Genomic DNA, 72,089 nt, shown 5'->3' on the forward strand with positions numbered 1-72,089 from the left:
ATTCGCTTAAAATGTTGCATTTATTTTGCATAATTGCTTCATTACAGCTTTCTTTGCATGATCATAAGTTATGTTCGGCATCTTGCATGTCCTTTGCATTTTGCCCTGCCTGCGAGCACTTCTCTTTATTATCTTGCCTGTTTGTCTAAGTTTTCGGCCTTGTCAAAAATGGGTCGTCTCTGGGCTTTGACATTCACTCTCGTCACTTATGACTTTCGAGTTCTGTCAAAGAGGAGCAACTGTAGACAACCCATTTTTGACTGACCTTATGACTCAGACGTTATCGATTGAGCACTCGGTGATGGTGTATGTTTTGCTTGTTTCGAGTCTCCGGAGATTTAGCTGAGAGCCTTGCCTCCGGGCCTCTGAATTTTTTTGTGCTTCGGCTCGGTTTGTGGATCGAATCTTGTTTTCTCTTCCCAGAGGGAAGGAGAGGTCTCGTAGACCATCTCTTTGTGGTCATAGACCACTTTCTGCGGTCGTAGGCCACTTTTCCCGTTTGGAGGCTAGTTTCCGATTTTTGGAGCCTTTGGCCGCACGCCTTGTCTCGGGACTGCTTAACGTTCTCCGTTTGGCGTGATTTTTGAACCACAACTTGTTGCCTCTACCTAGAGGAACACTGTGGTCTGGGAGACCATTTTTGTGGTTGCATACCACTTTTGGTGCTCGACAGCTAGTTTTCGAGGCTTTCGGCCGCGTGCTTTGCCTCCCGATCTCACGTCTTGCATCCGTTCTGGTTTGTTTTTGGTACAAACCTTGTTTTCCTTGTTTGGAAGGTGGTACAAGGGTGGGAGACCACTTTTTCTCCTTGGAGACCACTTTTCCTTCTGCCAGCCAGTTTTCTGGTTAGATAACTGGCTTGCTTGGTCTTTGGGCCACATTTTCACCACTAGTTTTCTTTCATGCCCTGGGCCCTCTCCCACCATGGCCGACCAGTTGTTACTCTCATAGACCACTTGAAGTGGTCGGCCGACCAATTTAAGTAGCAGGCCGACCATTTCAAGTGGTCAGCTACTTTTTGACACCTTTTTGGAGATATTTTCCTCCAGCTAGCTGGAGGACATTTGGGCCATCCTCCATACACGTGTATGGACGGATTACCTTAGTGCTTAGATTCTCCTAGAAGCTTTGCCTTTCCTCGTCTGTAAGAGGGAAGCTCCTCCTCCCTCCTCTAGATTCAGAAAATTGCCCTTAGAGAGATACATATATCTTTGTATCTATCTTGCTTGGTTCTTCATTTTTGTGCTTCAAAAGTGTAGATTTGTCTTAGTTTAACACACAAACACACACTCAAACACCATCCTTGGGTAGCTAAGGTGCTAAGGAGTTGTTTTTGGTGTTCTTGGACTGATTTAACCTCAAAGAACTTGCTAGAGTTGCAGTAGTAAAGAAAGTCTTCAAGGGTGAGTCTTTGACCTTTAAAACCCCCATTCTTGCTTAAGCTTTTGAGCCTATTTGCATGCTGTTTTGAGCTTAACTTATAACTGCAAAAAAGTTTCATTTTTAAGTGCTTAAAATAGTTGTTTTAGGTCACTTTTTCGTTTGGGGTGATTTACCCCCTCTTAGGCCTTGTTAGGCCTTGTTTTGAGCCATCCCTTTAGGCTCTTGTTGAACCCTTTGCATGACCTTTCTACCACTGAAATCCAAAGGAATTTCAGTGGTGGAAAGGTGGTTTTGGTGTCCTAAATAGGAGAGGGTCATCCCCTCTCCTTGCATTGTGTTTACTTGCTTCATATGCCTCATGTTTGAGTACCTTTGATAAGCTTGTGTTGGCTTGTTCTTAGCATTTATTATTGGTTATTTTACTGAGTCATACCACTGTTTTTGCTTGGTTTGGTCACCCCATGCATGGTTAATACACTTGTAGTGTAAATCACACAAACTAGCTTTGTATGCTTCATGAAGTAGCATGTCATTCTAGCTTGTTTTCTTTCCATTTCAGCATGTTTTTGGTAATGTTTTTCCATGTCATGACTCTGTTTTGGTTTGGTTTGGTTGGCCATTACATGCTCCATGCACTTGTAATGCAATTTCATGAAGTAGCCTAACATGCATCATGTTATAACATATCATTCTAGTATACTTTTGGCTTAACTTCATGAAACTTTTGTCCATGTTTTGACATGCTAAAGGTCTAATTTTAGTTGTTTTGGCCATGCATGACTTGCTTTGTATAGCCTTGGTTCAATCTAGCTTGTTAGCTTTGTGCATCAAGTCCACTAGCATGCTTTACTTGGACTATTTCAATGATTTGGCATCATTTATTATGTGATTTCAGTCCATGTTTCATGGCCATGCACTTGCATTTGTCACTCATTCAATGCATTGGAGGGTTGGCCCCTTTATGCCTTAACATGAACCATTGCGTATGCCTTCATGCCATAGCTTACGAGCCATCATTTCAATGCTTATTTGGGGTTATTATGCCATGATATAACTTTGATTTTTGTTGGTTAAGTCATTCCATGCTTGGTCCTAATAGGTGTAGTGTAATCCACCTTATTTGCCCTGCATGTATTGTGTCTTATGCTCACCATGCTAGCTTATTTTGGCATCCTTCCATACATGTTTTAGACTCATTTTGACATGTTTTAGGACTATTTTGGGTTGCCTTGGTCACAAGCTTCATGTTTTGTATACTTGTAGTACAAATGCTCTTGCTTGCCTCAAGCTTTGAGCACCATTGCATGCTTCATTTGTGTTGTGTACATGATTTGGCTTCATCTAACATGACATTTTAGAGCATTTAGCATTGCCATGTGCCTACCTCAATCAAGCTTTAAGTGCCTTTGAGTGTTATGCATTGTTGCCTAGTTTATGCCTTAGCTCGTATGCTTGCATGCCTAGGCCTTTGAGCCCTCGTCTCAGCATGTTTAGACCCTTATTTTAACCTACTTGAGCTCTGTCCATGCTTAGTTCATGCATTTGTGCCATGTATTGCATGCCTCATGTGTAGTTCTCTTTGCTTGTCTTAAGCTTTAAGGACCTTTGCATGCCTTGCTTGTGTTGATTAAGTGATTTGGCATCATTTCTTGTCTAATTTCAGTGCCTTTAGTGTTGTTACACTTCCACGCTTTTCACTCTTAAAGTGTTCTTGAGAGTTGCAACTTAGTGCCTTAATTGGTGAGCCAATTGGCATGCATGCTTGTATGTGTTTTCGGTGCCTTCATTTTAGCATTATGGCCTCTATTTTGGGCATGATTGAGGTTCGTCCATTTCAATTTAAGTCCATTGAGTATATGGTTTGCATGTTGTTGTATGCTTGTTGCATTGCATATTGTTGCCCTTGTTGCATTGCATTGTGCATGCATGCATTACATTGTGTTAAGAACCCTATGATTGCCTTGCATTGAGTATGCCATCTAGTTCTTCACATTTAGCATTATGTATGCCATGTTATTCCTTGTATTGTGTATGCTAGGTTGCTAGTTACATTGTGTATGCCATGTAGTTGCATGTTTGCATGCTAAAGTTGCATTACATTACATTGAGCATGCTATGTTATGTGTTTCATTGTGTTTCGAATAGGTGTTAGTCCAAACACGAGAAAAGAGGGATGTTTCATACTTAAAGTGATGAAACGTGCCTCGATTCTCGGTCACCTACGCTCTTGATCATACATGATAGAGTTCTAGGCTTTATGAATTTACTTGTGCATTCATTTTTTTTACATTGAATTGTGCAATTTCGCCTCTCGGCCATCGTGCATTGAAATGCGCAATTGGTGGCCCGAGGGTCGACAACTACACTCCCCTGAGTCAATGACATGATAGGGAGGGTGGTTGTGCACACATATCTTGCAAATACATTGCCATGCCCTTTCTTGCTCTCTGTTGCAGCAACTTACAGTTCAGCAGCAACAACTGGCCGGCCAACCAGAAAAACTAGCTAGCCGACCACTTTTCTGGTTTTTCAACAACCAAAAGTGGTCGGCCACCCTCCCATAGGACTCCCAAGGAGAAGTTTTAGCTTTCTGGAGCTTGGTGCAAGTTGCTAAGAACAACATTTCCGAACGAGGCGACCGAGCATGCATCCAGTCTTCTCTCCCCGAGAACCTCCTGTTTTACCGCTTTCCTTAGCTGCCATGCTTAGATAGCTAGCTTTTCTTTGTTTTGTACCCTTTAAATAGTTAATGCGTTTAGCTATTTCAATTTGTTTTGCAATAATTAGTTAACCAGGATTAGTTAATTAATTGTGTTGTAATAAGTAGTTTAATTAGCTTAGATTAGCTAGTTAGCTTCTTATTCGGTCCCTCCGTCGAGAGGGCCAACTGTTGTAATAAGCGTGCGTGTGTGTGATGCGTGTCTTCCAACCCCCATTTATTTCTCCTTTTTACTTAACCGTTTACAATGGTTAGTTTTGGGGCATGTTTCATTTAGCATACCTTATGCTTGCATGCGTGCATCCATTCATCTGTTTTGCATGCACTGAGCTCGGTGCATCATACTAACTGCATTGTAATTCAATTCCAAGTTGAATGCATGTTATCAATCTGCATTTTCACGTGCCATCTTAGAATAGTCGAGCCTATTTTATCTGTATTTTCGCATGTGTTGCATTAGCCATCTTAACATGAACTAGGATCATGCATGATTTCTAACTAGTTCTTTGTTTTAGCTCGGAGTATACTGTGAGTGTTTACACTTTAGCATACTGCATGTGTGTTATTGACTGCCATGAAAGCATGCTTGCCATGAGGCTAATTGCTTATTTGCTATAACTGCCTGAATGCCTGTGGATGAAGGTTGGATTACCTGAATTGGAGCAATTCATTAAAATCCGCATTTTAGCCTACTTGCGAGTAGCAAACTTCAAATCATTTTCCAAACAAACGGATATGCGATGCTTTGTTCCAAATTAGGCGATCTAGTCTATACTTGTGTGTTGTGCGCATCACATAGTAAGATTAGCTAAATAACCGGAATAAGAACACATGTATTTTCAAAAACAAGATATCATGCTTAGTACAGGCCGATCTTTGATCGAGCGAGCGAGGGTGCTCATTAAATGACCTCCAATCGTACCCAAGTTCCCGAGCCGAGGCAACTTTGGTGATAACGGACACGTGGCCTTAGGCACGGGTCAGGGTTTTCTAAATTTCTCCCAAAATAAAATATTTAGGTGGCGACTCTATATTTGGCAAAGCAATCCATGTTTGGCACTTCTTTATAAAAATCAGTTTTCCAAAACGATTTGCCAGATTTGAACTCTTTGGTGATTTATCGGTCTCACATCGCACATTGTCAGATTAGATTCAGAACCGTGACATTTGAGTCCGAATTGTAGTAGCTCAGAGAACAAGACGAGATTCGTGTCGTCCTCCCAGGTGCGTGCGGATATTCGGGGAGTTCCCGAGAGCGCGTCTACAGGTACTACTGCAAGCATATGAAAAATTTATTAGTTGATTATATCGTCATGCTTCGTATCAATCATAATTCATCATATGCTCTCATATTTTTTAAATATTCAACATAAATTCATAAATCGTACTCCTTTCACCAATCATAATACCATTAAAATATCACATAACGGTGTCCCAAACCAACCAATAATTTCTCCGCTATATATATTCAACCTCACTTTTATTTACTGATAAGTTTTTTTTATTTTATTTATTTTTTAGTAGTTTAGTGTTCACTTCATTCGTTGCTCATCAACCAATAAAGAATTAAAATATTACAAGCGGACTTGGTGCTTTGGTGAAAAATAAAATTATAAATACTCCCTTATCTGACTTTTTTATTTAACATTATTAACATAAAAAATTAAATTTTTAATTATTTTTCTATACAGCAATAAAATTACTTAAATTGTTAATTAAAATATATTTTTGATATCATTAAAAATTATTAATCAAATTAATAATTTATTAATAAAATAATTCATTTATTATGTAAATAAAAACTTAAAAGAATGAAATATAATTTTTAAAATTACATAAGATAATTTATAATTGAGCAATGCTACGTATCTCGAATTTAAGCTTGTCTAGAATGGCTCGAATTTTATTTTGTCGGTCGTCCGACAAAAAGGCTGACAGTCACGATGGACAAGTATTTCACCTAATCGTCTGTATGATTATCCGACCAATCAACTGATAAATACAAATTCAAATCATTTGAGATAGCTCCATTCAAGACATCAAAAATTTGTGTTTATAATTTATCCTTATTTTAACAATTGTATTGTAGTGGGCAGGCCAGTGTAAAGCGAGGGTAGTCAAATCAAAATATTGTCAAATCAAAAGGTCAACCATCACCTGGTCAAAGCAAAAAATATTGTCCACTCCTAATACATTTTGATAGGACTAATTCAATAAAATATAAAAAAAAAATTAGTTTAAGGTCATTCTCTCATTTTTAATAATAAAAGAGATTCATAATATTATTTTATGATATCTAAGATCTCTTAACTCCCACACCCATATATCATAGAGAAATTTGACTCTCTCACATCAAACCTCATTTTTTTTCTCTTTCTCTTACTCTAAACTCTCTTTTCCTTTGCTAAGTTCATTTATTCTCCTCTCTCTCTCCCATCTCTGCATCTCTTTCTCTCTCTAAAGCAAAAGTCTCGATCTTCCAGATCTTCTACGACACTTCTCCTATACACCCTCCATTTATCCTCGTCTTCTCCACTGCCAATGGCTACAACATCATAGCTCTCCTCTTCGACTTCCCGGACTGTAGCCACTTCATCGCGAAGTCTACCGTCGAAGAGATCGTTGTCGTTCACTCATATCCAAGCGAACCTTCGCTTCAACGACTCTCCGGCGTCACCGTCCGTTCCCTACTGGTCTTCATCATTTTTTCTAAAGAGAGTGACACACAGATTTGCAAGCAGGGAATAGAGAGAGAGAGATCGACAGTGGTGCTCAATCAGATGAAAACCGGAGCTTCCTCACCGGCACTATTATTGCGAAATCCTCTGACTTATGTGTGCGAGTCTTGGATCGGAAGAGGCAATCCACCGCCGGCCGTCATCATTACCAAGTCCGTCGTCAAAGAGATTGTTACCAGAGAGATCTATGTTTGCTTAGATCCAAGCGGAGAAGGTTATTACCAACAAAGGTATGGTCGATCGAAGCCTCTCTTTCTGCGTCATGTCTGACCAGGGGTATGACTTTTTTCCGACACGGTACGGCATTTCAGTGGTGGCCCTGTCGAGCCCTGGCTCAACAAAGAGAAAGTAATCGCCGATGATTTTGCTTTAGTACGTTCCCATAGATGGTTTTGCTAGTATATGGGTTTGAAAACCCTTTGAAGAAAATGTTCAACACAGATGTCAAGGTCAACACAGATGTGAGTTTGAAGAAAACCATTTGCTAATATGTGAGTTTGTTGAAGATGTCAAGGTCAACACAGATGTGTATCTCAGAGAAATTTTACTGACTCATTCAGTAAAATTTTACTAAGTGAGTGTGAGACATACAAGGAACATTGTGGAATTTATCTCTCTCTCTCTCTACTGATTTAAAACACAGTAAAGTTTAACTAAGTAAAATTAGTGAAGTCATATGTATGTATATATATATATATATATATATATATGTATTTATACTGTTTGTTTGATACACTAAGTGAAATTTCACTAAGTTGTCTTGGTGAAATTTTATTGAAACAACTCAATGAAATTTCAATAAAACAAACTCAGAGAAATTTGTTTAATTTTCTCTGCATTGTTTAATTTTCTCTATGATGTTCAATTTTCTCTGAATTTCTCTAATTTAAACTCAGAGAAATTTCAATTTTCTTTGATTTGAACCCAAAGAAATTCTTTGGGAAGTCCAAAATTTCCCTGGAGAGAATTTCTCTAGATCGATATTAAGGGACATTAGATATTATGAAAATATTGAATGTCCTTTATGCTATAAAATCTTAATACCAGGGACCCTAAAAAAAATCTCCTAAAATATATAATCTCATATTTAATTAAGAAAAATCAAATTTACCCAAATATAATATCTCTCATAATCATGATCATCGCATACATTTGGTGGAGTCATTTATCTGAGCAACAATCTTTGAAGAAAGTAGTGAAAGATTTTTCCGTACAATTTCACAACATTACTCTCTCATAAAAATAGGAGGATTGTGTTTGAATAAAAAATTTAAGAAATGATTTGTGAGAAGGAAAAAAATGAAGTTTCTATTTATTCACTTTTTTCTTCTCTATCCATTTGATCCAAGCATAACCAAAAAGATTTCAAAATCAAATGTCAATCTAAGCATGAGGTGAATTCTTTGTTCAAATCCTCCTTATTTCTGGCCCTATTTTATTCTACCTTTCTAGTAGATGGCAAGTTTTTCTACCTTGATCTGTAATAGAGAGGTGATTTAGAATGAAATTGACGAGATCAGAATAAAAAATTCTTGTCATCTAATGACATATATTAGTTATTATAACTAAGTTGGAGCTAAAGTAAGATAGGGTCCTGGCCACTCCAAAATTTTGGTGAAGCTCTTTTTTATATAAAAGTAAACTTTTAAATTATTTGCATCCCATGTAACAACCCTCAAAATTCAATTCAGAAAGTCCAAAAAATTTATAAAATTCACTCTATATAAAGGTTGTCTTTCAAAATTTAAAACTTCACGCAATAGCTCCAAAAAATAGAGAAATTTAGTCAAAATTCCTCTATTGGATCATTCGTTTGCTGAAAATGACAACCTAATTTATTTTTTTTCATAAACCCTCTAAGGAGGAGGCATATAATTGAATAAGGATAAAGTAAAATATCTTTTATTTATTGGACAATATTGGCAGAGTAACATGTTACTGTAAAATAGAATAACATATTACTGTTGTTGGACAATCTCCACTGTATTTAAAAAATAAATTATGTTAGTGTACTTAACAACAACCGGAATACAGAAGAAATAAAAGAAATGAGAGAGATTGTTTGATTACAAAAATCAAACCAGTAAATAAAAATAAATAAATTAAAAAAATATATTTTTATTTTGTCACAAAAACAAAATCAAAATCTAATATAAATAAATAATAAAACAGAAAATAAATTAACAACTCACTTTATTAATTTCTCAAACAAAGTTTTGATCAAGTCCAGTGTTTAACACTGTGTCCTTAAGACAGATTCGTCCTCTCCACGGTGCTTTCAAATTATGGACGTCTATCTCCCAGAATAAAATAATCAACAGTGAATAGTAGCAGCACTACACACTATTCACACAACGAACACACTAAGTGTTTACACTCTTTCTTACAAGGAAAATAATGTAGCACAATGCAAAGAGAACTGGCAGAATTTGGGACGAAAATTGGAGTAAAAAAACCAAGTGGGGGCCTGTCTATTTATAGATGCAGTGGTACCTTTTCAGCTTGAATTAAACAAGTAGCATACCTCTTTGAACAGGTACTGAACCTATTGGGTTTGAATTTGAACAGATACGGAACTGTTTGGGTTCAAATTTGAACAGATTTGAATTCGGACATATATAAAACCTGTACAGAAAATTTGAAGAGTTTCTAACTGAATTTTGAAACCAAAAACCAGACAGATTTTTTTTTAATTTAATTTTCGAAATTCCAAATTCCAAAAAATTAGAATTTAATTTTAGAAAATAAAATTCAAATGTTTTTGGCCCAAAAAGATAAGTATTTGGTTGGACAAGCCCAACCTAACCTCACACCATGCACCCGCCCCCAAGCCCGCCTGACCGACCGAACGGACGATGGCGCGTACGTGTGTGTTTATTTTGGGTCCAATGGGTCTAACCCACTTTGCCCATAACCTCTCCCTCTACAAAACTTGGGTACCCCTTAGGGCCTACCCCAAGTTCCAAACTCAAGCCTTATAAACCTACTCAAAGTTTGCCCACCAAATTAATGTGGGACAAGCCTTAAACCAAACCTTTAGGAAATTTCACCAAAAATACCATTTCCATGGAGCTCTCTTTGGCTTTAATTTTCCATTCACTCAATAATGGTTTTGAGTAACTAAATATACCACGTGAATCACAATGCGACATAGAATGCGTTACCACTTAGACCTGCCAACTTTGGCGCATAGGTCCCACCTAAAAATTAGACCAAAGTTTAGGGAAAATCTAATTTTTCCAAAACCATTTCTAACAATCCCTCACATGAATGGAATTTGATGACAACAGAAATGCAACAATATGTAGAATTTGTCGAAATAATATAAATCGAAAATATCTTGCATGAGGATGGGTAGTTTTTGACCTTGAACCTTCACTAGTGATAATCTATCAAACTTACTAGCTAACCAATGGACGCGATGCCTTGAATTGTTTAGCCATTTGTGTAAGCCAAGACAATAGATTTCACACAAAATATCTTCTGACACATCATGAATCTTACGGTTGTGTTCATTTTGGCCTTGAACGCTCCTGGTTGTTCATGAGTACTTTCTAGAGAATTTAGTCTCTTCATTCTCATAGAACCGGCCCTAGTTCGACACTCATATAGGTGATTCTTATTGTGAGTATCTCCTTATACTCATCTTGATTTTTATGCCTAAATCAAGATATAAGTAATCATTAAAAGCAAAACTTATCCTTAAACCCCTACATACGACACATGTTGTAGATATCACTCTCACCACAGGAATGGGTAAGAAATTTTAATCCCTTAGTGATTTCAGGCGAGCCACACATAACTTAGTTGTCCCTTTGAACTTAATTCTTGGGATCTCCAATCATTTAAGTAAGGTTACCATTATGATGACTCTTATATAATAGGCTTTAATCACATCCCCTTTGATGAACTATACACTTGCTCTTTAGTCAAACCTTTTCTTAACGAATCTGCAATATTCTCTTTAGATTTTATATAATCTATCGAGAGTATTATATTTGAGAGCAATTGCCTTATGGTATTATGTCGGCAACGAATATGTCGTGACTTATCGTTATACATATGATTATGTGCCCTGGCTATTGCAGATTGACTATCACAATGAATGCAAATAGCTGGCACAGGTTTTGGCCACATTGGAATGTTTTCTAAGAAGTGGCGAAGCCATTCTGCTTCTTCTCTTGCTTTGTCTAAAGCAATGAACTCAGATTCCATTGTAGATCATGCGATGCATGTTTGTTTCGTGGACTTCCAAGAAACAACAGCGCCTCCCAGAGTACAGACATATCCACTTGTGGATTTTGAATCTTTGGTATTCGATATCCAATTGGCATCACAATAACCTTCTAGTACTGCAGGATATCGCATAAAGTTCAAACCATGATCACAAGTAAATCTTAGATATTTAAGAACCCGAATAATCGCTTTCCAATAGTCTTCTCCAGGATTACTAGTGTACCTACTCAATTTACTGACAGCATAAGCTATATCAAGACGAGTACAATTCATTACGTACATTAGGCTTCCAATTATTTGGGAGTATTTTAACTGAGACACCGCATCACCTTTATTTTTTGATAAATAAAGACTGATGTCTACAGGTGTTCTAGCTATTCATATCATCCTTGATAAATTTGCCAAGAATTTTCTCAATATAATGTGATTGAGATAATGCATATCCGTTAGATGTTTTAGTAATTTTCATTCGTAATATTATATCTGCGACCCCCATATCTTTTATATCAAATCTTATATTCAGCATTTGCTTAGTTGATTTGATTTTGTTTTGATTGTTTCCAATGATAAGCATGTCATCCACATAAAGACAAACGATGGCATAACCTTTGTCAGTGTTTTTAACATAGACACACTTGTCACATTCATTTATCTTAAACCCATTAGTAAAAATAGCATGATCAAATTTTTCATGCCATTGCTTAGGTGCTTGTTTTAATCCATAAAGAGATTTTACAAGCCGAAAAATTTTCTTTTCTGGCCCTGGCACTACAACCCCTTCAGGTTGCTCCATATAGATCTCTTCATTTAGATCACCGTTTAAAAAAACTGTTTTAACATCCATTTGATGTATTTTTAAATTATACAACGCTGCTATAGCAATAAGCATGCGGATGGATGTTATTCTTGTCACAGGGGAATATGTGTCAAAATAGTTTAGACCTTCCTTTTGTCTGTAACCTTTTACCATAAGTCTTGCTTTATACTTGTCTATTGAACCATCTGCTTTCATTTTTCTCTTGAATATCCACTTATATCCAAGAGGTTTAGAACTAAATGCAAGATCTACCAATTTTCAAGTATGATTTTGCATAATGGATTCAATTTCATTATTAATAGCCTGTTTCCACAAAGGTGCTTGAGGACCTGTCATTGCTTCCTTAAAGCTTTGAGGTTCATTTTCTAACAGGTATGTCAGAAAATCTGGACCAAAGGATTTTGATGTTCTTGCTCTCTTACTTCATCTTGGTTCATCATCAATTAAATCCTACTGGTCGAGACCATTACTAGCCTCTTGTGTTTAATTGTCATTAGTCTCTTGACTTTGTGTGCAATCATAAGTTTTTTTCTGTAAACTTAATTCCTATCATTTCTTGTAAGGAAAGACATGTTCAAAAAACATAGCATTTCTTGACTCTATAATAGTGTTCACATTTATATCAAGTATTTCTGATTTATAAATCAAAAACCGATATGCACTACTATTCTGAGCATAACCAATAAACATACAATCCACTGTTTTTGGTCTTATCTTAATCTTTTTCGGAACAGGAACTTCAACTTTTGCCAAACACCCCCACACTTTTAAGTATTTGTAGGAAGATGGTCGACCTTTCCACAATTCACAAGGAGTGTTGTTGGTTTTCTTATGAAGTATTCTATTAAGAACATAATTAGCAAACAATATTGCTTCCTCCCACAAGTTCTGTGGTAAGCCTGAACTTAGTAACATGGCATTCATCATTTCTTTAAGAGTTCTATTCTTCCTTTCAGTAATTCCATTTTGTTGTGGAGAATAGGATGCTGTAGTTTGGTGAATAATGTCATGTTGTGCACAAAATTCATTTAATGGTGCATCATATTCACCACCCCTATCACTTTTAACTATTTTAATAGTTTTACCAAGTTGATTTTCAACTTCAGTTTTGTAGAGTTCAAACATTTCCAAGGCGTCATCTTTACTTCTAAGTAAATATACATAACAATATCTTGTGCAATCATAAATAAATGTTATGAAATACTTTTTGCCTCCTCTAGTTTGAACAAATTTAAGATCACATGCATCAGTATGAATTAATTCTAGAGGTTTGATTTTTCTTTCAATCGATTTAAATAGAGCCTTAGTTAGTTTCGCTTCTACACAAATCTCACATTTGTAATTAGAATCAATTTCAAACTTTAGTATATAATCCAAACCAATTAATCTACGCAAAGCATCAAAATTTAAATGTCCTAATCTACCATGCCATAAATTCGACTCAAGAATATAAGTAAAAGATGTGTTATTCTTATTAATAGCAAGTTTTGGTACAACTGTCATTACATTCAACTTAAAGAGGCCATCACTCATGTATCCTTTACCAACATACATACCACTCTTTGTTAATACAAATTATCAAACTCAAATACAAGTCTAAAACCATTTTTACTTAACAAAGAACCAGAAACTAAATTCTTCCGGATGTCTGATACATGCAGTACGTCATTGAGGGTAAGTTCCTTCCCCGATGTCATCTTCAATATCACTTTTCCTTATCCAACCACAGTAGAAGTAAAAGAATTTCCCATGAAAAATTGTTCACCATTTGCTGCCTCATTATAAGTAGTGAATATCTTCTTATCCGCACAAATGTGATGAGTTACCCCAGTGTCAACCCACCATTCCTTGGGATTTCCAACCAAATTAGCCTCAGACACCACAACAGAGAGGTTGATGTCATTTACCTCGTCAGAGATGTAATCTAATTCTGTCACATTGGCTTGATTGGTGGTCTTCTTGCTGGTACTTTTGTGATCCTTCTTAGGGCGGCGGTAATCAGAAGCTCAATGTCCAGTCTTGCCACAGTTATAGCATCTTCCTTTGAACTTCTTATTGCCATTGTTGTCGTCTTATTTAGGACCATCTCCAGCAAACTTTCTCTTTTTGTTATGTGGTTTGTGCACTTGTTCAACCACATTAGCCTTGGACTCAATAGGATTTTTACCATTCCTCTTTTCAGCTTTCCGGTTATCTTCCTCAATTCTCAGTCTTACAATAAGTTCATCCATGGTCATCTCTTTGCGTTTATGTTTTAAATAATTTTTGAAATCTTTCCAAACCGGTGATAACTTTCCCACTAAAGCAGCGACTTGAAAAGACTCGCTAAGAGACATACCTTCAGAATGAATATCATGTAAAATTAATTAAAAACTTTGAACTTAAGAAATTACCTTCTGAGAGTCTACCATAACGAAGTCCAGAAATTTACCGACAACAAATTTCTTTGTGCCAGAATCCTCCGTATTGTAGTTTTTCTCCAAAGAATCCCACAATTCTTTTGCTGTTTTTAAAGGGCTGTAAACATTATACAGCATGTTGTCAAGGCCATTGAGGATGTAGTTTCTGCACAGAAAATTAGAATGTTTTCATGCGTCTACAGCGGCAACAACTTGCCCGTCACTTTCATCCTCTCTAAGTACTGGAGCCTCTTCACGGAGAAAGCGGGCAAGATTCAGAGTTGTAAGATAAAACAATATTTTCTGCTGCCATCTCTTAAACTCAATGTCATTAAATTTTTTTAGTTTTTCTCCATGATTTATCGGAACTTGAACATGGTTCTAGATAGAGACCGAAGTCGTTGTAACGATCGGATTTGGAGTACTACTTTCAGCAGCCATAATATCTGATTACAAAAATTAGAAAAAACGAAAACACAAATTAATTTTCTAGTTACTAAAACCAAAAAATAAATTATAACACAAAATAATTTTATTTTCCTTGCTACTAAAATTAGAAAAATAAAATACTATAATAATTTTCTGTATCACAAATTAATATTCTGAAATTGTTAATGACACTAGTATATTACTACTAGTTGTCAAAGAAAATAAATAGTATATTACTACTATTTGTATTTTTCAACCAGAATATCACTTTGTAAAAAGCACAGAAAATAAATACAATGAAGACACTAAAAAATAATCTGTCTTAAGATTGTTGGACAATCTTCACTATATTTAAAAAATAAATTCTGTTATGTACTGAATAACAACCGGAATACAGAAAAAATAAAGGAAATGAGAGAGATTTTTTTATTACAAAAATCAAACCAGTAAATAAAAATAAATAAATTAAAAAAAAAAAATTTTATTTTGTTATAAAAACAAAATCAAAATCTGACATAAATAAATAATGAATAAATAAATAAATTAACAACTTACTTTATTAATTTCTCGAATAAAGTTTTGATCAAGTCTAGCGTTTAACACTATATCCTTAAGACAGATTCGTCCTCTCCATAATGCTTTCAGATTGTGAACGCCTATCTCCCAGGATAAAATGATCAATAATGAATAGTAGCAGCACTACACACTATTCACACAACGAACACACTAAGTGTTTACACTCTTTCTTACAAGGAAAATAATGTAGCAAAATGCAAAGAGAGCGAGTAGAATTTGGGACGAAAATTGGAGTGAAAAAAGCAAGTGAGGGTCTGCCTATTTATAGATGCAGTGGTACCTTTTCAGTTTGAATTAAACAGGTAGCATACCTGTTTGAACAGGTACTGAACCTATTGGGTTTGAATTTGAACAGATGCGGAACTGTTTGGGTTCAAATTTGAACAGATTTGAATTCGGACATATATAAAACTTGTACAGAAAATTTGAAGAGTTTCCAATCGAATTTTGAAACCAAAAATCGGACAGATTTTTTTTGAATTTAATTTTCGAAATTCAAAATTTCAAAAAATTAGAATTTAATTTTAGAAAATAAAATTCAAATATTTTTGGCTCAAAAAGATAAGTATTTGGTCGGACAAGCCCAACCCCACCTCACACCCGCGCCTAAGCCAATCCAAGCCCAACCCTACTGAACGAACAACACGCATGTGTTTATTGTGGGTCTAATGGGACTAACCCACTTTGCCCATAACCTCTCCCTCTACAAAACTCAGGTGCCCCTTGGGGCCTATCCCAAGTTCCAAACTCAAGCCTTATAAACCTACTCAAAATTTGCCCACCAAATCAATGTGGGACAAGCCTTAAACTAAACCTTTAGAAAATTTCACCAAAAACACCATTTTCATAGAACTCTCTGTGGCTTCAATTTCCCATTCACTCGATAATGATTTTGAGCAATCAAATTTACCACGTGAATCACAACACAGCATAGAACGCGTTACCACTTAGACCCGCCAACTTTGGCGCATGGGTCCCACCTAAAAATTAGACCAAAGTTTAGGAAAAATCTAATTTTTCTAAAATCATTTCTAACAACTGTTTACATCAATTTCGATGGCGATAAAATATATTTTTTCTAAGAATTTCATAGTTAACATAAATCTTGTTTGATAAATCTCTATGAGAGGATTCTAAAAATACCAATTTTATTAAAAATCGATATTTAAAGTTTAATATTTTAGTAATAGTTGTATGTGTTGAACTTACTAAAAAAAAAAATTTGTAATAGTTTAATATTTTAGATCAAAAGTTACATTATTTTATAGTTTAATATTTTAGTAATAGTTGTATGTGTTGAACTTACTAAAAAAAAAATTATGTGTGTTTATTCTTAATGCATTAAAATTTTATTGTCGAGGAATTTTGATCAAACCTCTTCAAAAAAAATATTGATTTGGGCTCCTGTCATTACTAACACATGTTAAAAAAAAATTGAAATGAACACTGATATGGTTTATTTGATTAATGTAAAATTATAATTATTGTTATTTTTTCCCTAAAGCAATTACATTTGCTAGAGAAAATAAAATAAAAATTATAAATTATAGAAAGAGAAAAAATAAAAAATAAAAAAATAAAATTTACAAGGGAGATGAGCTAATTAGAAACTACCAATTTTGATAACATCAATCTCAGATAGTTTTTTTTTTTTTTTTTTTGGGGGGGGGGGGATCATGTTCATTTTTTTTTTTTAATATTTCGACAAATTCGAGAATTTTGAAGTCAACCAAACCTCCAATAATCATTTGGGGTAACTTGCACTCAGGCAAACAGCTTATTTGGTTTTATCACTCAAGATTCACTTTTTAAAAAATTAAAATTTTTTTATTTTTCATATTTTTTGTTTTTATTAATTTTTTAAAAATATTTTATGTAATTTTTTTTATTTTTAGATACACCTAACATAAATACACTTAAAAAGTATAATAAAAAGGAGTTTTTTTTTTAAGGTCCCTGGTATTATGATTTTATAGCATAAAGGACACCAAATATTTTCATAATGTCTAAGGTCCCTCAACAATATTTTCATAATGTCTAAGGTCCCTCAACCTTGATCCAGAGAAATTTCAATCCAGAGAAATTTGGTCTAGAGAAATTTCAGTCCAGAGAAATTTCAGTGCACAGAAAATTGGTCAGAAAAATTCTGGCCCAGAGAAATTTCTCTGGACCAAATTTCTCTGGATGAGTTTCTCTACTTTTCTTCTCATTCACATCCAAATCATTTTGATTCATTAGGTAAGCAACATTGTTCAACTGAATTCAACTGGAAAAATTCCACATTGTAAAATATAAGTAACATTAGAATGGGATAACAATGGCAACTTACCAGAACCAGAGAAATTCTGGAAAAATCTGAGTATTTCTCTGGTTTGTTATTCAAATATCAATTGAAAATTTCTTTGGTTTATTAAAAATAACAATTGAGAATTTCTCTGGTTTATTAAAAATAACAATTGAGAATTTCTCTGGTTTGTAATATCTGGAAAAATTTCTGCAACTTACCCAACTCTGTTCATCGCTTTTTTCCAGTTGAATTTTTCAATCGAAAGTGTTTCTCTGTTGAACAATGTTCAACTGAATTCAACTGGAAAAATTTCACATTGTAATATGTAAGCAACATTAGAAGGGATAAAAATGGCAACTTACCAGAACCAGAGAAATTCTGGAAAAATCTGAGAATTTCTCTGGTTTGTTATTGAAATATCAATTGAGAATACTTTCCATTATCAAATCCCTGCTAAGGTTTCCTATGTCCTCAAACATTGATAGCTTGCTCTAAGCAACAAGTTACAAAATTCTCTAATTTGGTTGGTCTGAATTTTCTCTGGATTGTTGGACTGAATTTTCTCTAGGTTCGATGTGTATATAAGAACCAGTTTGTGTGTATACTTTTAAAAAAAATCAAATTATTCATTTTATTTTTTCCTTTTGTTATTTATTTGTTTAGTTTATGATATTTGAAATCAAACTCTAGGGTGTAAAAATTTCAGATTTGAGGTTGCAGAGTTTGTGTTTTGCCATTACTTTTCCATTCTTAGTTGGAATTTATGCCAAAAAGAGTTTTTATACATATCTCAGTAACTATACATATCTGTTTGGTCAATCCAAACCACAGAATTTCTCTGGATCAACCCAGAGAAATTTTAGTTCAAGCTAGAGAGTTGAACCTAGAGAAATTCTGAATTTTCTCTGGGTTGAACCTAAGAAATTCTGAATTTTCTCTGGAACTACAAAACTCTGATTTGAAGAGTTTAATGTGACCAGTGTAATTTGCCTTTTGAATTATGAATTGAAATACCTAGGGAGGACTCTTTTCTTGAAAGTGATGAGGAAGGCGAAGATGGCAGTGAAGAAAGGAGTGGCCTCGAGCAAATTACACTTGTTGAAATGCGTGAAAAACTTGCCGTTCCTGAAGCAGAATGGCCTCGAGCCATTGTAGAGCTGTGTAGTTTGAATCATATAGAAGAAGCTGCTGTTCTTAGTACCTGCAACAGGATGGAGATATATGTTATAGCTCTGTCTCAACATCGTGGTATAGCGAAGAAGCTGCTGTTCTAGATCTCTCAACAAGATGAAGAAGCTGTTGTTCGAAAGAGCGAGAATGGCGAACGAAGCATGTGACTCGTAAACCCTAGACGAAAGACAACCGATTCATCGCCATCGAGTCGATCGATGTGTCCCTGGCGGAGGAGCTGAGTGCAGGAAGGAGAGAAACTGGTTAAGGGTTGGGGATTTAGAGCTAGGGGTGATCAAGCTTAGGACAACGTAGATGGAGAGGGGATGGGGTGAGGGACCTTAGACTACAAAAGAACAGATTGTGGATCTAATCCATTACTAAAAGTTGGATAGGGACCTTAGACCGATTTTCCCCAATAAAAATTCACTACATACCAAAAATATAAATAAAAAAAAATGAAAATTCAATACATTTTTTCTATTCTTGTGTATTTATTAATTTTTTATAAATATTTTATATTTTAGATACATCTAAGTAATATGCATCTGAAAAAGTAAAAAATTTACTTAAAATTTTAAAAATATTCACTAAAAATAAAAAAATATGAAAAACAAAAAATAAAAAACTTAATTTACAAAAAATTAAATTTAAAAAATTAAAACCAAACATAATAAATAGTCTTTTGAAGTGACTTAAATTCAAAACCTTAATCTAATTTTTAAATTTTTACAGCTCAAGAAACTATTAAGGTTAACTATTTTTCAATTTTGTCAATCCAATTGCTTTTAAGTGTGTGACACCTGCACTTGCATGTGGAAATAGGGTGCCTGTTGTGCAGGGTACAAGAGTCACAATTGTGCCGCCATTAAGACCCATTTTAAGATCTATTTTGATGATTTAAATTATTTATTTTTTAAAACACATCGAGTAAAATATACATATAAAAAGATCAAATTTATTGGACATCATTAACTTTTTCATTGACTCACATTTGTAATTAGTTTATACCCTAACTCGGATTAAGGGTCACTACTATGCCTTTAACACAATAGTGACTATTGTGCCTCAATTTGAGATGTATTATGAGCTTATTTTTATGATCCGAACCGTTGATTTCATAGAGTTTGTTGAGTACTTCGTGCCTGCCAAAAATCATATTAATCGGATATTGATAACTATATGATCGATAATCAACACCCCTAAGTTGTTTTCATATTGTACCTTATTTTCTTATTCATCATATTACGTTTTGAAAAGCTTTTAAAAAGGACAAATCTACGAGCAACGACCGTGCGAGTTTTTTTCGCCTTGATCGCGAGATTACAGTGCATTTTCAAATGTTGCTTAAATGGATGTAAATATGGTCAATGATATGATGAAGTTTGAGGGTTGTGTGTTGATTCCTTCGACAGATTTCGACTCTAATCAATTGAGAGGAAGAAGTAATTTTTTTTTTTTTTTGAAGTGTGTTGTTGTATGTCGAAGTGTGGATTTTGTGGATTGTTCATCTTTATTAGGGCATTGACAATCTATTACACCCATTGATAGGCACACCTTGGCCAATATTCTGATTGAATGTGTGTATGTGACATTATGATGGTTGATGCGTTTTAATATGTTCGATGTGTGGGGTGGTGTATATGGGTTCAAGGGTTGAGTTGGGGATATTTGGTTTTGGATGTTAATTGGATGTCGAATGTGAACCACGTCGTAGGATGGCAATTGTATATTGGGATCTAGATGATCGTATCACGATGCATATTACATTTAGTATGTAACGTTAATCCATACACACTATTATGTAGTAGACGACATTTGTGTGTTTGTTCGGTTGTATATGTGTTTGAATGTGTATCATGTCTTTGTTATAATCAGTGTTTACATATATATCACAGTACATTGCAAAAAATTATTGCAGATTTGAGTTTGTAATTAAATATGGATTGAATCCTATCGCTCGATGTTGAAGTTACGTTGGGTTAGGGGTGATGGTCGTTCAACACATGGGTTAGGTTGGGATGTTATATGTTACATTTAGAAGGTTACATTATTCATAATTCAACGGTGAAATATTAGAATGCCACGTTGGGTTTGGGATGAGAAACATATGGGAATGCCACAGAAGGTTTGTCACAGTGGGTTTAGGATGTTACATGTTATATTTACGTTGGGTTTGGGATGAGAAGCATATGAGAATGTCACGTTGAGTTTAGAAATGCCACATTGGGTATTGGATGTTACATGTTACATTTATGTTTTGAATTTCAAATTTCCAACCATATAGATATTATCACAATCTATGGTAATATTGGATTTTTCATATATGGTATTACCATTAATCAAGTTATTTTGAATCTTAGAAATATATGGGAATGTCACGTTGGATTTAAGAATGTCACATTAGGTTTGGGATGTTACATGTTACATTTACGTTTTGAATTTTAAATTTCCAACCCTATAGATATAATCACAATATATAGTAAGGTTAATTACACTAATAGTCCCTATAGTTTGGGACTTGTGTCATTTTGGTCCCTAACTTTTCAATTATGACAAATTTGACCCTGAATTTTGAATTTTGTTCCAAATAAGGACAATTGAAAATATTATTAGATTTTTCAAGGGTAAAATCGTCAATTTAATAAAATATAAACTAACTTGACAAAAATAAATGTCAAAAAAATATTTTTAATTTTTTTAAAATTATTTTTATCCACCAATGATAAAATTATGTAAAATTAATAAAAATTACATGATTAATTTTTTTAAATTAATTTTACATGATCATCATCCAAACACATAATAAAAATTAATTTGGTAAAAAAAAAAAACAAATGTCTGAAAGATTTATCAATGTTACATAATTTTATTTTTAGTAGGTAGAAATAATTTTTAAAAATTCAAAAATATTTGTTTGACATTTATTTTTATCAAATTAGTTTATATTTTATCAAATTGACAATTTTACCCTTGAAAAATCTAATTAGATATTCAATTGTCCTTATTTGGAACAAGATTCAAAATTCAGGATCAAATATGTCACAATTGAAAAGTCAGTGACCAAAGTGACACAAGCCCCAAACTATAGGGACTATTTGTGTAATTTGCCCTATATAGTAACAATGGATTTCCCATATATGGTATTGGGAAAATGCTAGAGGTCCTAAATTTTCTACCAAATAAATGACTAAATGTCTCACATGGGTGTGGGGCCCACAAAATTGCGGACCCCACACCCATGTGAGACATTTGGTCATTTGTTTGGTAGAGAATTTGGTGTCCCTAGCATTACCCATGGTATTGCCATTAATTAGGTTATTTTGAATTTCAAATTTCTAACCATATAGATATGATCACAATATATTGTAATATTGGATTTTTCATATATGGTATTGTTATTAATTAGGTTATTTTGAATTTCAAATTTCTAGCCATGTGAACACAATCTATGGTAATATTGGATTTTTCATATATGGTATTATCATTAATCATGTCATTAACTAATTAAGATTGGGGGTAGATGTGTCCGCAAGAAAACCATAGGACCTATTGGGTTAAAAGTTTTTTTTATAGAATCATATATTGTATAAGTCTTCCAAATAAGACTTATAAATAATTTACCCAAAAATAAATAATCTATTGTCAAAATTATGTATGTCATTTATTTTTTAAGAAAAAATATGATCTTTTTATGTAATTACAAATATCTTATTAGTATGTTTTTTTTTCCATGAATGATCTACTCGATAAATTTTACAATATGAACGATTCACAACATAGAAATAGATCTAGAATCTATCCACACAAGGGCACAACAGGAGCATCTCCAATTCCTAATCGGGGTTCTAATATCTGCCATGTGACTTTTAGACCTAATTATTTACCAAGATAATGATTAAAACAATATATGTATATATATATTAATGAATTGAATCGTGGATTTATCCTTTTAAAATTAAAATTTTATTTTTATCCTTTTAAATACCACCGTCACTTTAAAATTTTAATTCTGATGAATAAATTTGTACAAAAAAATTCTCATTTACTAAGATTGGAACTTGCAAGACTCCTCATTGAGGATACAATCCCTAGAGTCAAGAAATATGTCTTGTTTTGATCATCCACCGAGGGCCACTTGATGTATTGACCCAACCAAGAAAAAATTAGAGTCAAACCTCTTGAATAAAATCTTTAATATGATGTTGGATATTGAATTTGTGGAGTGATAAAGCAAAATTAAAGAGAATATATAGATAAAAGAAATGAAATGAAAGAAGTTTAGCTTTGGAATAAAATCAAAATATAATGTTTAGATCTAGAATTTATTGAGCCACAAAAACATAAAAGAGAAAAGATAGATAAAAGAAAGGGTAAATTACACTGACTCCGCTTGAAGTTTGAAAAAAATACAGTAAGTCTTATAATTTTTGACGTAATTACGTTGGGATGCTTTAAAATTTTAATTCACATAATACCGAACTCTATTTTCATCAATAAAAAAATAATATTGCCATATATTTTACAATAATATATATATATATATATATATATATTGTTATTTATCCTTATATTTTCAATATAATTATATTAAAATTATGAAATTTATTATATTTTTTTCAAAGCCGTAGGGAGTCAATGTAATTTACCTTAAAAGGAATGAAGTGGGGAAAAAAATTCTTCCAAAAAATTAAGAAAATGAATTATTTATGAGGAAAATAAAATTTTGATTGGTTATACATAAAAATATAAATACATATTAAGTACATTAATCTCCTTTTAATTTTTTAATTGACAAATTTTAAAATCTAAACATTAACGATAAATTGATGGTTACATTTTGTTAATGAGCCAAAAAATAAATCTCTTATTTATTGAAGAAGAGTAATCCTATAAATGCCTAATCATTTTCTTTTTATTTTTCCATCCCACCACGCCTTCTGTTTTATTTTCACCAACAAAAATAAATAAAAAATAAAAAACAAACTAATATAAAACTTGTTTGACAAGCTATTTTAAAAAGAGTAAATATGTCAGTCACACCTTTTTACAATATTTATTATTGTTTGCTCACAATGAAAATGTCCCATATCACATGATGATGTGAGACTCACTCCCATTATAAGCGTTACAAAATTAATGTAAAATAAAATATGTTACTATAACAAACTTTATTAAATATTTGTTCTCACAAAATTTTTAACAAATACCTCACCCTCACCACTGCAAACACCACCATTGACACAAGTTCAAAATTGCAACCAAATTTTTTTTTGTTTTTAAAGGAAAATATTTTTCTAAAAAAGTTCGTCATAAAAAAATATTTTCTACTAAAAACAAACGGAACGTAGTTGACAACTCCATCCATTAAAATGGCATAATTAAAACAAAACAAGAGCCTCTTAATCTAGATTGTGTAGAGCATTAAGGTTAGCTCAACTAATTTCAATTTTCCAGCAAAGAGCCATCTGCAGTGAAATTATAAGATGGAATTTTTCATGATATAACCACTGCAATGAACACCTCAAAAGAAATCGCACAGTAATATTGAAAAAAATGAACAGTTTACCCTTGTGTAAAATTACAGAAAGGAGAATATTAACATCATCGGACCCCGCCCGCATACGGGTCAATTCCAACATCTCCCAGGTCACTCTAAAGAATAGCTGTACAAACAAATTATTATATACTGTAAAACAGAGCTAACCCATCAAGATGGTTGTTCCTCACATTTAAGAAGAGCCATCCTTTGAGACCTTGAATGGCTTTGCCTATTACTAAGGACATCAATGTAAGTGCGGAGTCTATAGCGGTCTGAATTTGTGAGAGAGAAGGGAGGATTCAGAATGAGGGATGGTGCTTCGACAAGAAGGAAGGCCAACAAACGCACTGCTTTCGAGTAGTAAACTGCTGCACTTTCCATGTCGCCCATGTACTCGTCAACCTGCCAAACATACAAAAGAGACAACAATCCTCAAAGGTGTTGCCAATTTATTTTTAACATCTATAAAATTAAAATAAATAAAAAAATATGCTGCTTGTTTGTCTGTCTTGTCAGAACTCAGAAGGTTTAGGAGAGAAGGAAATGAGAATGGCTTCTCTCCAGTTTGGACCCGAACGGGAGAGGTCCAGTCCTGACTCCCAAACACCAGATGGTGCCACGTCAGCATTCCAAAATGGGGAGAACCGATCTCAAAGGAAATTGGAATGCTCAAGCGAAGTCAAATACCTGGCATTTTAGGCATTTTCTTTTTCCCTCCAGAGAATGACAGAGTCTAAACATTACAAAAAATATATATATCCAGAAAACTAATAGTAGCAGAAATGATTGTATATGATGAGATCACTTGTAGATAACTAGAATTATAAATTATCTTGAATTTTATTGTACAGTGAAAAACAAAAAAAATCACCAACTAAATTGTCAGTCCAGGGGTGTAAAATAAGTACTTACAGCTCCATGTTTGCCCAAAGCAAGGGCAGATTGATATATTGTCTCCATTGCATCTGGCATCTCCATATTTCCTGAAAGCATGACAAAAAAAAAAACTAACAAAATAAATAAATGTATTAAGTATTTAGTTCCCTACAGACTTGAACCATGAAGACTATAGCTTTTATGTTCTGACAAACACATATAGAACTCCATTTTATGCATGTATGCATAAAAATTAAAATGTTTGCTGCCAATAAGGATCCAGGAGACACCCAAACTCGGCTATTAGAAGGAATACAAAAAATGGAAATACAGTCCCATCTTTCCTCATAAATACAGCTATCAAGTATGCTGATATTAAAACTCAAAATAAGAGCACACTCGGATTTGGGTCGCATCACTTCAACCAGAAGCAAAAGAAGGTAGGTACCACAAATAAAATTATTGTTCTCTTCTAGAGTTGTTTTGTGCTTTAATTTGCATGACAAACATTTATGTCCCTCCAATGCCTTCAAAAATGAAACATTGGAGTTGAAAGTTCATCAAAACTACTAGTCTAGAACATGAGCAAGAAAAATACAGGTATCAAATTAAGTGAGTTAAAAGGATGACAAAATGATACTATTTGATCAAACAGGATGCAAGTACACATGCAGTAATTGCTATATCGCCATCATCAATGATAGATCTAGGGCAGGTGTAGGGCGGTGATCGCATCTCCAAAAAATTTAAAAACTCTCTTATTATAGTAGCAATTATTTACAGGATTTTGCAACCCCAAAATTATAAGATTTTGCACCCCCGAATTAACTGTGAGTTTAAAAATAGTTTTCTAGTCAAGTTTTATCAACTATTGGTCCTCTAGCATATGCTGTGTTATTTGTTATATATACAGTTTTCTTGTATTTGTCCTTGTTTGCTACCATTCTTGTTTATGTCCTTAGGTCATTTAATTTGCTTATGCCCCTTATTTTGCATCCATTCTTGTTTGTTCATCCTCTAGGAATGGGAATATTATGACATCAAGACTTTAAAGCCATACCTGGCTCAATGACTTTGGCAAGTTCCTCGGCACTTTCAACTTCAAGAAGAAATTCCCTCTCAATCTGTGAGCAAATATCCTGCGGTCTTCGAGTGTTAGCACCACCAGGACTACCATGCTCCTTGTTAGTGCTCTCCCTCAATCTAGCCATCTCTTGTGTTGGGCTTCCTTCAATAGCTGACATGGCTTGGGTATGACAAATGTGAAGAGCTTGCTTCCATATTGCAAGAATTACAAGCTCAATAGAGAATGCTTCTAGTTGCCTACCTGCCACAATCTTTTCAGAGAACAGGAAACAATGTAATTATTTGAACTTCGAAGATATCAGAAATGTATGCAAGACAACAAAACCTGAACCAGCATATATGAATTCATGGCTACAAAAAAGAATACCATATGAAGATTCTAGTAACCGCTTGCAATGCACATTGCATACATGCACGGTGGTCTAGATTTAATATGTACCGAGACTCAGCACCGCCCAACTAGTAGATTAATTGGACGATGCTTTACGATTCACTCAGTACAGTTTGAAGTCAGTACAATGATTTATATCAAGACCCAATGCACATTGCATACATGCACAGGGTCTGCTGCATGATTGCATATTCACTCCACAGAGCACTCCTTTTCACTTTCCAACAAAAAATGGTGGAGGAAATTGCAAATAAATAAAAATAAAAATGTTTGATTGCACAAGTGGAGTTGCCATGAATTACCTTTTCATTTACTAATTCTGTGATGGCAGATACAAACCGCTGCAATGACTTAATCCTGGTCATGCAGTGAGCTGATGACTGCTCTAAAGCATCTCGTATATCCACGGATCCTTGTGAAGTCCCAGAAGGAACAGAGCTCTGACTGTCTAAGCTTCCAATGCAACCAACTCCACTGCCTGTTGCACCAATGATTTGCATTGGGGCACTTGACGTGGAGTTTACATTTTCAGATGCTTGATGGGGACTCTCTGACTTGCATGGCAAATGGCTGACCTTGGAAGCACTTGCCGAAGAAGACGATGCATCCATTTGGGATCCAGACACGAAAACATACTCAAGATCAATAAACTCCAATGAATCCAAAACTGTAGAATCCATGCACACAACAATAAAAAAGGATAAAGTTTAGGAAAACAGATTATGGACATAGATAAAAGAATATGGAATTAACATTTGGTTTATGGAAAATGAAGTTACCTCTCGAGCGCATGCTCATTGGTCTTTGGTCCATGGATTTGAGAGATTCTTTCAAATTTCCTTCTGAAGGTCTGTAGCTGTCAGGCCTAAAACCAGTATTTTCTGGGTTATGTGTAACATTACCAGACTTGGAAATAAGATCCGTGTCTTTTGAAGTGTTGAACACTTCCTTTCTATCAACTTTTGTATCAAGCAAAAAACCATATGTGCACTTCATAGAGGGCCTCCTAACAATGGATGGATTCCCATCATGAACACCAGAATCATCATCAAGACTGAAAGGTAAACAATCTTCTTGAGAACACTCTTCTGCATTCCTCACAGGTTTGTGTTCAGAAAAGGGAAAACCATCTATTATTCTCGGTGGCTGCCTATTCCTGCATTGCCAAATGAATTCCATAAATTTTGAGTATAGAATGAGAACCATAGCATATTGCTATCATGAAAATTCTTCGCCTCGATTACCTCAATTCATCTGGTTGCCCCAGAGACAGAAAAGGGTGGTTAAAAAACTCTTGAAATGTCAACCGTTCCACTGCAGATGCAAGATACAGAGAAAGATTAGAAAGGATTGGGTATGAGAGATGGTTGAATTGTTCATTTTGAATTATTCGGATTACTGATGATTCTTTTTGTCATTATTTCCTCACTTGTAGCATCTTATCTCATACCCATAATGTTTCTATCGCTTCCTCTCCTGTGGCACCCATATCTCAAATTTCAATTTTTTTAAGAAATTTCAGTGATTGGGTAGCTAATGAATTATCTTCTTTGTTAGCTATCCTTCATTTGTTTCTTTAAAGTGTGAAACTATTGATAAAAGAGTGTGAACTATTCATTCACCGGGGTTATCTCTTGTAAGTCTTTTTTGTGATAAGATTATTGATATATGTACTACTCTTTACTCCTCATAAGGTGATTTGTAGTTACTGTTGGTAAAAGTGCGGGGCGCACTTATAAACACAAAGGCCTCCTAGAACCTAGGCACAAAGCGCAAGTAAATGCCTGATTGAAGTAAAGCACATATTTTTAAAAAATAATATATAATGACAAAGAATTCATAGTATTTAATTAGAAAAAAGTGATTGAAAAAAAATCAAATAGCGATATATTTAGCTTTTAGCATAGCTCAATACCAACGATATGATTCGGAGAGAGACCTAATTGCCTTTTTCTCCTACGGTGGTGTGTCATGCATAGGACAGAAGAGGAGAGCATTGACCATTTATTCTTTCATTGCCTTGTGGCATTGACCTGACACAAACTTTTCCATATGATGGAACTGGATTGGGTAGCATTCTGTTGTATTCAAATGCTTCATTGATTACAGAGCATTTTGGCACCAATAAAAAGGCATAAGCTTTCGTAGTTGTGTTACTTGTGCTGTGTTTTGACAGATTTGGTCGGACAGGAATGCAAAAATTTTGTGAGGAAGTCTTATTTATCCACTTTTTGGGCTTCAGTTTCATCTCCTTTAAAGGGGATCCCTTTGTTTTTATTAGCAAAGATTGGAGAGCTGCATGTGATATGTAACTTTTGTTTCTTTGTATTTTCTTTTTGATGGACTTCTTGTCCTCTTTTTTTCCTGTATGGATTTCTCCTTGTTTCTTCCTTAATTATTTTTTTTTTTTTTGGTTCACAAGAGAGGGAGGGAGGGAGGGAGATGATTGAATTGTAGTTAATCTCATAACTGGAACCATTTAAAGATAAGCCGAATTTTCACAACTCTCTTGTTTCATTCCTTCACTTTATCTGTTAATAGTGAAAGCTGCAAAAAGACCAATAATTCACCTTCATTTAAAAATTTTTGTATCATGCCATTGTGAGAATATTGTGTATATATGTATATATGGTAATGTATTGTGATAGAGTGGGTGATTGTTTTTGTTTCCTTTTTAATCTTAGGGTTAGAAGTACTATATAATCAGCTGAATCATTGGTATTATGAGACAATTGAATATACAAAATACAAAAAACTTACACAGTATCAGACCCACGTTTGAAACCCTAGGCCTTGCCTTGATCATTCGAAGTTCTTTCTCTTCGTTCACGCTTGTCGTTCGAAGTCTTCCTTGGTCTTCTCCAAAGTCATGAAGGTCTTTCTAGGCTTCTCCAAAATCACGACAGCCCTCTCTGTTCTTCTCCGAAGTCACGACAAACTTCTCTGGTCTTCTCTGAAGTCGCAACAGACTTCTGGTGCTTGGTTTGAAGTCGCAACTCTGGTCTGGGTTTGAGGGATCTCTCTCTCTCTTGGGCAACCTCTACTTTGGCTCGACTTCTGGTTCTCTCTCTCTAGCTGTGTCGATCGAAGCTCTTCACCATTAGTCTCTAGTCTCTATTCTCTAATTTCAATCCACCAGTATTTGACCCTTCTGTCCCAACTTTGGGTTATTACAGCTTGACCCCTCAAATTTATTGGGTTATTACACTTTGCCCAATCAATTCCCTTCTCTTTTATTTCTGGTTCATTACAATGTCGGAAGATAAAATTCAGGCTATCAAGTGCAAATTTACAGGTGACAACTATGCTTATTGGTCTAGTATTCTGAGAAATTTTCTCGGTCAAAAAAAATAGAGATATATTTCTAGTACTGTTCCTTGTCCATCGGATCCAAAACAAGAAGGATATCTGACTTCCTGTGATACTTGGAATGATGATAATGCCAAAGTTTTGACCTGGTTCTGTGGATGACCGTATCAGGATGATGTTCTCTAAATACAGCACTGCCAAAGAGATGTAGGATTACTTACAGAGGGTTTTTTAGCAATCCAACTTTGCCAAACAATATGAGTAGGAAATAACTATTCACGGATCTCGTCAACGGGATCTGTCTATTCAGGATTTCTATATTGAGATGACAAGTCTCTGGGATCAGTTGGCTATTATGGAACCTTCCAGCCTCAAGGTTCTAGATGCTTATATTGAGTTTCGAGAGCAGGGTCGTTTAATGTAGTTCTTAACGACTCTCTTCCCTCGGTATGAGGCTATCCGTGGTGGCATCCTTCACCGGTCTCCTCTTCCCTTTGTGGATGCCATTGTTCGTGAGCTTCTCTCCGAGGAAACCCGTCTCAAAACAGCCAGTCAAACTCCGTCTCCATCTATCTTCCTAGCTCCTGCTCAACCTCCACTATTATCGACACCACCGATTCAAGCCACTGCAAAGCCCAAGAAAGGGCTCTTGGTTTCAGGTGAGTGTGTTTTCTACCATCAGAGGGGCCATTGAAAATACAATTGTCCCAAGAAGGGACGTCAACCACCTCAGACAAAGTTCCACGGTCCTACTCAGAGTATTTTCGGGCCTCCTACCACTTATGCAGCATCTACTCCTTCCAATCTTGACTTGGCTTCCTTAAGTGCTCAGATTGCTCAACTTCAGCAGATTATGTCTACCTCTCAGCCATCACCATTTGTCTCCGCTTTTACCTCTCTTCATTCAGGTTTGCTTAGGTCTTCCTCTGGTATCCCTTCTTCTCTCTGGCTTTTTGATTTTGGTGCCTCTCATCATATGACTCCTCATATTTCCCTACTCCAAAACTGTAGTCCCCTTCCTGTACCTATTACTATTAATACTGCTAATGGGTCTGGTATATTTGTTGTGTGTATTGGGTCTATCTTACCCTCTGTTATGTCTGTTGTTACTATGAGGAGACCTTTACACCTGTTGTATAGATGACTATTGTCTATACTTTGATTTCTGTTATTGATGTTCGTCATTAGCCCTTTTATTAGATGGATGTTAAGAATACTTTTCTTAATGGCCATCTCACTGAGGAGGTATACATGCGTCCTCCTCCTGGCTTTCCTCATTCCTCTGAACAGGTTTGTCATCTTCGACGTGCTCTGTATGGTTAGAAGCAATCTCCTCATTCTTGGTATGATCGCTTTCAGACATTTGTTACTGAGCTTGGGTTTCATCCTTGTGTCCACCTCTTAGCCATCACCATTTGTCTTTGCTCTTACCTCTCTTCATTCAAGTTTGCTTAGATCCTCCTCTGGTATCCCTTATTCTCTCTGGCCTTTTTTATTTTGGTGCCTCTCATCATATGACTTCTCATATTTCCTTACTCCAAAACTGTAGTCCCCTTCCTGTATCTATTACTATTAATACTGTTAATGGGTCTGGTATGTCTGTTGTGTGTATTAGGTCTATCTTACCCTCTGCCATGTTTGTTGTTACTATGAGGAGACCTTTGCACCTGTTGTGAAAATGAATACTGTCCATACTTTGATTTTTGTTACTGATGTTCATCATTGGCCCCTTTATCAGATGAATGTTAAGAATACTTTTCTTAATGGTCATCTCGCTGAGGAGGTATACATGCGTCCTCCTCCTGGCCTTTCTCATTCCTCTAGACAGGTTTGTCATCTTCGGCGTGCTCTGTATGGTTAGAAGCAATCTCCTCGTACTTCGTATGATCGCTTTCAGAAAGTTGTTACTAAACTTGGGTTCCATCCTTGTGCCCACAAATCTGCCTTGTTTAGTCAGATAAACTAAGCAATCCACAAGCTTGCGATATAAAGTGGGATCATCCAGAGAGACACCATCAACAGTGTTGAGCTTCACATTAAGCTTAATGGGGGTATCAAAAATTTTAGTGTCAGTAAGACCGCCACAGTGAATAACCTCATTGGCATACTTAGCCTGAGACAGAAAGTAGCTCTTGGGAGAAAAAGTCATCTCAATACCAAGAAAATACTGCAAGGGTCCCAAATCCTTCATTTCAAAAGTGCTGCTTGACCTCAGAGATAGCAGAAGAGTTAAAGCTAGTGATGATCATATTATTTACATACAGTAATAAAGCAACAAAACTAGCAAAGGTGTAGAGGTGCCTATATTGTTCGTGTGGTTAGCTAGTTTGTTTCTGCTCCTCACTCTACACATTGGGCTACTTTGGATCGGATTTTTTGCTATCTTCGCAATACTATCTTCCAAGGCTTGATGTTATCGTCTACTTCTTCCTTGGAGTTAGTGGCCTATGCTGATGCTGATTGAGCTGGCAATGTTATCCATCGTAGGTCCGCTTCTGGTTTTTATATGTTTCTTGGTGATTTCTTGATCTTTTGAAAAACTAAGAAACAAACTGTTGTTACCCGTTCCACTGCCGAAGTTGAGTACCGTGCTATGACTCATGCTACTGCTAAAGTTGTTTGCCTTCGCTGTCTTCTCTCTAACTTGGGCATTCCTCAGTCTTCTTCGACCTCTCTCTATTGTGACAACCGCATTGCTATTCAGATTGCACATAACACTGTCTTTGATAAGTAGACCAAGCACATTGAGATTAATTGTCACTTTATCCGTCAATATCTGCAATCTGGCTCTATCTCGCTTACTTTCGTGTCTTCGTCTCTGCAACTTGTTGACTTCTTTACCAAGACTCACATCACTACAAGGTTTCAATTTCTTCTCAGTGTTTTCTACTAAAACACCTTGAGTTTGAGCTAAAATGTGAGAATATTGTGTATATATGTATATATGGCAGTGTATTGTGAGAGAATGGGTGATTGTTTTCGTTTCCTTATTAGTCTTAGGATTAGGAGTACATCGTTTCCCTTTTGGTCTTAGGGCTATGAGTACTATATAATGAGTTGTATCCTTTGTATTATGAGACAATTGAATATACAGAATACAGAAAACTTACAATCATAACTATGAACCCATATACATTACAAAATGCCAATAGTAGCATTATCATGACACATTTTGCCCACCATACCTTTAAATACAACAGAAAGGTAAAAAGTAAGCCTTTAGCATATTAATACATAGCATAGATTGTTTCTAGGTATGCAAAGTGACATATCCAATGACTAATGTCTTTTTCTTGTGCTATGAATTAAAAATAAATTTTAAACAAAAAAAAAAGAAAAGTTCCAGATTAGAAACTAACTATCCAGGCCATTGTGATCTTATATGTATCAAAAATCAAGATGAATACCTGGATTACGGCGTAGCAATTTTCGACACAAATCTATGCAGTCAGAACTTAAATCCTTTTTATCCAGAGGAAAATTCAATTCGGTTGATTTCACGATGTTCTGGAGCAGCTGTGCAACACATAAGACGAAAATATTTTAGTTCAAGGTGACAATGCATCAAAAATTACTGATATAATCTAAGTCAAACTCAAAGAATTCTTACAAAGCCTGGTGACATCATAGCTCAGTACATCACTAAATTATGGAAAAACTTGAGTGCTACATGAAATCACTTAGGCATGCTACTAATAAAGATAACTAAACCTGTATTTGATTGCTTCCTGTAAATGGGGTTTTCCCCGTTGCAAGCTGAAACAAAATGGCACCAACACTCCAGAGATCTGCCTGCGTTTTCAGTTCAAGGTTAAAAGGATAAGGTATACAAAACAAAAATTGTTGAAGTGCTTGTATAAGGAAAAAGTGAATGTCACCTTTGCATCATACTTCTGAAGTTGCATTATTTCTGGAGCCATGTAAAGTGGTGAACCACACAAGGTTTCAGCAAGGCCTAAAGGTTGAAGGGTTCTGCCAAAAGAAAAGTTTAATTTTTTAACTTTGGACTTTTGAGACTTGAATGGAAGAATTTCGGGAAAATCTTCTAAACTTAGGCATTTTCTAATTAGATATACAAGGCATGCAGAGAATTTTATCTTCTGAATCATAGAAAAAATATATGGATCAATAAAAATTACCTTTTTAAAATAGAGAATTTTGAGCAGAGATTAATTGTAGTGCATCATTCCAATGGAAAAAATATAGGGTAAATTACGAATACCACCCCATGAGGTTTATGATAACTATAGACTGTCCCTCTGGTTTAAGAAATTACAAATATCCCTTATCAGAGTTTGTCTTTTAAGGAAGTGAACAGAAAGAATTAACTAATTACTCCAACATCAGTAGAAAATAACCCAACCAACATTATCTCCTTCCCCCCTCACCCAAACCCCTCCGTCTCCAACCCCCACCCTCAGCGTCCCTCCCTCACCCCTCCCTCAGTAAGTACATAATATCAATTTATTATTCTCTTTATTGTCTAGAAAGGGTGCTCGCCTTACAAGGGCCCGCCCACTTTTTGCTGTCCAACCTTGGAATCAAATAGGGGGCCTGGAACAAAAATTCACGGAAAGGAGAGTTTTGAATACATGGCCTTCAACAACTTAAAACTAGAGAAGTATTTTAAAAGCCCTCAAAGTGAAAGATGTCTGTAAATGGGTCAGTAGGTGAACCATCAAATGTATTGACTAATAAATCTTCTTTCAAAAGAAGGTTAATGAGAGAGAGAGAGAGAGGTAAAATCGAAGGAAAATTAAATTTAACATTTCAGATATTCCTAAAGAATTTATTTTTTATTTTTAAAAAAGGCCTTATAGGTAAGAAGGAATATATGATGTTGATGACAATTTTACCTTGCAAATCCAAAATCTGCAATCTTCAGGACTGCATTGTCATCATGTGTGGACAGAAGGAGATTCTGTTGTACAAATGATACGCATTATGATGATATATAAAAATGACGCATACACACATACAAAGAATTACAAAGATACTGTTATATTCTAAACAAATTCCTTTGCAATCAGAAATTTCCCCCATCATTCTTTGAAGAACTGAAAATCATTAACCCACTTCAGTTCCAATTCTTATCTTCATTTTTTTTACTTTCTTTACTCACTTTGTTTATTCAACTATCTCTAATCCTAGATGCCCCATGCAAAAAATTCAACAAAATGCATTTTGATTCCTAATTAAGAGAGACAAGATTGAAGTGCTCAGATACACAAGCACCAAGATATGCAAGTTGATGAAAGCAAGTTTTTTGAGAGATGCTCTTAAACACTGGTGGCTTCATTAATAAAAAGTCAAGTAGAAGCTTTCACAAAGAATAAGGCCCATCATGTTCTATAGGAACAATTCTATCCAAAATCAAAATTGTCAACAAAGCTTTAACCATTTGCTTTGCACAACACAATTTTATGACTTTCACCCTTTGAATTGTAGACCTTTGCAAGTGGTCTGAATCCCTTTAGCTATGCATGTTCCAAGTTCCAACTCCTCCCTTCCCCAAAGAAAAAAGGCAATGAAAGGTCTTTATGACTCCTCTCAACGTGACAGCAAAACACCATGGAGTACCACACTCATTACAAATAATGTTTATCCTAGTATTATTCTTTTAGGTTTTACTTGGGCAATTTGGATAACTTGTAAAAGTCAGCTATTTGGCGGGACAAAATGTCAAACTCGTGACCATAACCTGATCCTTAAAACCTCCAGTTACTCTTTTCATCACATAGAATTTGAAATTATGAAACATAAAGACATATTTTGGACCAATAGCACTACAGGAAAAACCACAACCAAGGAAGCTCAAACCTGGGAATGCTTAACTATATCCAGGAAAAGAAGGCAGATTTTCTCTCTTCACACACACACATTCATGTCCTGAATTTTGATTCTTGACTCTGAGAACATAATGCGAAGAGCATGCCAGAAACACGTGCATAACAGAGCATGGACATCAGGCCCATATGCGTATGCCAGATTCACGTTTACAATAGTCCCTCCTTCTGAAACATCTTTCATGTAAAGGCTAAGGCCTGATTTGGGAAGACTAAATAAGTGTACTTTTTGACTTTTTATGAAATATGAGTTGGGTTTGAGTTGGGTTTGAAGTGATGTGTTAGAGAGGTGATGTGACTTAAATAATATGATGTGACTTAAATAGGATAGTGACTTTTTGACTTTTTGTCTTTTTTCAATCATGCCAAACTTGGCCTAAATCTGCGCAAGATATACCTTCATCCCCCCCCCCCCCTCCCCCGGAAAAAAAAATAAATAAAAATGAATAAAATCTAGAGTCAAGCCCTGGCCCAGTTTTAGTAATATAAGCTACTATTTCACCAGGGGGAGAAAACGGGTCACATAATAAATAAATGCCCAGTTCAGGTAATATATGCTCCTAATTCACCAGGGGTAGAAAAAGGTGACATAATAGATTAACTGTAGATGTAAGCTTATCATGATTGCACATACACTTTTCCCCGTTCTAATGAATATTTTTTTCAAAACCATCAAACTTGTCTCCAAGATTCATAAGCCAAAAAGACCAATAAACACAACCCATATCTTTCCTTTCTTCTAATGCCATTCTATCTATTGCCTAGATAGAAAATAGCTTCCATGCCCATTCTCCTCAGCATCAAACAAAAACATTTTGCATGCTTTAGATTTTGCTCAAACATTCTCCCAAAGCTTTTCAGAAATGATTCATAAATTCAACATAGTGATAGTTAAGGCAACTCCACATATGATCATAACTGCTATACTTTGGGTCCACCCTTGTGACATTCGCTCTATCTTTCCAACCTTTTAAGAGGTTTAGTCAACTAATTGCCAACATGCTAACAGTGTTGTTGCTATCATTTTTATAAGATTGAAAAAAATCTTTTAAAAAACAAAATTCTTTGCACATACTTTTTGTTTCCAACATAAATATATAGGTAAGCGGCAGGCAGTTAGATGGGAATTTCCAGATTCGTCTAAGTCATGCCAGTCACCAATTTATGCAATATATATACCAAATACCAATGCATAAAATAGGAAAGATAATAGCATACCTGTGGCTTTAGATCTCGATGTATAAAGTTATTCTCACGGAGGATTTGTAGACCAGCCGCTGCATAATTCATAATCTAGTACCATTAGTAACAGCTCATTGAAGATGTGAAAAAACTAAACAACGAGGAAAGAAAAAAAAAATTCAATGTACCTAGCTGCTGCATAAAGTGCTTTGCTGTGCTTTCTGGAACTCTTCCTCGGCGTTGATGAATATACATATAAAGATCACCCCCTCTACAATATTCCAATACAAGATGTATTCTTCCAGGTTCCTAATTGACAAATACATCAGACTTGATTTGAAACAAATAAAGTGAAGCAAAATTGAAAGATTTCAAACTGCCTCCTAGGGTGAGGGCCCTACCATAAATTATTGCCATGCAGAACTTATATAAAAAATAAAAAAAATAAAAAATTAAATTTACACATGAAATCAGGTAAGACGAATTAGACACTCATAAATACTACACAAGCAAAGCACACCCAGTCATCAGACTGCACAAATGTAATTACCATATCTTAAATGCGTAGAGTCTCCTGTGTAATCGAATGAAACTTAATAAAAAAAAAAATTCTTCTATAGTAATATCAGTTTTGACAACAAAAACACATACAGACAAAATCTTACACAATCTAACCAATTCTGCTGCCCCAATCAAATGGCAGAAACTTAGGAATAAATATCATTAAATTAAAAGTGCAGCGTACAAGCTACACCAGTTCCCTCATGTCTCTTTAACTGAGCTTAAACAAACTCTTCAGCTCAGCCAGACTGTGCCTTTTCAAAGCGAAAAAATTGATGACATCAAATATAAACCCAGAGTTTTATCTTTTTCTCTTCTATTATCTGTCTCACCAGTTTGCCACCCCACCCATTTTACCCCTTAACCACTGCAAAAACATTGATATGAGCTTTTTTCCATTTCTTGAAAGTTTATAATACTTACTTATTTCCCAGTCACTTTATTACTAGTATCTCTCTATCTCATTCACTCTAATTAAGCAAGTATATCAACTTCTATAATGTTGAGGTTTCAATTTCTTGGAAATCCAATAACTCAAAGAAAATAGAAAATTTCATATGCTTTCTCTTTGACCCAGTTTGATCAGCAACACAAGTAGTCTAAAAATTAGTCTCCCATGCTGCTTCATTAATCCAACATTTAACAGCTACCATTCAAGTTGAGATTTTTTATTACTAGAAAACCAAATAACATAACTATTTCCCTATGAATTTCACAGAAACCAAACAGAAGATCAAACTAAATCTCTCTCTTCTACCTGTATCACCAGTTGCCACCTCACCCATTCTACCCATTAACCACTGCAAAAACATTGATATGAGCTTTTTTCCATTTCTTGAAAGTTTACAATACTTATTTCCTAGTCACTTTATTACTAGTCTCACTCTATCTCATTCACTCTAATCAAGCAATTATATCAACTGACATATAATGTTAAGGTTTCAATTTCTCGAAAATCCAATAACTTAAAAAAGAATGAAAATTTCAATCGCTTCTCTTTTACCCAGTTTGATCAGCAAGACAAAAAATCTAAAAGCTAGTCTCCTACTCTGCTTCATTAGTCCAACATTCAACAGCTACATGAAATCAAGGTGAGACCAAATAACATAACTCTTTTTTCCTATGAATAATTTCTCAGCAACCAAACAGGAGATCAAAAACTAAGACTCTCTTCTTCATTCATTCATTCTAATACCAAAAACTGCATATACATATATACATACATATACCTCGATGATGTCGTGCAAGCGAATGATGTTAGGATGGTCAATCTGCTTCAAGATATCAATCTCAGACATGAGAGACTCTTGCAATTTCTTGCTCAATTTTTCCGTGACGATCTCTTTTATCGCTACCTCCGTACCATGAACCCTGTGCCTCGCGTGCCACACCACCGAGAACGAGCCCGAACCAATCTGTTTCCCCACCATGTACTCACCAACGCACCTCCCTCCTCCTCCTCCTCTGCTCGTCGATTGAGCCATTACGAAAAATCCAAACAAGCCCTTAAGAAAATTCAAAACTCAAAATTCAAAACCCTAGCTAGAAATTTGAAGGACCAAAGGCCAATTCAAGCTCCAAATTCGATCGAAACGGCTAAAATTTAATTTTTTGATTTTTTAAATTGGAATTTTTGGGGGGGGTTTTGAGGGGATTGATCGTTTGGGCTTAGATGAGATGGGAATGGTGGAGTGTATGGAGTTGAGTTATGATATAGTAGTATTAATGGAAGGTTGTTTGGTTCTGATGAATGAAGTGATGACGATGGTATTATCGGATTAATTACCTTGATTATGGATAATACTATTAATAACAATAATAATTTAGGGATTTTGGTTTTTTTAACTTGTCATATGCGGGAAAAATTTTAAAAAATATACAATTCTAATTTAAATTAAAAAATATACAATTCTAAATTAATTAATTAATTTAAATTTGTTCACATAATTCGAGAATTGGTAGGTTTATCGTTTGGTCCGACGAAGGTCTTGTTTATCATAACTTAAAAAATTTTAAAAATCACTATCCTATTTAAGTTATATCATCTTATTTAAATCACATCACCTCTCTACCACATCACTTCAAACACAATTCATACCCAACTCATATTTCACCAATCCATACCTAACTCATATTTCATAAAAAAATCAAAAAGTATATTTATTTAGATCATCTCAAACCATTCATAAAATTTGAATAATACTATATGTATCAATTAGTATATTAATTAATGTATTAATAAATGATGTCACATAATTTTAGAGTTTTTGATATTTATAATTTGTATAACGGTGGTGCTTGTAGACGTGCCCGAACGTCCTGGCCCTTATGGACGAGATTTGGTGCGAAATCCGGTTTGTTCATTAGCATACTACAGTTCGGACTCAAATGTCACGATTCTGAATCTAGTCTCGCAAAATGTAATGCAAGACCGATAAATCACCAAAGAGTCCAAATCCGGCAAATCGTTTTGGAAAACTGATTTTTGTAAAAAAGTGTCAAACATGGACTGCTTTGCCAGATATAGAGTCGCCACCTAAATGCTTTATTTTTGGGAATTTAAGAAACTCTGACTTGTGTCTAAGGCCACGTGTCCGTCATCACCAAAGTTGCCTCGGCTCGGGAACTTAGGTATGAGAAGGGAAGGTCATGCAATGAGCACCCCCGCTCGCCCGATCAAAGATCGGCCTTTACTAACATGATATTTTGTTTTTGAAAACACAAGTGTTCTTAGTTCGGTTTATTAGCTAGAATTACTATGTGATGTGCACAGCATACAAGTATAGACTAGATCGCCTAAGTTGGAACAAAACATCTCGGTGCCGTTTGGTAACACTTCCGTTTTCAATTTTCTGTTTATATTTACAAAAATTTTAAAACCTCAAATAAAAACTTGTTTTGTAAAATTTTTGATTTATAAATCGGTGGTCTCAGTTTATAAATTTGGCCAAAAAATGAAAACACAAAAAATGTGTTTCCATTTTGAGTTTTGAAGTTTTTTTTTTTTACCACCCAACACTAGCCACCAACCGCCACCATTTTCCACCACCGTCTTCTGCCACTACCACCTACCACTCACCCCCCACCACCACCATCCGCCGCCACCACCCACCTGCCACCCACTCGCCACCACCACCCATCCCTCGCCGCCGCAGTCGCCACCACCACCACGACCATCACCCACCACCCACCTGCCACCCACTCGCCACCACCACCCACCCCTTGCCGCCGTCGCCACCACCACCACGACCATCACCCACCACCCACCACCCACCACCACCACCCACTCGCTACCACCTACCACTCACCACCGTCACTCACCCACCCACCCCCACCACCACTACCACCACCCGCCTCCACCCACTACCCACCACCACTCGCCACCCACCTGCCACCACCACCACCACCACCCACCACCCGCCACCACCACCTACTCGCTACCACCCACCCGCCACCGTCACCCATCCACCCACCACCCGCCATCCGCTACCCACCTGCGACCACCACCCGTCGCCACCACCGCCGCCACCCATTCGCTATCACCTGCCACCGTCACCCACCCATCCACCCACCACTACCACGTGCTACTTACCCGCCACCACCACCCACCAGCCATCCGCCACTCACCTGCCACTTTCACCCACCACCCGCTACCACCACCCACTCACTACCACCCACCACCCGCCACCCGCCACCGTCACTCACCCACCCACCCGCCACCACACCGCCATCCGCCACCCACCACCCGCTACCACCCACTTGCTACCACTCGCCACCGTCACCCACCCACCCACCACTACCACCCACCCGCCAACACCCACCACCACCAACTACCCACCACCCACCGTCACCACTTTCCACCACCGTCTTCTGCCGTCACTTGCAACCACTTGTCATTTCTCACTTTTTTTAAATTTTTTTAAATATTTTGTCAATTACCAAACGCGTTTGTAGTTTATGTTTTTTTAAAAATAAACAAAAAATTAACAAAAATCAGTTTATAAAATTTTTGTAAATATAAACTGAAAACGTAAACGTTACCAAACACATTTGTTTGTTTGAAAATGATTTGAAGGTGCTACTCGCAAGTAGGCTAAGACGTGGATTTGCCACCCTCAGGTGGGCTTAGAAAACATGATTTTGCCGCCCTCAAGTGGGCTTAAAACTCGCATTTCGATGAATTGTTCTAATTCAAATAATCCAACATTCACCCACAAGCATTTAGGCAGTTATATCAGTTAAGCAAATAGCCTCATAGCAAGCGTGCTATCATGGCAACACTCACACTCATGCAAGATGCTAAAGCATAAAAACTTACCTAGTACTCTGAGCCAAAACAAAAACTAGTTAGAAATCATGCATGATCCTAGTTATGTTAAGATGTCTAATGCAACACATGCAAAATGCAACTAGAAATAGGCTTGGCTATTCTAAAATGGCATATGAGATGCAACTTGATAATCATGTATTCAAGTAAGAATTGAAATACAATGCGGTTAGTATGATACGCCGAGCCCGGTGCATGCAATACAAATGAATGGATGCAAACATGCGAGCATAGGAATGCTAATCAAAACATGACCTAGAACTAACCATCGTAAACGGTTAAGTAAAAAGGAGAAAGACGTGGGGTTGGAAGACATTCACAAACTCACGCACACTTATTACAAAATTCGCCCTCTCGACGGAGGGTCCGAATAAATAATACGAACCAACTAATTAACTAACTATTCTAGCTAATTAATTATTACAAAACTCTTAACTAATTAAGCAAATTAATTAAGTTATAAAACAGTTAAAGCGGCCTCAAAAAGAGGGACAAATGCATGCTCAATAGGCTTCGCTCCGAAATCCGTTGCCATGCCCCATGTTCCCTCTGTTTGCACACTTATTCACCTCTGAAAACTGTGAAAATCTCTGTGATGCTTCTGAACCACCTCATGGACATGCTGAGAGGCCATCGGCCAAAAGATAGGGCCATCGGCCAAGAGAAAATGGTCATCGACCAATTTCTATGCTATCAGCCAAATATTGTTAGCCAATCGGCACACTGGATAGTCGATCGGCCATCTCTTCCTGCAAACTGTTTCTTTTGCTGCAGCAGAGCACAAACAGAGGCATGGTAATATATTTGCAAGAAAATATTGTGCAATTACACCCTTATCATGTTTGAAGCTCAAAGGAGTGTAATGCTCGACTCTCGCGCCATCAATCACGCACTCCGATACATGATGGCCAAAGAGGCCGAGTTGCACAATTCAATGTGAATGAAATGCATGAACATACACAAATGCCTAAACCTCTATCATGTTTGATCAAGAGGTAAGGCATGCAAACACAATGCAATGCAGCAAGCATGCAAAATGCCATGCAATGCAACATGATTGACTTATCAAAACTAATGGCATGCCAACTCAATGCAATGTAACCTAAGCATGCAAGCAAAGCTAATGCAACATGAGTATGCCAACAACAATGTCGTGCAATGCAACTAGCATACAACAACATGCAAAGATAAGCATATTAGACCAATGTAATGCATGCATGATTAACTTAACAAAGTAACACAAGCAGGCGAATATGAGGCCATATAACACGAATGCAACAACATGCAATGCAATAGGCATGCAACAACATGCAAACCACATACTCAATGGACTTAAACTAAAAATGGACAGACCTCGGCCATGCCCAAATCAATGGCCATTAACACCAAAACTAAGGCACCAAAAGGCAAGACATGCATGCACACATATTGGTCCATAAGCTAGGCAACAATGCATAACCCTTAGAGACACTCAAAGGGTGAAAGAAGTGGAAGCATGGCAAGTCTATATGCTCTTAAATGTCATGGTAAATGATGCCAAATCATATACATGTCACAAATTAAGCATGCTATGGTGCTCAAAACTCAAAGCTAGCAAGGCCAATTGCACTACAGCTATGCAATATAAGAACCATATGGCAAGTACAACCAAAAATAGTCGTAAAGTATGCCAAAATAATGCTAAAACATGCATGGAGTAAAGCCAAAACAAACTAGCATGAAGGGTCAAAACATCAAGTAAGCTAGGCCAATGTGCATGATTACACTACACCTACCAAAACCAAGCATAAGATGACTTTACCAACAAAAATTAGAGTTATATCATGGCAAAATAGGACCAAATACACACTGAAGTCATAGCTCACAAGCTTAGGCAAGATGGCATACGCAATGGCTCATGTTTAAGGCATAAGACACTAACTCTCCAAAGCATTGAAAGAGTGACAAAAGTGAGTGTATGGCAACATTATATGGACTGAAATAACATTTCAAATGATGTCAAATCATGGAAATAGTCCAAGCAATGCATGTTAATGGACTCAATACACAAAGCTAGTGAGCAAGATTGAACCAGGGCTATACAAAGCAATGCATGCATGGCCAAAACAACAAAGATAAGAGCTTAAGCATGCTAAAACATGAACAAAATCTTTTTAGATTTGAGCCAAAAACATGCTAGAATGATGACCAAAAGCACGATACACATTAGGCTAGTGAATGGAAATGCACTACAAGTGCATGGAGCATGCAAGAGGCCATCAAACCAACTTTAGACAGAGTCATAGCATGGCCAAATAACACCAAATAATTGCTGAAATGAAGCCAAAACATGCTAAGCAAACATGCTACCATTATAAGCCATAAATACAAGCAAATGAGAGACAAGGAGAGAGGGGTGTCCCTCTCCTATACAAGACTCTAAAACCTCTTCTCCACCACTGAAAATCGTCTGGATTTCAGTGGTGAGAAGGTCAAAACAAGATGGTTCCAAATCTCAAAAGGGAAGGCACAAAACAAGGCCAAACAAGGCCTAAAAGGGGGTATACTACCCCCAACCAAAAAGTGACCTTAAACAATCATCTCAAGTACACGAAATCAGAACTTTTTACAGTTTAGAGTTAAGCTTAAAACAATATGCAAATATGTCTAAAAGCTTAAGCAAGAATGGGGGATTAAAATGTAATTTACTTACCCTTGAAGAACACCTTCAAGAACACAACTTCAGCAACTTTCTCTGACCAAAACCACTCTAAGAACTCTAAAACCGACTCCTAAGGACCTCAGCAACCAAAGGATGGTGTTCTACTAGGTGCTCTAGTGCAAAAGTATGAACAAAATGCACTTTCAAGCACAAACTCACACAAATATAGAGAGAGAGGAAGGAATATAGAGAGAGAGATATAGAACTTGTATATCAAATTTTCAGAACTTCTGGGAAGGGAAGGGAGGCTCCTTTCTTATAGAATTTCAATTCTCAAGCTTGTTGAACAAGCTTGAGTCATGAAGCAAATCCCTCTATACACGTGTATGGAGGATGGGAATTGTGCCCACCAGCTGTCATAGCTGGCAGAAAATATCTGCAAAAAGCAGATGGAAAAGTCTCGGCTAAAAAATATGGTCAATCAACCAAACAAAGTGCCGATCAACCAAAAAAAGTGTCAATCGGCCACCACTTTTGGCCGATGGCAAGAAAACATGCCCGATGGCATAATGCCTTAGCCGATGGGTTGAGGGGATGGCCAACAAGCCACCCTCTTCCCTCAGAAGCAAAACCACAAATCCTTGGACCACAACGAAGCACAAAACAGACAAGTTGAGAGATCCTAAGACAAGACGCGCAGCAGAGACCTTCGGGAACTCAAAACGAACACGAGCATGGATGATCATCGAGTGTTCAAACGATGACGTCCAAGTCTTAAGGATGGTAAAAAATTGGGTATCTACAGTGCTACATACACTAATTAGTATACTAAGTGTACCAATACTAGTTATGGCATTATTATTGATCTCACTCATCTATCTATCTATATATCTATTATACTAGTATAATACCCGTGCTATGCACGGATTAAAATAAATAATTAAAAATTATTTTTAAAACTAAATTATAACAAGAATTTTATTTATAATATAAAATAAAATTTATCTAACATTAATTAGATCCCATATAAGCTTGTTTAGTTTCGTTTTTCTGAAAATAGTTTTTAAAAAATTCTACTTTTTTGTTTTTTGTATTTTTTTGTTTTTACTAAATTTTTTCAATATTTTAAACAATTTTTTTTTAATTTTTAGACACACTTAACATAAATACACATAAAAGAATAATTTTTGTGAAAAAAATATTTTAAAAATTCAATAAATACCAAAAATGCAAAAAAAAAAAAAGAAGAAGAAAATTTAGTATATTTTTCGTATTTTTATGTATTTTTTAATTTTTTAAAATTATTTTTTTATAAATTTTTTACTTTTTAGATACATCTAAGCAAGGTGCATCTAAAAAATTAAAAAAAAATACTTAAAATTTTAAAAACATTCACTAAAACAAAAACAAAAAACTCAGTTTTAAAAAAATCTAATCCAGAAAACTCAAACCAAAATAAAATATAAATATATCTCGTGTTGAATTTCGTAATTTAGTTTTTCAATTTACCAATTATCTCATATCTATTATGTAAAATCAATTATCTTATCAATAAATCAAAATTGAAGAATAAAAAAAAAATAGAGTATCAGTGACTCCAATCTTCAACCCACTCCGCAAATAAGATTTCGATGATTTCGATCCTACTTGGCTGCTAAGTATTACCTTTAAAACAGTCTCATTAAATATTAGTTAATTATATTTATTAATATTTTAGAGGTTAGACCAATTGAACATTTTGCAAACCCTATAACCATTTTCTTAATTTGAACTTCATATAGATCATTTTTATTTTTTTATATTTTTTAATTGTTTTATATTAATTTTTTTTAAAACTAATATATTAAACAAATAAATTAAACTAAATATGTATATAAAATGATTTAACTCTAACGCATAGGCCTAAGTTTTTTTATTGTGTATTTGATTGAAAATGTGTTAAACCATTTTAATGACTAATACCTAAATCTCAATATTTATTCAGTAGGTTACTTGAGCCATAATGACTACTTGGCTTATATTTAGCATGGTTCAGATAAAAGTTCTTTTAGCATTTGAAAATTTAATAGTTATGAATAAATTTAACATTTTCAAATATTCCAAGCATTTTTCACATTTAAAATTTATGAATAAGTTTATATAATTTAAAAATTTTATACTTTATTAAAACTTTTAGCATTACGAAATCAATAATTAAGTTTTATCAAATATGCTTTAAATCTAATCATCAACCTATTTTTTAAACAAAATTCTCTCATTCAAAATTTTGGCAAATATTTATTTTAGGAAAACTATCCACGTGTTAGTGCTCCATGTTCACGGTCATTATTAAGCTCATGTGTTAGACTTTTTTATTTTGATGATTTATTTAATTATGTTTTAATTTATTTGAAAGAGAAAAATAGAATCCAAAATTTATTTTGATGATTTATTTAATTATATTTTAATTTATTTGGAAAAGAAAAATAGAATCAAAATTTATTTTGATAATTTATTTGAAAGAGAAAAATAGAATCAAAATTTATTTTTATGATTTATTTGAAAGAGAAAAATAGAATCAAAATTTATTTTGTCCCATCATTTATCACCTAAGCCTTTATCTTAAATGTTGTTAGAATGTATTTAATATTTAATTAAATCAGGAGTTCAAATAGTCCAAAACAAAGGTTCAAACAGCCCAGCACTGCAGCAGGCCAAAAGGTTCAAGTGAAAGATATTCAAATTTGTAATGATGGAGTGGAAGATATTCAAATTAGTAATGGTGGAAGTACAACAGCTATAAACGACTATAAATTCAAATGAATACAACGGTTATAAGTTTCATTATATATACCAAAACCTCTAATGTAAACAAGTTAACAAAAAAAATCAAAAAATATTTTTTGATCTATGATCACTCACATCTATTCTCTGAAAAATTCTCTGAGAAATGTTCTTCAATTTTTGTTTACATCATTTCTCAGAAATTATACATTAAGTCGTATAGCTTTAAGCCCATCTTTCCTATATGAGGTTTATAGAAAATCCAGAGTTTCATTTTATATATCTATCTTTGAGAGATAATTCTTGTAACATTCTGTGAAAGTAAAAACACCTTCTTTTCAACCTTGTAAGAGTGTAGTACACTCAATGTTCTTGACTTAAAAAGTCAGTGTAAAATTTATGGAGGATTACTCCATCTGTGAAAAGGTTGCTAGCACCCTGTGAAGCTAGAATATAGTGAAAAATCTCAAGTGAAACTTGAGGAGTGGACGTAGGCCGAGTTGAAGTCGAACCACTATAAATTTGTTTGCCTCTCTCTTCCTTATCTCTTTATTTTATTTAAATTACCATAGCTATATTTCACATTTTTACTGTGCTAAAATCATTAACTGACATAGTTGTTAGACACTTGTTTTAATTATTTTTATTTCATTAATTATATTTATCTATTGTGCTAGTCATAATTTTTATTAGGGTATTATTAATTTTAATTATAAAAACCTAATTCATCCCCCCTCTTAGGTTGTCTTTTGGGTAACAATTGGTATCAGAGCCTAGACTCTTGCTTTAGATTTAACCATCTGAGAGTTTCGATCCATGGCAATCTTAGCTAGCACTAGCACTAGCACTATTGAAGGACAAGCCACCAATAGGCCACCATTATTTGACGAAAACAACTATAGTCATTGGAAAGATAAGATGACCCTATACTTACAAGCCACTGATTATGCTATGTGGATTATTGTCACCAAAGGTCCAAAAATTCCTGCCAAATTAGTAGACAATATTAGTGTACCTAAAACTGAAGATGAATGTGATGAGACGGATCACAAATTATTGCAAGCCAATGCTAAAGCCAAACTCACCCTTATTTGTGGATTAGACTCTAAAAAGTATAATAGAATTTCAAGTTGTGATTCGGTAAAAGAAATTTGGGACAAACTAGAAGTAACTTATGAAGGTACAAACTACGTAAAGGGATCTCATATTGATATGCTTGTTCATAGTTATGAATTGTTTAAAATGAACTCTGATGAATCTATTTCAAGTATGTTTACTAGATTTACTGAAATTGTAAACTCTTTGAAATCTCTTGGCAAAACTTATACTAACAGTGAGTTGGTAAAAAAAATTCTTAGGTGTTTACCAAAGAATTGGGAAGCAAAGGTCATTACCATTATAGAAGCCAAAGATCTCTACACTTGGATTGGATGAGCTTATGGGTTCCCTTATGACTCATGAGATCACCAGGAAAGGACATGAGGATGTTGAAAATAAAAAGAAAAGTGGAATTGCATTCAAAGCCTCATCAAATGAAGAAGAACATGAAAACTCCAGTGAGAATGAAAGCTATGCCATGTTTAGTAGAAATTTCAAAAAGCACTTTAAGAAAAACAATTATGGAGGAAGAAGACCTTTCAAGAAAGAGTACAACAAAGATAATAAGAAAGAGCCTATTATTTGCTACGAGTGCAAAAATCCTAGACATATGAAGATGGATTGTCCAAAATTGAAGAATCATAGAAAAGACTACAAAAGAAACAAAAAGGCCATGGTTGTCACGCCCCCAAACCGCCCCTAGTAGTTTGGTGCCGTGATGGCCAGTAACCCGAGGTTACCGAAGGCCGTCTTACAAAAATCACACACAATCAGAGTATGAAATATGGGGCTTACAAGAGCGGAAGCAAAATATACATATAAACCGAGTTGTCCATGAGAGCCGTGCATAAGTCCAATGGAATGCCATACATCAAACATCTTTTCAAGTCTTACAATTTCAGATACAACAAAATGGAACACAAAATACATCCTGACCAAAAGGCTTCTCAAGCCGACATATGCCAAAACAAACAAAGAAAACATAAGCCGAGAAGCATAATCTTCAAGACGATGCAAAACGCAAATCCAAAACATGTCGGCAAAGCACCCAAAACACATCGGCAATCACGTCTAGGCCTCAATGCCTTCTTGTTCATCACCTACATATATATAGAGAGGGTGAGCTTGGATACTCAGTGAATGATACTAGAAATAAAGGTTTTGCATGATTGATATCCAAGATTTCTTTCAAAACTATACATAGCATACTTTTCGATCAAGAGGGAAATCAAGTTCATTTGCCGGCTTTCATGTTCCTTGGATGTTAATAACATCTACTTATTTCAAGGGGTGATGACATATCAAGACAAGAGTTTCAAGACAAGCTGTGCTGCGAAAGTTTAGAGTCCTCTAGCACTAAGGACTGTCAAGACAAGCTGTGCTGCGAAAGTTTATAGTCCTCTAGCACTAAGGACTGTCAAGACAAGCTGTGCTGCGAAAGTTTATAGTCCTCTAGCACTAAGGACTGTCAAGACAAGCTGTGCTGCGAAAGTTTATAGTCCTCTAGCACTAAGGACTGTCAAGACAAGCTGTGCTGCGAAAGTTTAGAGTCCTCTAGCACTAAGGACTGTCAAGACAAGTCATCAAAACAAGATAGCATTTGATATACAAAATAGGGATAGTCATTCATGCTAGATCAAGTACTTTTCAAAACAAGGCAAGACGAGATTTATGAAAGCAAGTGTAACATAGCTTTATTAAAAATACCACTCACATAATTCTTCAAACGTCGGGGTCAAGCAAGGTCCAGTCCTACAATCACATTGCAAAGCGTACTTGAACATATTTCCTCAAAACAAGTCTAACATGCATGCAAATGATTTTTGGAAAACCGACTGGGCACCAACCAGGTCTAAGCCGAGGTGTGTTTCCGAGGGCCACATACAAGGAAAAAGAGGTCGGGAAACTCTGGGTTCCCCTCTGCTGATGAACTTGAAGAACATGGGTGTGAAAACATGAAAAATACGAATGTTTGATCATAATCTGTCATCACAAATCTGAGGTTTTCGTGCTATGAGTTTGAAAACGTGGACCTGGGTACCCATACTTGGAAATCATGCAAGAACAAACACAAAACGTGAATCTAGGCATAAAGCTTTCGGATCAAATCAAGACTTTCTTGAAGAACACATGAATGTCATTTTCTCTTTCTAAAATCGAGCTTCAAAACGATGCATGGCTTACAGATCATTTTCAATCATGCAATGCAATAACATAATCATAAAGAACATTACGAGTAGATCAAGAATCTAACCTTAGAATGTGGATCTAACGGTTGGATTTCTAGAAATCAAGCTTCAAGATCTACTTCCTCACTCTAAAACTCTTTCTTCCTCCTAGAGCTTCTCTCTCTACAAGACAAGGTTATGACACCAAATGATAGTTTTCTATACCCGGTTCTGGGGTTAACCCTCTGCTGAGACACGTGGCGGCGGCTGATTGGGTTTTACCTGAAAAGGTGGCTGACAGGCCAGACAAAGCATGGTGGAAGGGTATTCAAAAAGCAAAGCGGTATGGGCTTTCTGACAGACCATGACATCGGCTAACAACAAGGCGTATCTAACACGCTATACGGAATGGCACTCCGGCAAGGGGTGACATCGGCTAACAAAAGACTTCGGCGACTAAGGTGACAATGACCTCGACTAGGAAGGACAACACTTGACTAAGCTGTGCCACATCTTGGCCTAGATGCGCCACACCTCGGCCTAGGTCACACCACTTCCAGGACGAGATCACCGGGGTGCAAGGTAACATCTCGGCTAACGTGGTCGAGGCAAGGACTGAGGTCAACAAGGGGTTTCAAGATACTAAGGCCAGACTAAGGAAGACCTCGGCATTGAAATAACGTCGGCTAGAGGCAAGGCGTGACCTAAGTTTTAACATCAAGGAAGGAACAAGACAAGTACACTACGCTTAGACAAATCACAAGGCTTCAAATCAAGGCACGAATCTCACTTGTTAAAGCAAAACAAGTCACAACACACACATGCAAGCTTAACAAGTCATAATCATGCAAATGCTCATGAACATGATGAGGACATAAAATGTGGGTTCCTACAGTCTACCCTCCTTAAAGAAGTTTGGTCCCCAAACTTAGGTTACCTTGTCCTACGAATAACTCCGGGTAACAGATTTTCATTTCCTCTTCCTTTTCCCATGTGGCCTCCCCGCCATAATGCTTCTCCCATTCGATTTTCACCATCGATATCGACTTGTTTCTCAACTGTCTCACTTGTCTGTCAATAATCCTCATCGGTTTCTCTTCGTAGCCCAAGTCTTCATTAACTACAACCCCGGAGTAATCTATTACATGTAGTGGGTCTCGGATATATTTTCTCAGCATCGAAACATGGAACACACTGTGGACTTGGCTCAAATCTGGCGGCAAGGCGAGTCTGTAAGCAACGGTGTTAACCCTCTCAAGAATTTCAAATGGCCCAACGTATCGGGGTGCAAGCTTGCCCTTCTTCCCAAATCTCGTAACTCCTGTCATCGGCGAGACCTTCAAAAATACATGGTCCCCAATTTCAAATTCTAACTCCCTCCTTCTTTGATCGGCATAACACTTCTGTCGACTCTGTGCAGTCTTAATCCTTTGCTGAATGAGTTTGATCTTTTCAGTTGTCATTCGAACCAATTCGGGGCCAATTAGAGCTTTGTCTCCCACTTCAGTCCAACATATCGGCGATTTGCATTCCCTTCCATACAAAGCTTCATACGGCGCCATGCCAATGCTGGCTTGATAACTGTTGTTGTACGCGAACTCTACTAATGGCAAATGTGATTCCCAACTTCCCTGGAGGTCCAACACGCACAGTCTGAGCATGTCTTCGAGTGTCTGAATCGTTCTTTCTGTCTGTCCGTCGGTCTGGGGGTGAAAGGCTGTGCTAAACCTCAACTCTGTCCCCAAGGCTCCTTGTAGACTCTGCCAAAATCTAGAAACGAACTTCGGATCTCGGTCTGACACAATGGACATCGGCACACCATGAAGCCTAACGATCTCATTCATGTACAATTCGGCAAGTCGGTTGGCATTGAATGTAGTCTTGACAGGCAAAAAGTGAGCTGACTTAGTAAACCTGTCAACTATAACCCAAATGGAATCCATACCTCTTTGCGTCCTCGGCAAACTCACTACGAAATCCATGGAGATGTGCTCCCATTTCCACTCAGGAATTGACAAGGGTTGGAGAAGTCCTGCTGGTCTCTGGTGTTCTGCCTTCACTCGCTGACAACACAGACACTGGGATACAAACTCGGCTATCTCTCTTTTCATGTTTGGCCACCAAAAGGTCCGCTTTACGTCCCGATACATCTTGGTGCTCCCTGGATGAGCGGCAAATTTGGAACTATGGGCCTCTTGCAAAATCCTCCTTTTTAACTCTGGTACGTCGGCCACGCACAATCTTCCTTCAAACTTAAGCACCTGATTCTCTATAGTGTACCCCGGCCTCGGCTTGGTGACGAATTCATCAGTTACCTTCTTGAGGAATTTATCCTCCCTCTGACTAGTCTTCACTTCCTCAATAATAGTTGGTTCCACCGAAACCGCTGTCAGGCACGCCAAACTTCCAACTAACTTCCTGCTCAATGCGTCGGCTACGGAATTTGCCTTACCTGGGTGGTACTGAATCTGCATGTCATAATCCTTCAGTAGCTCGAGCCATCTTCTCTGCCTCATATTTAACTCTTTCTGGGTGAACAAGTATTTCAGACTCTTGTGGTCGGTGAAAACTTGGCAAGATGTTCCGTACAGGTAATGACGCCAGATCTTCAGAGCAAAAACCACGGCAGCTAATTCCAGGTCATGGGTAGGATAATTCTTTTCATTGGGCTTCAATTGACGAGACGCGTACGCTATGACTTTACCTTTTTGCATTAAAACGCAACCCAACCCTTTGTGTGAAGCATCGCTGTAAATCTGAAATTCCTCATTAGCTGATGGTAGTACCAAAACTGGTGCTGTAACCAACCTCGCCTTCAGCTCCTGGAAAGCTGATTCTCTTTCGTCGGTCCATTCATAAGCTGTTCCCTTCTTCGTTAGTTGTGTCAATGGCACTGCAATCCTCGAGAAATCCTTTACAAACTTTCTGTAATAACCTGCCAAACCCAGAAAACTACGAATCTCGGACACGTTGGTCGGCGTCGGCCAATTCACAATGGCTTCAATCTTACTGGGGTCAACTGATATACCGTCTTCATTAATCACATGCCCTAGAAACGAAATGCTGGAAAGCCAAAACTCGCATTTACTTAACTTGGCGTACAACTTCTTATCTCTCAAGGTCTGCAGGGCAAGTCTCAGATGATTCTCGTGCTCGCTCGCACTCCCAGAATAGATCAATATGTCGTCGATAAAAATAATGACAAATTCATCTAGGTACGGCTTAAAGATTCTGTTCATCAGGTCCATGAATGCTGCTGGGGCATTGGTTACTCCGAAGGGCATCACCAAAAATTCGTAGTGGCCATATCTTGTCCGAAAAGCAGTCTTCTCGATATCCTCGGCTTTAACCTTCAACTGGTGGTAGCCCGACCTAAGGTCAATCTTGGAAAAGACTCGTGCTCCTCGTAGCTGATCAAGCAAATCATCGATTCTTGGCAATGGGTATTTGTTCTTAATGGTCACCTTATTAAGTTCTCTGTAGTCAATGCAAAGACGAAGGGTGCCGTCCTTTTTCTTAACAAATAAAACGGGTGCTCCCCACGGTGAAGTGCTCGGCCTGACGAATCCCTTATCCAACAATTCTTGTAATTGCGATTTCAGTTCTCTAAGTTCAGCTGGAGCCATTCTGTAGGGTGTTTTGGAGATAGGTTGTGTTCCTGGCAAGACGTCCACAGTAAACTCTATTTCTCTATCGACAAGGTGGCCAGGCAACTCAGTCGGAAAGACGTCGGAGAATTCCTCCACAACGGGTATGTCGGCTAACTCAACATTTCCATTCAGATCACTTAGTATACTGCATAAGTAACCCTTACATCCTTTTTGGATCAACTTGTAGGCCTTCATGGATGAGATTAAGTAAGGTGGGGGTACAACTCCTTTACCCTGGAAAATGACCTCGGCTTGACTTGGGGTCTTCAATGTGACGTTCTTAGTAACACAATTAATGGATGCATGATTCGCCGCTAACCAGTCCATTCCCAATATAACATCGAAGTGAGTCATGTTTAATGGCATCAAATCAACTAACAATTCTACACTCTCAATCATAGCAATACACGCCCTATAAATGGATGCAACAATCATATTTCTCCCAGATGGGGTAGACACAGATAATACATAATCAAGGGGTTCTAATTCTCTATCCAACTTCTCGGCGAATATAGTGGACACAAATGAATGCGTAGAACCCGAATCAATCAGTACGTATGCATCTTGAGAACAAATTGAGAGGGTACCTGACACTACCGCCTCGGCATTCTGGGCGTCTCCTGGTACTAATGCAAAAACTCTGCCCTGCCTCGCCTGTATTCCCCCGATGTTATTCTTCTGTGTAGAGCCCGAGGTGCTTCCATTCCTCTTCCCATCATCGGTCCTTGCTTTCGGGCAGTCCTTCACGCGATGGCCTATCTCGCCACACTCATAACAAGCTCCCGTTGCCCAACGACAAACCCCGAAATGTTGCTTTCCACAACTCGCGCACATCGGCTTGGCGTTACCTTCCTGATTTGAGTTGCTGGAACTGTCTGTGCTCATTCTCTTCTTGGCATTGAACGGAACTCGGCGACTATCATAATTCTGTCTCTTCCTCTGACCCTCACTTGAACTCTGGTATCGGTTTAAATTAGCTTCAGCCAGGATGGCCTTGTCCAGTACTCCGGCGTACGTCGGCATATTGAGCATATTGACCCGATCTTGTATCGGCCCACGCAACCCACTTTCGAACTTCCTCGCCTTTCGATACTCGTCATCAACCATATGAGGCGCATATCTCGCCAGTTCAGTAAAGGCACGATCGTATTCTGCGACCGTCTTGTTCCCTTGGACCAGATTCTGAAACTCCGTGGTCTTTCGGTCTCGGACGCTGAGGGGGAAATGCTTGTTGTAGAACAACTCCAAAAATTTTGCCCAAGTCAAACCCGGATTGCTTTCTCGGACCATCATCCACCACCTACGAGCATCGTCGTCTAACGTGAATGCTGCCAGAGATACCTTCTGAGCGTCTGTACTGGGGAAAACTTCAAACAACTTCTCCATCTCTAAAACCCATGCCTCGGCTTTCATTGGTTCTATGCCTCCCTGAAATCTCGGCGGTTTCATCTTCTTGAACTCTCTGATTAGAGTTATCGTGTCGTTCCCATACAAAGCTTGCTGCGGAGGCACTTGTGGCACTGGAGGGGGTGGAGCTGCATATCGGCCATTCGTCTGTTCGGCATGCATAGAAGTGGTACCAGTATCCTGCGGCCTAGATTGCCTCTGCTCACGAACCAAGCCTTCGACTAACCTTTCCAATCTCTCCAACCTGTCTTCCGATCGATCTCGGCCAACTGGGGGTCTACCTCTCCTCATGATGCTAGGGGGAATGCAAGATGAGACTTTAAAACAACTAAACAAATAACACATACGCAAGTAACGAGCGTCTAGGCCAAAATGATGCACACATAGTCAAGTAGCAAGCAATATGATGCAATCTTAACTTTCTTCTAAGGGAAATCCTAGGCTCTCTAGAACTCAAGGTGTGTGATTAACGTACTACAAGGATCTTGTGCTCTGATACCAATCTGTCACGCCCCCAAACCGCCCCTAGTAGTTTGGTGCCGTGATGGCCAGTAACCCGAGGTTACCGAAGGCCGTCTTACAAAAATCACACACAATCAGAGTATGAAATATGGGGCTTACAAGAGCGGAAGCAAAATATACATATAAACCGAGTTGTCCATGAGAGCCGTGCATAAGTCCAATGGAATGCCATACATCAAACATCTTTTCAAGTCTTACAATTTCAGATACAACAAAATGGAACACAAAATACATCCTGACCAAAAGGCTTCTCAAGCCGACATATGCCAAAACAAACAAAGAAAACATAAGCCGAGAAGCATAATCTTCAAGACGATGCAAAACGCAAATCCAAAACATGTCGGCAAAGCACCCAAAACACATCGGCAATCACGTCTAGGCCTCAATGCCTTCTTGTTCATCACCTACATATATATAGAGAGGGTGAGCTTGGATACTCAGTGAATGATACTAGAAATAAAGGTTTTGCATGATTGATATCCAAGATTTCTTTCAAAACTATACATAGCATACTTTTCGATCAAGAGGGAAATCAAGTTCATTTGCCGGCTTTCATGTTCCTTGGATGTTAATAACATCTACTTATTTCAAGGGGTGATGACATATCAAGACAAGAGTTTCAAGACAAGCTGTGCTGCGAAAGTTTAGAGTCCTCTAGCACTAAGGACTGTCAAGACAAGCTGTGCTGCGAAAGTTTATAGTCCTCTAGCACTAAGGACTGTCAAGACAAGCTGTGCTGCGAAAGTTTATAGTCCTCTAGCACTAAGGACTGTCAAGACAAGCTGTGCTGCGAAAGTTTATAGTCCTCTAGCACTAAGGACTGTCAAGACAAGCTGTGCTGCGAAAGTTTAGAGTCCTCTAGCACTAAGGACTGTCAAGACAAGTCATCAAAACAAGATAGCATTTGATATACAAAATAGGGATAGTCATTCATGCTAGATCAAGTACTTTTCAAAACAAGGCAAGACGAGATTTATGAAAGCAAGTGTAACATAGCTTTATTAAAAATACCACTCACATAATTCTTCAAACGTCGGGGTCAAGCAAGGTCCAGTCCTACAATCACATTGCAAAGCGTACTTGAACATATTTCCTCAAAACAAGTCTAACATGCATGCAAATGATTTTTGGAAAACCGACTGGGCACCAACCAGGTCTAAGCCGAGGTGTGTTTCCGAGGGCCACATACAAGGAAAAAGAGGTCGGGAAACTCTGGGTTCCCCTCTGCTGATGAACTTGAAGAACATGGGTGTGAAAACATGAAAAATACGAATGTTTGATCATAATCTGTCATCACAAATCTGAGGTTTTCGTGCTATGAGTTTGAAAACGTGGACCTGGGTACCCATACTTGGAAATCATGCAAGAACAAACACAAAACGTGAATCTAGGCATAAAGCTTTCGGATCAAATCAAGACTTTCTTGAAGAACACATGAATGTCATTTTCTCTTTCTAAAATCGAGCTTCAAAACGATGCATGGCTTACAGATCATTTTCAATCATGCAATGCAATAACATAATCATAAAGAACATTACGAGTAGATCAAGAATCTAACCTTAGAATGTGGATCTAACGGTTGGATTTCTAGAAATCAAGCTTCAAGATCTACTTCCTCACTCTAAAACTCTTTCTTCCTCCTAGAGCTTCTCTCTCTACAAGACAAGGTTATGACACCAAATGATAGTTTTCTATACCCGGTTCTGGGGTTAACCCTCTGCTGAGACACGTGGCGGCGGCTGATTGGGTTTTACCTGAAAAGGTGGCTGACAGGCCAGACAAAGCATGGTGGAAGGGTATTCAAAAAGCAAAGCGGTATGGGCTTTCTGACAGACCATGACATCGGCTAACAACAAGGCGTATCTAACACGCTATACGGAATGGCACTCCGGCAAGGGGTGACATCGGCTAACAAAAGACTTCGGCGACTAAGGTGACAATGACCTCGACTAGGAAGGACAACACTTGACTAAGCTGTGCCACATCTTGGCCTAGATGCGCCACACCTCGGCCTAGGTCACACCACTTCCAGGACGAGATCACCGGGGTGCAAGGTAACATCTCGGCTAACGTGGTCGAGGCAAGGACTGAGGTCAACAAGGGGTTTCAAGATACTAAGGCCAGACTAAGGAAGACCTCGGCATTGAAATAACGTCGGCTAGAGGCAAGGCGTGACCTAAGTTTTAACATCAAGGAAGGAACAAGACAAGTACACTACGCTTAGACAAATCACAAGGCTTCAAATCAAGGCACGAATCTCACTTGTTAAAGCAAAACAAGTCACAACACACACATGCAAGCTTAACAAGTCATAATCATGCAAATGCTCATGAACATGATGAGGACATAAAATGTGGGTTCCTACAATGGTAGTAGCTTGGGGAGAAAGTGAAGATGAAAGCTCAAGTGATAAAATTGAAAATAAAGTAGTCAACTTATGTCCCATGGCTCTTGAAGAAGAAGACTCTACTCAAGATGAGGTAACTACTCTTTATGAAGAACTTGAAAATGCATTCCATGAACTATCAAATAAATTTAGAAAAGTTTGTGCCAAAAATAATGTGTTGAAGAAATCTGTTGCATCTTTATCTATTAATGTAGAAGAATTAAAGAAAGAAAAAATTATTTTAAAAAATGATTTTGATACTATCTCTATTGAGAAAACTACTTTAAAAAACAATGTTGATGATTTAATAAAAACACTTGAAAATTTTGTAAAAGGTAAAGATAATCTCAACATGCTTCTTGGAAATCAAAGATGTGTTTTTAATAAAGCGGGTATTGGATATGACCCTATTAAGAAACAAAAGAATCTCAATACAATTTTTGAAAAGACACCTCTCATGACTCACCCTCATATTACTTGTCATTATTGTAGAAAGAAAGGCCATTATATATCTTCTTATCCATTCAAAAATAATATAAACATGGGAATTAAAAAGATTTGGATTGTTAAGAGATCTAACAAAACTAACCAAGAAGGACCCAAGAAACTATGGGTACCAAAAACTAACACTTGATTGTCATCTTGTAGGTTTGTTTTAAGTCCAAAGCAAAAGAAGCGAAGTAATACCTTGATAGTGGATGTTCCAGACACATGATCGGAGATAAATCATTCTTTACTAAACTATTATCGAAAGATGGAGGATTTGTTACTTTTGGAGACAACAAGAAAGGAAAAATCATCGGTATTGGTAGCATCGATATTTCTCCTAACCCTTCTATTGAAAATGTTTTACTTGTTGATGGACTTAAGCATAACATACTTCGTATTAGTCAATTATGTGATAAAGGTAATCGAGTTATTCTTGATAAATCACATTGCACAATTGAAAGCACAAATGATCATAAAGCTTTATTTGTTAGTAATTGCCTTGATAATGTTTATTTTTTCATTTTAATGATCTCTATGCTAGAGATGTTAAATGCTTATATGTTAATAATGAAAATAGTTGGTTATGGCATAGAAGACTTAGTCATGCTCATATGGATTTAATTGCTAAACTTTTAAGAAAGGATTTAATCATTGGACTTCCAAAAATTAAATTTGAAAAAGATCATCTTTGTAGTGCTTGTCAACAAAGAAAACAAACTAAAATATCATTTAAATCAAAATCTCATATTTCCACAACTAGACCTTTACAACTATTACATTTGGATTTATTTGGTCCCTCAAGGACATCTAATCTATGTGGTAAACATTATTGTCTTGTTATTGTTGATGATTACTTAAGATTTACATGGGTTATGTTTTTAGCACACAAAGATGAAACCTTTTCTTCATTCACAAAACTCTGTCGTAGAATTCAAAATGAAAAAGGCTTTCTTATTATTAATATTCAAACCGACCATGGTAGAGAACTTGAAAATGAGAAATTTGAATTGTTTTGTGATAAATATGGTATTGGACATAATTTTTCAGTACCTAGAACCCCTCAACAAAGTGGTGTAATAGAAATGAAGAATAGAACTTTAGAAGAGATGAGTAGAACAATACTTTGCGAAAATAATCTTCCTAAATATTTTTGGGCCGAAGCCGTTCACACCGCATGCTATATTTTAAATTATGCATTAATTAGGCCTATTCTCAAAAAGACTCCTTATGAACTTTGGCATGATAGAAAGCCCAACATTAATCACTTGTATGTTTTTGGTTGTAAATGTTTTGTACATAATAATGGTAAGGATAACTTAGGTAAATTTGATTTAAAATCTAATGAAGCAATTTTTCTTGGCTATTTCTTAACTAGCAAAGCTTATCGTATTTTTAATAAAAAAACTCTTGTTGTGGAGGAATCTATACATGTGGCATTTGATGAAACTAACATCTCTGCTCAAAAGCAAATTGTTAGTGATAATATAGATTTAGAACCAAATGTAGAAGATTCAAGTATCTACAAAGAAGAAAACCAACCATGTAAGTTGAATAAAGAGATTTAACAACCTATTCTCCCACCTCAAGAAGAAGGAGGAAACAATGATGCTTTTCCAAGAGAATTGAAGTTTGTTCATAATCACCATAAGGATTTAATCCTAGGTGACCCTACAAAAGGTATCGAAACTCACTCTTCACTTAGAAACATTTGTAGTAACCTAGTTTTTCTCTCATAGATTGAGCCTAAAAAATTTCAAGAAGGTGAATTCGATGAACATTGGATGATAGCTATGCATGAAGAGCTTAACCAATTTGAGAGAAACAAATTGTGGGAACTTGTGCCAAAACCTAAAGATCATACCATTATTGGTACCAAATGGATCTTTCGAAACAAGTTTGATGAATCCGGCACAATTATAAGAAACAAGGCTAGACTTGTTGCACAAGGATACAATCAAGAAAAATGTATTAATTTCGATGAAACCTTTGCTCCGGTTGCTAGATTAGAAGCCATTCGCGTGTTACTTGCATTTGCATATTTTAGAGATTTCAAATTTTATCAAATGGATGTAAAAAGTGTCTTTCTTAATGGTTTTATAAATGAGGAAGTTTATGTTAAACAATCTCCAGATTTTGAAGATTATGCTTTTCCAAATCATGTTTTTAAACTATTAAAAGCTTTATATGGTTTGAAACAAGCACCTCGTGCATGGTATGAACCATTAAGTAAATTTTTGATTGAAAATAATTTTTCTAGAGGAACGATTGACACAACACTTTTTGTTAAAACTAAAAATGATGATTTACTTATTGTGCAAATATATGTGGATGACATTATATTTGGTGCTACAATGAAACCTTGTGTAAGGAATTTGCTAAGTGTATGCAAGATGAGTTTGAGATGAGCATGATGGGGGAGCTAAATTATTTCCTTGGATTTCAAATCAAACAATGTAAGGAATGAATTTTTATCAACCAAGCTAAGTACACAAAAGAACTACTCAAAAAGTTTGGTATGTATGACTCAAAAATAGCTGGAACACCTATGAGTACATCCATTAAGCTAGACAATGATGAAAAAGGTAAGTCCATTGATCAAACAAAATATTGAGGTATGATCGGCTCACTTCTTTATTTAATTGCAAATAGATCCGATATTATGTTTAGTGTTTATATGTGTACTAGATATCAATCAAATCCTAAGGAATCACATCTCAGTGCTGTTAAAAGAATTTTTAGATATCTTGTTGGCACTCAAAATTTGAGACTGTTTTATCCTAGAGGTGTTGCATTTGATTTAATTAGTTACTCGGATGCCGACTTTGTCGGATGCAAACTTGATAGAAAAAACACCAATGGCACTGGTCACTTTCTTGGTAACTCATTAGTATCTTGGTTTAGCAAAAAGAAAAATTTTGTTGCTTTATCAACGGTCGAACTGAATATATAGCTTCTGGAAGTTGTTGTGTCCAAATACTTTGGATGAAACAACAATTAAAGGACTTTGATTTGCATTATGATTATATCCCTATTAAATGTGATAATACTAGTGCCATCAATTTAAGCAAAAATCCAGTTCAACACTCACGAACAAAACATATTGAAATTCGATATCAGTTTTTAAGAGATCATGTTCAAAAATGGGTTATTGTACTTGAATTCGTAAATACCGACAAGCAATTGGCGGATATTTTCACAAAACCCCTAAGTGAGGATCGCTTCAATTTTATTCGTGGCGAGCTTGGAATGTCGATTTCTACTTAAAAAGTTTTATTATGACCGTGAAACTTGAATTTTTGTTAAAATGATATATGTGCATTGCTACATTGATATGTAAACATTTATATCAGTTGAATGCTTTCAAATCCTTCATACATTTATTCTCCTTAACAGTTTGTTATTCTCAATTGTGTAATTTTTTTTGTGTTCTGCATCTTGAGGTAAAATTAACTTTGCATACATTGATTTTTTTTAAACCCTCATGGTATTTTTTTTTTACATTACCATTCCAGCAACACCAACGTCCCATTAAGTTTAATTTTTGCTGGTATTATTTTATTTTATTTTTATTTTGCTATTAGGCTTAATTTCTTTTACTTTTATTTTTTTTCATTGTTATTTTTTGTTTGGGCTTAATTTTTTTTTTCTTTTTAATTTTTTTTTCAGTACTTAAATATAAAAATAAAAACAAATCAACATACAAATATTTACATAAAAAAAAACCTTCATTTTTTCCGGCCATACGCCGATCTTACTTACTCACCTCTTTTATCGTTTTCTTCTTCTTTTTATCACCTTGGGCGACCCTTGATGCCCCTGCCTCCGTGCTTTCGTCGAGAGCGACGACTCCCTGCCGACTATTAAAGGTCAAGAATGACGTTGCTCCAAATCGGGCCATGGAGGTGGTCTTCCATTTAAGCTCTTTATTTTTGACCTTCAGTGCTCCTATTTCTGCTCACACATCCTTGTACATGTGCTAGAGCAGAGAGAGTTGGGCGTTGACCTAATGGAGCTCACTCGTCCTATTTTGCAATCGGTGAGCCAATTTTATGACTGCCATCACTGTCTCCATATAGGACGTTAGTGTGAAATGATTGGCTTCTATGTCAGATTGAGCTGCAATGATTTACTCAATCGACATCATAGGAAGGTTAGGAAGAGGAATGACAGGAAGAGTACGAGTAGGGTACTCAATCCAGCAGAGCTTATAGGATCGTTTAGGTTTGGAAACAAATTGAGGGGACGGGATGAGAAAGCCATGGTTTAGAGGTCAGAAGTGTAAAAGAAATGAGTAGTAGAGAAATAGAAGAGAACAAACTGAGGTTTGGCCTCCTCCGTTCAGTTTCTTTTTTCTTTTTTTTTTTTGTCTCTCGTTGGGGAAGAAGAAATAATAGAGAATGGTGAAGAAGAAAATGGAAGAGTGTGTGATTAAGAAGAAGACGGAGGAGAAGATGACAAGAGGGAGAGAGAGCCAAGGCAGCTGATTGACTGATTGACCCATTTCGCTTTTGTCGGTCGGCTGAAGCAAAAGCGAGGACGCATTTCCGACGCGATTTTCGACGAAAAAAAAGAGACGCGGGCGAATCATATATATATATATATATGCATATATATGTTTTGATTATTTATTTTTTGATACCATTTATCACTATCATTTTCCTATCTAGATTCTAACCCATGATTTTCTTTTGATAATATCACAGGAGGAGAAATTATATGATGTTATGTATTATGGTATTATTTTCAAACTAATCCGATGTTATGTATTTATCATTTGATATCTTAATCTTATATCATGTTGTTGATTAAAGCTTATTTATTACACATGTGCTAACCTATGCATTTAGAAATGAATTCAGGGAGCATGACTTGAGGGGGAGCCTTTCTTACTCCCAAATCAAATCAAAACATCATTGTGTGCCATCATAAAAAAAGGGGAGATTGTTAGACTTATTTATTTTGATGATTTATTTAATTATGTTTTAATTTATTTGAAAGAAAAAAATATAATCCAAAATTTATTTTGATGATTTATTTAATTATATTTTAATTTATTTGGAAAAGAAAAATAGAATCAAAATTTATTTTGATGATTTATTTGAAAGAGAAAAATAGAATCAAAATTTATTTTTATGATTTATTTGAAAGAGAAAAATAGAATCAAAATTTATTTTGTCCTATTATTTATCACCTAAACCTTTATCCTAAATTTTGTTAGAATGTATTTAATATTTGATTAAATCAGGAGCTCAAATAGTCCAAAACAAATGTTCAAACAGCCTAGCACAGTAGCAGGCCAAAAGGTTCAAGTGGAAGATATTCAAATTTGTAATGATGGAGTGGAAGATATTCAAATTAGTAATGATGGAAGTACAACGGCTATAAACGACTATAAACGGCTATAAATTCAAATGAATACAACGGCTATAAATTCTAATGAATACAACGGTTATAAGTTTCATTGTATATACCAAAACCTCTAATGTAAATAAGTTAACAAAAAAACCCAGAAAATATTCTTTGATCTATAATCACTCACATCTATTCTCTGAAAAATTCTCTAAGAAGTGTTCTTCAATTTTTGTTTACATCATCTCTCAGAAATTATACATTAAGTCGTATAGCTTTAAGCCCATCTTTCCTATGTGAGGTTTACATAAAATCCAGAGCTTCATTTTATATATTTATATTTGAGAGATAATTCTTGTAGCTTTCTGTGAAAGCAAAAACACATTCTTTTCAACCTTGTAAGAGTGTAGTACACTCAGTGTTCTTGACTTAAAAAGTCAGTGTAAAATTTGTGGAGGATTGCTCCATCTGTGAAAATGTTGCTAGCACCCTGTGAAACTAGAGTATAGTGGAAAATCTCAAATGAAACTTGAGGAGTGGACGTAGGCCAAGTTGAAGTCGAACTACTATTAATTTGTTTGTCTCTCTCTCCCTTATCTCTTTATTTTATTTTAAATTGCCATAGTTATATTTCACATTTTTATTGTGCTAAAATCATTAACTGACATAGTTGTTAAAACACTTGTTTTAATTATTTTTATATCATTAATTGTATTTATCTATTGTGCTACTCATAATTTTTATTAGGGTATTATTAATTTTAATTATAAAAACCTAATTTACCCCCCCTTTTTAGGTTGTCTTTTGGATAACATTATGTAATTTAGGCCCTAATCTAAATGCACCTTGTATTTTTTAAATTTTGTTTAATGTTTAGCATGACCCATAAAATGGTTATAAACTATAAGTAAAATTTTAAATTATTAACTTAAAATAAGTTGTAAATTTATTTGGTGTAATGTAACTTTTGATAATCTATGTAACATTTTTATTATGTAAATAAACATAATGCCTCAAAAATTATTACTAAAACGAAAGATACGGGACTCTTATATTCATATGTATTTAAGGATTTTAAATAAGTTTTTTATAAAAAAAAAAAAGAAGTTACAAATTGTAGTTTAAAAAACCTCTATTTTTAGCCAAATAAGCTATAAAAATATCAAATAAATTATAATTTCAAATTACAACCAAATAAACTTAGTCACACAATAAAATATAAAAATATAATAAATATAACATTATTTAAGAAAAAGTGCACCAACTATAAAATCTGAAAATTAAAAGCAAACTTTATAAAAATTTTAAAATATGAAATCACGGAAATTACAAAACATAAATACCTAAGTAATATTATAACCATATGCATCATCCAAATGAAAAAGAAATTTACAATGAAAATTTGTTAATAAATATGCACATTTTCTTAATAGCCTCTGTCATCCATATTTATGTACTTGATAAATATAGATTTTAAACCATTGAATCTCGACCGAAGAAATTGGAGATTTATTTTATAATATGCACTTAGATTAAATAAGCATGCAATAAATTTTTAGAAATTAACATAATTGTTAGATGCATAATAGAAATAACGATGTGAGAGCTAAAGATTATAAATTGATCTTTATAAAAAAAGCATAAACTTACAATAAAAAAATTTATCAATTGAATTCTTCACAATTGCTCCATCACTAACGGTTACAACACTTGATGAACATCGACTCTAATTTGACTCGAATCCAATAAGTGCAAGAGAGGAGATTTATGGGAGATATAAATTGCTTCTCATAATTTGTGATACACAATTTTAAAATTTTAAAATTAATTTAGTCTTCTTTCTTTTTAAAAGTCATAAATTATGAGAAAATCAGATTTTTTTTAATAGTTATATGGCACACTTTTGAATTTTTAAATGGGTTAGTAGACTTTCCTTTTAAATTTCATAAATCATTAGATAGTTATATTTTTATTGTCGAGAAAACCCAATAAATTTTTAATTTTTTTTTTAATAATAAATAAAAATTAATCAAGAAACTTAGTATGTGAGTTTGGAAATAAATAAATAAATGTAATTTTAAAAACTTACTATATTGAATTTTGAAAGTGTAACGCCCTCAAAATAAGATATAAAATAATCATTCATAAGATCCATGAGTCATAATAGAAAAAATACTTTTCATTTATCAGAGTCTCTGATACAAAAGATATTACATGTTAACAACAAAGTGAATGCCCTACGGGCTTACAGCTTTTCAAGTTATCACTTGGTTACAACAAAAAAAGAGCCTAACTCTATACATAGAAAGCCCTCGGCTTGGATATACATGTAACATTAAAACAAAATAACCAAAAAGAGAGTCTTCAACTCTTAAACTACCTAAGCTAAGATCTGGGAGGCGGCATGACACCTGTACCTGAAAATGGTGTCCCAAATAGGGTGAGCCAAAGCCTAGTAGAGATACGCTAAACATTATATGAGAATTAACTAAAACATTAGCATCCGATAAATGTTTAACACAAGTAAACCAACTTATACCATATCTATATCCAATCGACATTTTCATCATATTCAATCCACTTCCCATTATTTATCCACATTAATTCATTGACATAGTCCGACATTATCCAAGCAGTTTAAGATGAGACTACAACTCATATAACAACACTTCAATAACAAACATCATTCAACACTTCCATTCACATGCCATTTTACGGAACTACGTCCGAGGGAACCGGCACCCATAAATAAATAAGATTTCGGGACTGGCACCCTAGACACTCCGGCTAACTTAGTTATCAATGGAGTCCATTCCCTATTTCCTCCCACACAATGGAGTACATCCCCTATCTCCTCCCATACAAAGATACATATACAATGTATTAAACATGTTGGCATATACAATGACCCAACAAATTCACATATCCAATATTTATATCCAACCGTTATATTCAATAACATTAACCAAGTGATTGGTTTCAATTTACTTAATCATTATGCAGTTTCTACAACAATCAAGACTATTCTCCACCGATAGCCCAAGACAGATATTTCTATACAGATAAATAAATTTATCAAACAGATAATTTATTAACTTTTCCAGAGGTGAGTGATTTCTCAATCCAACGACACCATTCAATTTCAATTCCCCCAATTTCAAGATTCTTAACCCAATTTCATGTTCCCACAATTTACCAAATTAATTATATAAATTCAATTAGGGCATTAATCCCCATTTCTTAATTATTGCACCCAAGGTCGAATTTCACCAATTATATACACATAACCCCTTTTTAAAACCTCACATATACAATGGAGCCCAAAGGTAGAAAACCCCTCTTTCAAACATTTCAAATCTCAAAACCTAACTTCCCAAAATTACCAAATCCCTCCATTTATACAAAATGACTAATGTTTATGTCAAAACTCATAATTAAGAGTAGAGTATCTCTACCTCAAATGAAGAAGCTCAAAGGAGAAGGAAGAAGAAAACCCAAGATGCTCCAAATCCAAGATTTTTCGGATCAAAAGATAGCCCAAACCAAGCTTTAACTTTCTTACAAAGGGACTAGGGTAGAAAAGCTCTAGAACATGGAGTATTGTAGATAGAGAGGGTGTATAGAGAGAGACAACCGGATCTAGGGTTTGGAGAGAAATGAAGAAGAAAAAGTGATGTAGAATCACGTTGTTGCGAACTGGTATATGTAGGGCTCGCTTGAGTGAAGGAGTGGTCGTTCGAGCGACCAGACACAAAAGAACCTTGCTAGAGCACAAGAAGCGTCGCTCGAGCGAACAATGCGAAGCTTTAGGTCTGCAACGCAGAAACACGCTTGAGCGCAAGAGTTCTCACTCGAGCGAAGAAACACAAAACATAAGGCTCGGTCGCTCAAGCGCAAGAAAGCTCGCTCGAGCGAAGAATACCAACCTTAAGGTCTAAAAGAGACGCAGACGCACGCTCGAGCGAAGAGACACAAGACACAAGGCTCGCTCGAACACAAGAAAGCTCGCTTGAACAGAAGCTGCGGCTGAAAAAAAACTTGAAGACCCACAACACTCGCTCGAGCGCACAAACCCTCACTCGAGCGAAGAAGCAAACACCAAAGGCTCGCTCGAGCACAAAAAGCCTCGCTCGAGTAAAGAAGGAAAAACCTGGGCAGCTACCATTTGTTTCAACTCACAACCAACCTGTTTCAAACTTTCCCAACACATCTCAAAACTCAAATACAAGGATTTAAAGGGCGGAAAAAGATATATGTACAACAATACTCAACCATGGAACCCAAGTCCGAAACATTATAAGTAACGGGGAAAATCGGGATAGCTATAGAAAGGAGCAATATTATAAATTTTGAAAAAGATTTCTATATTAGTTATAGTATAGATAACGTGATCATTTGAAAGGTTTTTATAAATTTTAGATTCTGTTGAATTGTTTATCATATTTAATGACACATAATTTTAAATCTTGAAATAGAAAAAATATATATAAATATATATTTAAAAATCATAAATTATGGAATAATTAGAGTTTTTTTTAGGATTATAATTAAATTTTAGTGAATTGCTTCCATATTAGTGGCACACAAATTTAATTGAGCACACTTTCCTTTTAGAAGTCGTAATTTATGAATAATTAGAGTTTAATTGTTATGGTTAAATTAGAGTTAACCAATAGACTTTTTTAAAAATAAAAAATAATTAGATTTAAGTGAATTGCTTCCATATATAGTACCACACAAATTTAAATTTTAAAATAGTTGAGCATACTTTCCTTTTAAAAATCGTAATTTATCGAATAATTAGAGTTTTATTGTTATGATTAAATAAAAGTTTAATCAATAGAATGTTGTTTATTATTGTCACGATCCAAACCCGCCCCTAAAGGTTTAGCATCGTAATCGGCCAGTAATCCATGATTACCAAAGGCCTACTTAGCAGGAATGACGATAATACAGTATAAAGGGGCTGGCGGAAGCCATTCAATAATAAGATGGTGTCCAATGAGCTGTGAAGACCTGAATAGAAATAAACTCTCATGCACAAGGCCATATTCATATACCACTTATAACAAAGTGCAAATACAAGATAGGGACATAATCCCATCACGAAAACTATACAATCAAAAGTCTTAGACATTCATTACACTTAGCAAAATGGGTGGATAGAAACACCCAAAAAGCCTTGGCTCGTGCAGGTTCGGAACCTCGAAGTGAGGCACAATGGCTGGCTTGACAAAACATGAGCTTAAGTCGGCGCCTCTAGCTTTGGTCCGGTGCTTGGCCACCTACATATATATAAACTGTGAGTTAAAGCCCAGTGAATAACGAATGTGTAAAGGGGTTAAGAATGAATGTCCTTTCGATAATTAAAACAATCATTTATATTTGTATATCAGTTGTTCATTTAATATCTCATATTTCAAGTCATATCATTCAGTTAGAAATCATAGCAGTCATACGTGGTACATTCAATAGCAGAACAGTACAGTAGGTCGTAATAGACCGAACAGTCAGTTGATGGCCATCAATACAGTAACAGTAACAGTAATAGTAGTTCCAAAGATTGGAATTGACAGAGATCTCTGTAACAATAGCAGTAGCAGTAACAGTCAATTGCTATGGATGCCACGAGTACAATTCGTAAAATAGGACAAACATTCATTCAGTAAACAATATTATTTCAGAAGGCCGTACAGTTAATCATTCAGAAAATAATTGTAATTGAACATAGCTTTACAACATTTTTACTCACAGATAACAAGGCTTTAAGCAGGCTATTCAGCTTCCTTGGGTGCGAAACCTACACAGTTACAAAACAAACGCACACTAAATTACACACCCGGAATTGATAACTTAGTCCCCTTTTCTTTTTTTGGTGGGGTTTTATTTCATCATTCCTCATTATGATGTCTTAATTATGGCCTAGGAATGCCTAGGATGGAATGGGGATGCAAAAGTGTAATTGAAAATGTTTTTCAAAACTTGCTGAAAACAGGGGTCTCGCTCGAGCGTAACTTTCTTCGCTCGAGCGGACATACCGAATGTGAGTGGTCGCTCAAGCGTAGACTCCTTTGCTCGAGCGGTCTGCAAAAATGTGAAAAGTTCTGGTTGCATGAAATCTCCACTCGACGCTCACTCGACGCTCGCTCGAGCGTGAGACACAGTTCCTTGCTCGAGCGCAAGTCTTGTAGCTTGAGCGTGCTTCTACACACACAAATTTCTAAGAGCTTGAAAATTACACTCGAGCCAGCCTTTTGTCACTCGAGCGAAAGTGTAAAAATGAAGGTGGTCGCTCGAGCGTGAAATCTTTCGCTCGAGCGTGGAAGATAAATTCTGGATTTTCCAGATTTGCTCCCAAGGTTCAAACCATGGATTCAAATTCCAAAACTCATCCTTTTGGGCCAAAATTCTAGAAAACACTTAGAAACTCATAACACATCATGATTTAAAGATCATTGCATGAAATCAAGGCCCAAAAGCATGCCAATTGTGCAAAATTCATCTTGAAATGAAAGAACATGATGTAATTATGCCATGTATGTATTCATAACTTCTAACACATGATCACATGAGATATTCTTTCCCAAAACATGATGAATTCTTAGATTACAACTATAATATGAACATACATGTGAGAATTTCATGAAAACAACTTCAAAACTCCATGATATGGACATGCATGCATGAATTGATTCTCAAATCTACTCTTTAGGCCATTTCTTGACTTTACTCTCTAATTTCCATGAACCCATGCATTAAACAATTTTATTTCACAATTAAAAGGGTGGATTCCTACCTTAAGTCTTGAATTCCCAAGTGTGGTAGCTTAATCCTCCAAGTCCTTTTCAATTCTTCTAAATCTCAAGCAATTGTCTTGTTAAGCTCAATTTCCTTCCTACTCTCTCTCTCTCTCTCTCTCTCTCTCTCTCTCTCTCTCTCTCTCTCTTCTCTCTCTCACGTTTTTGTGCAAAAAGATGGAAATTGATGGTGTCAAAGCATGTATAAAGTGGAAAAATGGTCTTGTAAAAGCCCATTTAATGGCAAACATGTAAATAACTTAAGCTAAGAGGTTATTTGGGATGTCATAAATAAGTGCACTTTTTGACATTTTATGAAATATGGGTTGGGTTTGAAGTGATGTGTTAGAGAGGTGATGTGACTTAAATAAGATGATGTGACTTAAATAAGATAGTGACTTTTTGACTTTTTAGCTTTTTTTTAAACATGCCAAACCAGGCCTAAATTAATTAGTATTATTTATTCTAGTTTAATCGTTCCAAATCAGATTCCAATTAAATCTACCAAAAAATTCTATAATTCCTAATTAGCATATAAAACAAGTCAATTTCTGAATTGGTTGCTGATAAGACTTTCAATTCGCAAATCGAAATTAAAACGTGAACAGATCTATCTATATCAAACAGATAAGAATGCATTTAAAGCAACACACTCACATGATTAATTTAGGATTTCGTCTTAATCATTTACTTAGTATGCTTAATCATGAATTAGCGTTAACCATGAGTCGGGGTTGTCACAGTCTTCCCCCCTTAAAAGAGTTTGGTCCTCCAAACTTGAATTACTTTCATTTTGGAAGAACACCGGATTCAAAGGGAACAATTCAGGATATCTTTTCATCATGTCATCTTCCCTTTCCCAAGTTGCGTAAACGCCCCTATGGTTTTGCCAATCCACTTTTACTAACGGGATTTTTTTATTTCTCAACTTCTTGATTCGTCGGT

General features: G+C 35.9%; 1 protein-coding gene across 1 annotated transcript; it reads right to left on the reverse strand.

The window, feature by feature from the left end:
* Positions 1-24,270: 24,270 nt before the first annotated feature.
* LOC114289519 (serine/threonine-protein kinase ATG1c) lies at positions 24,271-39,386 on the reverse strand. The gene is made up of 13 exons (XM_082891376.1): positions 38,777-39,386; positions 37,175-37,295; positions 37,023-37,081; positions 34,815-34,879; positions 33,837-33,930; positions 33,670-33,750; positions 33,366-33,474; positions 27,894-27,963; positions 27,429-27,805; positions 26,952-27,316; positions 26,233-26,509; positions 25,209-25,279; positions 24,271-24,698 (listed from the first exon to the last, which is right to left on the reverse strand). Exons 1-13 carry the CDS (start codon positions 39,029-39,031, stop codon positions 24,465-24,467), a joined length of 2,178 nt encoding a protein of 725 aa, XP_082747502.1. The 5' UTR covers positions 39,032-39,386; the 3' UTR covers positions 24,271-24,464.
* Positions 39,387-72,089: the final 32,703 nt, after the last annotated feature.

The sequence above is a fragment of the Camellia sinensis genome, chromosome 10 (genome assembly GCF_055761805.1).
Source record: "Camellia sinensis isolate YWXY chromosome 10, ASM5576180v1, whole genome shotgun sequence".
NCBI classification, from domain to species: Eukaryota; Viridiplantae; Streptophyta; class Magnoliopsida; order Ericales; family Theaceae; genus Camellia; species Camellia sinensis.

Bases quoted from the DNA above. Each gene is read 5' to 3' on its own strand.
- LOC114289519 (XM_082891376.1), bottom strand. From the start codon at position 39,031: ATGGCTCAATCGACGAGCAGAGGAGGAGGAGGAGGGAGGTGCGTTGGT. The intron at 37,296-38,776 runs GTATATGTATGT...TTTGTCAATTAG, and splicing joins GCTTGCACGACATCATCGAG to GAACCTGGAAGAATACATCT. The intron at 27,964-33,365 runs GTATTCATCTTG...TTGCATCTGCAG, and splicing joins ATTGCTACGCCGTAATCCAG to TGGAACGGTTGACATTTCAA.